This window comes from Schistocerca gregaria, unplaced genomic scaffold (genome assembly GCF_023897955.1).
Source record: "Schistocerca gregaria isolate iqSchGreg1 unplaced genomic scaffold, iqSchGreg1.2 ptg000198l, whole genome shotgun sequence".
Taxonomy (NCBI): Eukaryota; Metazoa; Arthropoda; class Insecta; order Orthoptera; family Acrididae; genus Schistocerca; species Schistocerca gregaria.
This window is the reverse complement of record NW_026061736.1, coordinates 6,886,404-6,958,492: the sequence shown is the minus strand read 5'-3', so window position 1 is coordinate 6,958,492 and position 72,089 is coordinate 6,886,404.

Below are 72,089 nucleotides of genomic sequence, written 5' to 3'. Positions count from 1 at the left end.
ATGTAATAGCCTGTAAGAAGTAGTACAATTCATGTTTTAGGTATCGATTATTGACTTCTTAGCTTTCTTTGGTGCCTTGGACATGAGCTAGAAACTTAAGATTTTGCATGAAAGGAGGACTAGCAGCCGCGTTGCACGGGAGAATGTGAAAAGTGTTCATATGTAGTAAAAACCTGAGAAATTCGCCCGTTTTCGTCATTTTTTAACGAATCTACTTAAAGCCAGATCGTCACATTGGATGCTCTTCTGTCTGAAACGGTTGTTCTTTTCCTCTGCAAACCTATGTCGCGTGCTGCGGTATACGGAGACACTAAAGGCACCATACTAGAACACAGATGAAGCTTCTAAGTTGATGTAATAGCCAGTAAGAAGTAGTACAACTCAAGTTTTAGTTATGGATAATTGACTTTTTACCCTTCTTTGGTGCCTTGGACATGAGCTAGGAACTTAATATTTTGCATGAAATGAGGACTAGCAGCCGAGTTGCACGGAAGAATGTGAAAAGTGTTCATATGTAGTACAAACCTGAGAAATCCGTCCGTTTTCGTCATTTGTTATCGAATCGACTTAAAGCCAGATCGTCACATTGCCCGCTCTTCTCTCTGAAACGGTTGTACTTATCGTCTGCAAAGCTTTGTCGCGTGCTGCGGTATGCGGAGACACTAAAAGCACCATAGTGGAGCACAGATGAAGGTTCTAAGTTGATGTAATAGCCAGTAAGAAGTTGTACAATTCAAGTTTTAGTTATTGATTATTGACTTTTTAGCTGGCTTTGATGCTTTGGACATGAGCTATGACCTTAACGTTTTGCATGAAAGGAGGACTAGCAGCCGAGTTGCACGGGAGAATGTGAAAAGTGTTCACATGTAGTAAAAACCTGAGAAATCCGTCCGTTTACGTCATTTGTTATCGAATCGACTTATAGCCAGATCGTCACATTTGCCGCTCTTCCCTCTGAAACGGTTGTACTTATCGTCTGCAAAGCTATGTCGCGTGCTGCGGTATGCGGAGACACTAAAAGCACCTTAGTAGAACACAGATGAAGCTTCTAGGTTGATGTAATAGCCAGTAAGAAATAGTACAATTCAAGTTTAAGTTATCGATTATTGACTTTTGAGCTGGCTTTGGTGCCTTGGACATGAGCTAGGACCTTAACATTTAGCATGAAAGGAGGACTAGCAGCCGAGTTGCACGGGAGAGTGTGAAAAGTGTTCATATGTAGTAAAAACCGGAGAAATCCATCCGTTTTCGTCATTTGTTATCGAATCGACTTAAAGCCAGATCGTCACATTGGTCGCTCTTCTGTCTGAAATTGTTACTTTTATCGTCTGCAAAGCTATGTCGCGTGCTGCGGTATGCGGAGACACTAGAAGCACCATAGTAGAACACAGATGAAGCTTCTAAGTTCATGTAATAGCCAGTAAGTAGTAGTACAATTCAAGTTTTAGGTATCGATTATTGACTTTTTACCCTTCTTTGTTGCCTTGGACATGAGCTAGGAACTTATGATTTTGCATGAAAGGAGGACTAGCAGCTGCGTTACACGGGAGAATGTGAAAATTCTTTATATGTAGTAAAAACCTGAGAAATCCGTCCGTTTTCGTCATTTGTTATCGGATCGACTTAAAGCCAGATCGTCACATTGGCCGCTCTTCTCTCTGAAACGGTTGTACTTATCGTCTGCAAAGCTATGTCGCGTGCTGTGGTATGCGGAGACACTAGAAGCACCATAGCAGAACACAGAATAAGCTTCTAAGTTGATGTAATAGCCAGTAAGAAGAAGTACAATTTAAGTTTTAGTTATGGATTATTGACTTTTTAGCTGGCTTTGATGACTTGGACATGAGCTATGACCTTAACGTTTTGCATGAAAGGAGGACTAGCAGCCGAGTTGCACGGGAGAATGTGAAAAGTGTTTATATGTAGTAAAAACCTGAGAAATCCGCCCGTTTTCGTCATTTGTTATCGAATCGGATTAGAGCCAGATCGTCACATTGGCCGCTCTTCCCTCTGAAACGGTTGTACTTATCGTCTGCAAAGCTATGTCGCGTGCTGCGGTATGCGGAGACACTAAAAGCACCATAGCAGAACACAGATGAAGCTTCTAAATTGATGTAATAGCCAGTAAGAAGTAGTACAACTCAAGTTTTAGTTATGGATTATTGACTTTTTACCCTTCTTTGGTGCCTTGGACATGGGCTAGGACCTTAACGTTTTGCATGAAAGGTGGACTAACAGCCGAGTTGCATGGGAGAATGTGAAAATTCTTTATATGTAGTAAAAACCTGAGAAATCCGTCCGTTTTCGTCATTTGTTATCGGATCGACTTAAAGCCAGATAGTCACATTGGCCGCTCTTTTTTCTGAAACTGTTGTCCTTATCGTCTGCAAAGCTATGTCGCGTGCTGCGGTATGCGGAGACACTAAAAGCACCATAGTAGAACACAGATGAAGCTTCTAAGTTGATGTAATAGCCAGTAAGAAATAGTACAATTCAAGTTTTAGTTATCGATTATTGACTTTTTAGCTGGCTTTGGTGCCTTGGACGTGAGCTAGGAACTTAAGAATTTGCATGAAAGGAGGACAAGCAGCCGAGTTGCACGGGAGAATGTGAAAAGTTTTCATATGTAGTAAAAACCGGAGAAATCCGTCCGTTTTCGTCATTTGTTATCGAATCGACTGAAAGCCAGATCGTCACATTGGCCGCTCTTCTCTCTGAAACGGTTGTGCTTATCGTCTGCAAAGCTATGTCGCCTGCTGCGGTTTGCGGAGACACTAAAAGCACCATAGTAGAACACAGATGAAGCTTCTAAGTTGATGTAATATCCAGTAGGAACTAGTACAATTCAAGTTTTAGGTATCGATTATTGACTTTTTAGCTGGCTTTGGTGCCTTGGACATGAACTAGGACTTTAAGATTCTGCATGAAAGGAGGACTAGCAGCCGAGTTGCACGGGAGAATGTGAAAAGTGTTCCTATGTGGTTAAAACCTGGGAAATTCGTCCGTTTTAGTCATTTGTTATCGAATCGACTTAAAACCAGATCGTCACATTGGCCGCTCTTCTCTCTGAAACGGTTGTACTTATCGTCTGCAAAGCTATGTCGCGTGCTGCATTATGCGGAGACACCAAAAGCACCGTAGTAGAACACAGATGAAGCCTCTAAGTTGATGTAACAGCCAGTAAGAAATAGTACGATTCAAGTTTTAGGTATCTGTTATTGAGTTTTTAACCTTCTTTGGTGCCTTGGATATGAGTTAGGAAATTAAGATTTTGCATGAAAGTAGGACTAGCAGCAGAGTTAAACGGGAGAATGTGAAAAGTGTTCATATGTAGTAAAAACCTGAGAAATCCGTCCGTTTTCGTAATTTGTTATCGAATCGGCTTAAAGCCAGATCGCCACATTGGCCGCTCTTCTCTCTGAAACGGTTACATTTATCGTCTGCAAAGCTATGTCGCGTGCTGCGTTATGCGGAGACACTAAAAACGCCATAGTATAACACAGATGAAGATTCTAAGTTGATGTAATAAGCAGTAAGATGTAGTACAATTCAAGTTTTAGGTATTGATTATTGAGTTTTTACCCTTCTTTGGTGCTTTCGACATGACCTAGGAACTTAAGATTTTGCATGAAAGGAGGACTAGCAGCCGAGTTGCACGGGAGAATGTGAAAAGTGTTCATATGTAGTAAAACCCTGAGAAATCCGTCCGTTTTCGTCATTTGTTATCGAATCGACTTAAAGCCAGATCGTCACATTGGCCGCTCGTCTCTCTGAAACGGTTGTTCTTATCGTCTGCAAAGCTATGTCGCGTGCTGCGGTATGCCGAGACACTAGAAGTACCACAGTAGAACTCAGATGAAGCTTCGAAGTTGATGTAATTGCCAGTAAGAAGTAGTACAATTCAAGTTTAGTTATGGATTATTGACTTTTTAGCTGGCTTTGGTGCCTTGGACATGAGCTAGAAACTCATGAATTTGCATGAAAGGGGGACTAGCAGCCGCGTTGCACGGGAGAATGTGGAAAGTGTTCATATGTAGTAAAAACCTGAGAAATCCGTCCGTTTTCGTCATTTGTTATCGAATCGACTTAAAGCCACATCGTCACATTGGCCGCTCTTCTCTCTGAAACGGTTGTACTTATCGTCTGCAAAGCTATGTCGCGTGCTGCGGTTTGCAGAGGCTCAAAAAGCACCATAGTAGAACACAGATGAAGCTTCTAGGTTGATGTAATAGCCAGTATGAAGTAGTACAATTCAAGTTTTAGTTATCGATTATTGACTTTTTAGCTGGCTTTGGTGCCTTGGACATGGGGTAGGACCTTAACGTTTTGCATGAAAGGAGGACTAGCAGCCGAGTTGCACGGGAGAATGTGAAAAGTGTTCATATGTAGTAAAAACCTGATAAATCCGTCCGTTTTCGTCATTTGTTATCGAATCGACTTAAGGCCAGATCGTCACATTGACCGCTCTTCTGTCTGAAACGGTTACATTTATCGTCTGCAAAGCTATGACGCGTGCTGCGTTATGCGGAGTCACTAAAATCAACATAGTAGAACACAGATGAAGCTTCTAAGTTGATGTAATAGCCAGTAAGAAGTAGTACAATTCAAGTTTTAGTTATCGATTATTGACTTTTTGCCCTTCATTGGTGCCTTGGACATGAGCTAGGAACTTAAGAATTTTCATGAAAGGAGGACTAGCAGCCGCGTTGCACGGGAGAATGTGAAAAGTGTTCATATGTAGTAAAAACTTGAGAAATCCATCCGTGTTCGTCATTTGTTATCGAATCGACTTAAAGCCAGATCGTCACAATGGCCGCTGTTCTGTCTGATACGGTTACATTTAACGTCTGCAAAGCTATGTCGCGTGCTGCGGTATGCGGAGACACTAAAAGCACCATAGCAGAACGCAGATGAATATTTTAAGTTGATGTAAGAGCCAGTAAGAAGTCGAACAATTCAAGTTTTAGGTATCGATTATTGACTTTTTACCCTCCTTTGGTGCGTTGGACATGAGCTAGGAACTTGAGATTTTGCATGAAAGGAGGATTAGCAGCCGCGTTGCACGGGAGAATGTGAAAAGTGTTCATATGTAGTAAAAACCTGAGAAATCCGTCCGTTTTCGTCATTTATTATCGAATCGACTTAAAGCCAGATCGTCACATTGGCCGCTCTTCTCTCTGAAACGGTTGTACTTATAGTCTGCAAAGCTATGTCGCGTGCTGCGGTATGCGGAGACACTAAAAGCACCATAGTAGAACACAGATGAAGCTTCTAAGTTGATGTAATAATCAGTAAGAAGTAGTAGAATTCAAGTTTTAGTTATCGATTATTGACTTTTTAGCTGGCTTTGGTGCCTTGGACATGAGCTAGGACCTTAACACTTTGCATGAAAGGAGGACTAGCAGCCGAGTTGCACGGGAGAATTTGAAAAGTGTTCATATGTAGTAAAAACCTGAGAAATCCGTCCGTTTTCGTCATTTGTTATCGAATCGACTTAAAGCCAGATCGTCACATTGGCCGCTCTTCTCTCTGAAACGGTTGTGCTTATCGTCTGCAAAGCTATGTCGCCTGCTGCCGTTTGCGGAGACACTAAAAGCACCATAGTAGAACACAGATGAAGCTTCTACGTTGATGTAATATCCAGTAGGAACTAGTACAATTCAAGTTTTAGGTATCGATTATTGACTTTTTAGCTGGCTTTGGTGCCTTGGACATGAACTAGGACTTTAAGATTCTGCATGAAAGGAGGACTAGCAGCCGAGTTGCACGGGAGAATGTGAAAAGTGTTCATATGTAGTAAAACCCTGAGAAATCCGTCCGTTTTCGTAATTTGTTATCGAATCGGCTTAAAGCCAGATCGCCACATTGGCCGCTCTTCTCTCTGAAACGGTTACATTTATCGTCTGCAAAGCTATGTCGCGTGCTGCGTTATGCGGAGACACTAAAAACACCATAGTATAACACAGATGAAGATTCTAAGTTGATGTAATAAGCAGTAAGATGTAGTACAATTCAAGTTTTAGGTATCGACTATTGAGTTTTTACCCTTCTTTGGTGCTTTCGACATGACCTAGGAACTTAAGATTTTGCATGAAAGGAGGACTAGCAGCCGAGTTGCACGGGAGAATGTGAAAAGTGTTCATATGTAGTAAAACCCTGAGAAATCCGTCCGTTTTCGTCATTTGTTATCGAATCGACTTAAAGCCAGATCGTCACATTGGCCGCTCGTCTCTCTGAAACGGTTGTTCTTATCGTCTGCAAAGCTATGTCGCGTGCTGCGGTATGCGGAGACACTAGAAGTACCACAGTAGAACTCAGATGAAGCATCGAAGTTGATGTAATTGCCAGTAAGAAGTAGTACAATTCAAGTTTAGTTATGGATTATTGACTTTTTAGCTGGCTTTGGTGCCTTGGACATGAGCTAGAAACTCATGAATATGCATGAAAGGGGGACTAGCAGCCGCGTTGCACGGGAGAATGTGGAAAATGTTCATATGTAGTAAAAACCTGAGAAATCCGTCCGTTTTCGTCATTTGTTATCGAATCGACTTAAAGCCACATCGTCACATTGGCCGCTCTTCTCTCTGAAACGGTTGTACTTATCGTCTGCAAAGCTATGTCGCGTGCTGCGGTTTGCAGAGGCTCAAAAAGCACCATAGTAGAACACAGATGAAGCTTCTAGGTTGATGTAATAGCCAGTATGAAGTAGTACAATTCAAGTTTTAGTTATCGATTATTGACTTTTTAGCTGGCTTTGGTGCCTTGGACATGGGCTAGGACCTTAACGTTTTGCATGAAAGGAGGACTAGATGCCGAGTTGCACGGGAGAATGTGAAAAGTGTTCATATGTAGTAAAAACCTGATAAATCCGTCCGTTTTCGTCATTTGTTATCGAATCGACTTAAGGCCAGATCGTCACATTGACCGCTCTTCTGTCTGAAACGGTTACATTTATCGTCTGCAAAGCTATGACGCGTGCTTCGTTATGCGGAGTCACTAAAATCAACATAGTAGAACACAGATGAAGCTTCTAAGTTGATGTAATAGCCAGTAAGAAGTAGTACAATTCAAGTTTTAGTTATCGATTATTGACTTTTTGCCCTTCATTGGTGCCTTGGACATGAGCTAGGAACTTAAGAATTTTCATGAAAGGAGGACTAGCAGCCGCGTTGCACGGGAGAATGTGAAAAGTGTTCATATGTAGTAAAAACTTGAGAAATCCATCCGTGTTCGTCATTTGTTATCGAATCGACTTAAAGCCAGATCGTCACAATGGCCGCTGTTCTGTCTGATACGGTTACATTTAACGTCTGCAAAGCTATGTCGCGTGCTGCGGTATGCGGAGACACTAAAAGCACCATAGCAGAACGCAGATGAATATTTTAAGTTGATGTAAGAGCCAGTAAGAAGTCGAACAATTCAAGTTTTAGGTATCGATTATTGACTTTTTACCCTCCTTTGGTGCGTTGGACATGAGCTAGGAACTTGAGATTTTGCATGAAAGGAGGATTAGCAGCCGCGTTGCACGGGAGAATGTGAAAAGTGTTCATATGTAGTAAAAACCTGAGAAATCCGTCCGTTTTCGTCATTTATTATCGAATCGACTTAAAGCCAGATCGTCACATTGGCCGCTCTTCTCTCTGAAACGGTTGTACTTATAGTCTGCAAAGCTATGTCGCGTGCTGCGGTATGCGGAGACACTAAAAGCACCATAGTAGAACACAGATGAAGCTTCTAAGTTGATGTAATAATCAGTAAAAAGTAGTAGAATTCAAGTTTTAGTTATCGATTATTGACTTTTTAGCTGGCTTTGGTGCCTTGGACATGAGCTAGGACCTTAACACTTTGCATGAAAGGAGGACTAGCAGCCGAGTTGCACGGGAGAATTTGAAAAGTGTTCATATGTAGTAAAAACCTGAGAAATCCGTCCGTTTTCGTCATTTGTTATCGAATCGACTTAAAGCCAGATCGTCACATTGGCCGCTCTTCTCTCTGAAACGGTTGTACTTATCGTCTGCAAAGCTATGTCGCCTGCTGCGGTTTGCGGAGACACTAAAAGCACCATAGTAGAACACAGATGAAGCTTCTACGTTGATGTAATATCCAGTAGGAACTAGTACAATTCAAGTTTTAGGTATCGATTATTGACTTTTTAGCTGGCTTTGGTGCCTTGGACATGAACTAGGACTTTAAGATTCTGCATGAAAGGAGGACTAGCAGCCGAGTTGCACGGGAGAATGTCAAAAGTGTTCCTATGTGGTTAAAACCTGGGAAATTCGTCCGTTTTCGTCATTTGTTAACGAATCGACTTAAAACCAGATCGTCACATTGGCCGCTCTTCTCTCTGAAACGGTTGTACATATCGTCTGCAAAGCTATGTCGCGTGCTGCGTTATGCGGAGACACCAAAAGCACCGTAGTAGAACACAGATGAAGCCTCTAAGTAGATGTAACAGCCAGTAAGAAATAGTACGATTCAAGTTTTAGGTATCTGTTATTGAGTTTTTAACCTTCTTTGGTGCCTTGGACATGAGTTAGGAAATTAAGATTTTGCATGAAAGTAGGACTAGCAGCGGAGTTAAACGGGAGAATGTGAAATGTGTTCATATGTAGTAAAAACCTGAGAAATCCGTCCGTTTTCGTAATTTGTTATCGAATCGGCTTAAAGCCAGATCGCCACATTGGCCGCTCTTCTCTCTGAAACGGTTACATTTATCGTCTGCAAAGCTATGTCGCGTGCTGCGTTATGCGGAGACACTAAAAACACCATAGTATAACACAGATGAAGATTCTAAGTTGATGTAATAAGCAGTAAGATGTAGTACAATTCAAGTTTTAGGTATCGATTATTGAGTTTTTACACTTCTTTGGTGCTTTCGACATGACCTAGGAACTTAAGATTTTGCATGAAAGGATAACTAGCAGCCGAGTTGCACGGGAGAATGTGAAAAGTGTTCATATGTAGTAAAAACCTGAGAAATCCGTACGTTTTCGGCATTTGTTGTCGAATCGACTTAAAGTCAGATTGTCACATTGGCCGCTGTTCTGTCTGAAACGATTACATTTATCGTCTGCAAAGCTATGTCGCGTGCTGCGGTATCCGGAGACACTAAAAGCACCATAGTATAACACAGATGAAGCTTCTAAATTGGTGTACTAGCCAATAAGAAGTAGTATAATTCAAGTTTTAGGTATCGATTATTGACTTTTTACCCTTCTATGGTGCCTTGGACATGAGCTAGGAACTTCAGATTTTGCATAAAAGGAGGACTAGCAGCCGCGTTGCACGGAAGAACGTGAGAAGTGTTCATACGTAGTAAAAACCTGAGAAATCCGTCCGTGTTTGTCATTTGTTATCGAATTTACTTAAAGTCAGATTGTCACATTGGCCGCTCTTCTGTCTGAAACGGTTACGTTTATCGTCTTCAAAGCTATGTCGCGTGCTGCGGTATGCGGAGACACTAAAAGCACCATAGAAGAACGCAGATGAAGCTTCTAAGTTGATGTAATAGCCAGTAAGAAGTGGTACAATTCAAGTTTTAGGTATCGATTATTGACTTTTTACCCTTCTTTGTTGCCTTGCACATGAGCTAGGAACTTATGATTTTGCATGAAAGGAGGACTAGCAGCTGCGTTACACGGGAGAATGTGAAAATTCTTTATATGTAGTAAAAACCTGAGAAATCCGTCCGTTTTCGTCATTTGTTATCGGATCGACTTAAAGCCAGATCGTCACATTGGCCGCTCTTCTCTCTGAAACGGTTGTACTTATCGTCTGCAAAGCTATGTCGCGTGCTGTGGTATGCGGAGACACTAGAAGCACCATAGCAGAACACAGAATAAGCTTCTAAATTGATGTAATAGCCAGTAAGAAGTAGTACAACTCAAGTTTTAGTTATGGATTATTGACTTTTTACCCTTCTTTGGTGCCTTGGACATGGGCTAGGACCTTAACGTTTTGCATGAAAGGTGGACTAACAGCCGAGTTGCATGGGAGAATGTGAAAAGTGTTCATATGTAGTAAAACCCTGAGAAATCCGTCCGTTTTCGTCATTTGTTATCGAATCGACTTAAAGCCAGATCGTCACATTGGCGGGTCGTCTCTCTGAAACGGTTGTTCTTATCGTCTGCAAAGCTATGTCGCGTGTTGCGGTATGCGGAGACAGTAGAAGTACCATAGTAGAACTCAGATGAAGCTTCTAAGTTGATGTAATTGCCAGTAAGAAGTAGTACAATTCAAGTTTTAGTTATGGATTATTGACTTTTTAGCTGGCTTTGGTGCCTTGGACATGAGCTAGAAACTCAAGAATTTGCATGAAAGGAGGACTAGCAGCCGCGTTGCACGGGAGAATGTGAAAAGTTTTCATATGTAGTAAAAACCGGAGAAATCCGTCTGTTTTCGTCATTTGTTATCGAATCGACTGAAAGCCAGATCGTCACATTGGCCGCTCTTCTCTCTGAAACGGTTGTGCTTATCGTCTGCAAAGCTATGTCGCCTGCTGCGGTTTGCGGAGACACTAAAAGCACCATAGTAGAACACAGATGAAGCTTCTAAGTTGATGTAATATAGAGTAGGAACTAGTACAATTCAAGTTTTAGGTATCGATTATTGACTTTTTACCCTTCTTTGGTGCCTTGGACATGAGCTAGGAACTTGAGATTTTGCATGAAAGGAGGATTAGCAGCCGCGTTGCACGGGAGAATGTGAAAAGTGTTCATATGTAGTAAAATTTGAGAAATCCGTCCATTTTCGTCATTTATTATCGAATCGACTTAAAGCCAGATCGTCACATCGGCCGCTCTTCTCTCTGAAACGGTACTACTTAGAGTCTGCAAAGCAATGTCGCGTGCTGCGGTATGCAGCAACACTAAAAGCACCATAGTAGAACACAGATGAAGCTTCTAAGTTGATGTAATAGCCAGTAAGAAGTAGTACAATTCAAGTTTTAGTTATCGATTATTGACTTTTTAACTGGCTATGGTGCCTTGGACGTGAGCTAGGAACTTAAGAATTTGCATGAAAGGAGCACCAGCAGTCGAGTTGCACGGGAGAATGTGAAAAGTTTTCATATGTAGTAAAAACCGGAGAAATCCGTCCGTTTTCGTCATTTGTTATCGAATCGACTTAAAGCCAGATCGTCACATTGGCCGCTCTTCTCTCTGAAACGGTTGTACTTATCGTCTGCAAAGCTATGTCGCCTGCTGCGGTTTGCGGAGACACTAAAAGCACCATAGTAGAACACAGATGAAGCTTCTACGTTGATGTAATATCCAGTAGGAACTAGTACAATTCAAGTTTTAGGTATCGATTATTGACTTTTTAGCTGGCTTTGGTGCCTTGGACATGAACTAGGACTTTAAGATTCTGCATGAAAGGAGGACTAGCAGCCGAGTTGCACGGGAGAATGTCAAAAGTGTTCCTATGTGGTTAAAACCTGTGAAATTCGTCCGTTTTCGTCATTTGTTATCGAATCGACTTAAAACCAGATCGTCACATTGGCCGCTCTTCTCTCTGAAACGGTTGTACTTATCGTCTGCAAAGCTATGTCGCGTGCTGCGTTATGCGGAGACACCAAAAGCACCGTAGTAGAACACAGATGAAGCCTCTAAGTTGATGTAACAGCCAGTAAGAAATAGTACGATTCAAGTTTTAGGTATCTGTTATTGAGTTTTTAACCTTCTTTGGTGCCTTGGACATGAGTTAGGAAATTAAGATTTTGCATGAAAGTAGGACTAGCAGCAGAGTTAAACGGGAGAATGTGAAAAGTGTTCATATGTAGTAAAAACCTGAGAAATCCGTCCGTTTTCGTAATTTGTTATCGAATCGGCTTAAAGCCCGATCGCCACATTGGCCGCTCTTCTCTCTGAAACGGTTACATTTATCGTCTGCAAAGCTATGTCGCGTGCTGCGTTATGCGGAGACACTAAAAACACCATAGTATAACACAGATGAAGATTCTAAGTTGATGTAATAAGCAGTAAGATGTAGTACAATTCAAGTTTTAGGTATCGATTATTGAGTTTTTACCCTTCTTTGGTGCTTTCGACATGACCTAGGAACTTAAGATTTTGCATGAAAGGAGGACTAGCAGCCGAGTTGCACGGGAGAATGTGAAAAGTGTTCATATGTAGTAAAAACCTGAGAAATCCGTCCGTTTTCGTCATTTGTTATCGAATCGACTTAAAGCCTGATCGTCACATTGGCCGCTCGTCTCTCTGAAACGGTTGTTCTTATCGTCTGCAAAGCTATGTCGCGTGCTGCGGTATGCGGAGACACTAGAAGTACCATAGTAGAACTCAGATGAAGCTTCGACGTTGATGTAATTGCCAGTAAGAAGTAGTACAATTCAAGTTTAGTTATGGATTATTGACGTTTTAGCTGGCTTTGGTGCCTTGGACATGAGCTAGAAACTCATGAATTTGCATGAAAGGGGGACTAGCAGCCGCGTTGCACGGGAGAATGTGGAAAGTGTTCATATGTAGTAAAAACCTGAGAAATCCGTCCGTTTTCGTCATTTGTTATCGAATCGACTTAAAGCCACATCGTCACATTGGCCGCTCTTCTCTCTGAAACGGTTGTACTTATCGTCTGCAAAGCTATGTCGCGTGCTGCGGTTTGCAGAGGCTCAAAAAGCACCATAGTAGAACACAGATGAAGCTTCTAGGTTGATGTAATAGTCAGTATGAAGTAGTACAATTCAAGTTTTAGTTATCGATTATTGACTTTTTAGCTGGCTTTGGTGCCTTGGACATGGGCTAGGACCTTAACGTTTTGCATGAAAGGAGGACTAGCAGCCGAGTTGCACGGGAGAATGTGAAAAGTGTTCATATGTAGTAAAAACCTGATAAATCCGTCCGTTTTCGTCATTTGTTATCGAATCGACTTAAGGCCAGATCGTCACATAGGCCGCTCTTCTGTCTGAAACGGTTACATTTATCGTCTGCAAAGCTATGACGCATGCTGCGGTATACGGAGTCACTAAAATCAACATAGTAGAACACAGATGAAGCTTCGAAGTTGATGTAATAGCCAGTAAGAAGTAGTACAATTCAAGTTTTAGTTATCGATTATTGACTTTTTGCCCTTCATTGGTGCCTTGGACATGAGCTAGGAACTTAAGAATTTTCATGAAAGGAGGACTAGCAGCCGCGTTGCACGGGAGAATGTGAAAAGTGTTCATATGTAGTAAAAACTTGAGAAATCCATCCGTGTTCGTCATTTGTTATCGAATCGACTTAAAGCCAGATCGTCACAATGGCCGCTGTTCTGTCTGATACGGTTACATTTAACGTCTGCAAAGCTATGTCGCGTGCTGCGGTATGCGGAGACACTAAAAGCACCATAGCAGAACGCAGATGAATATTTTAAGTTGTTGTAAGAGCCAGTAAGAAGTCGAACAATTCAAGTTTTAGGTATCGATTATTGACTTTTTACCCTCCTTTGGTGCGTTGGACATGAGCTAGGAACTTGAGATTTTGCATGAAAGGAGGATTAGCAGCCGCGTTGCACGGGAGAATGTGAAAAGTGTTCATATGTAGTAAAAACCTGAGAAATCCGTCCGTTTTCGTCATTTATTATCGAATCGACTTAAAGCCAGATCGTCACATTGGCCGCACTTCTCTCTGAAACGGTTGTACTTATAGTCTGCAAAGCTATGTCACGTGCTGCGGTATGCGGAGACACTAAAAGCACCATAGTAGAACACAGATGAAGCTTCTAAGTTGATGTAATAATCAGTAAGAAGTAGTAGAATTCAAGTTTTAGGTATCGATTATTGAGTTTTTACACTTCTTTGGTGCTTTCGACATGACCTAGGAACTTAGGATTTTGCATGAAAGGATAACTAGCAGCCGAGTTGCACGGGAGAATGTGAAAAGTGTTCATATGTAGTAAAAACCTGAGAAATCCGTACGTTTTCGGCATTTGTTGTCGAATCGACTTAAAGTCAGATTGTCACATTGGCCGCTGTTCTGTCTGAAACGATTACATTTATCGTCTGCAAAGCTATGTCGCGTGCTGCGGTATCCGGAGACACTAAAAGCACCATAGTATAACACAGATGAAGATTCTAAGTTGATGTAATAAGCAGTAAGATGTAGTACAATTCAAGTTTTAGGTATCGATTATTGAGTTTTTACACTTCTTTGGTGCTTTCGACATGACCTAGGAACTTAAGATTTTGCATGAAAGGATAACTAGCAGCCGAGTTGCACGGGAGAATGTGAAAAGTGTTCATATGTAGTAAAAACCTGAGAAATCCGCACGTTTTCGGCATTTGTTGTCGAATCGACTTAAAGTCAGATTGTCACATTGGCCGCTGTTCTGTCTGAAACGATTACATTTATCGTCTGCAAAGCTATGTCGCGTGCTGCGGTATCCGGAGACACTAAAAGCACCATAGTATAACACAGATGAAGCTTCTAAATTGGTGTACTAGCCAATAAGAAGTAGTATAATTCAAGTTTTAGGTATCGATTATTGACTTTTTACCCTTCTATGGTGCCTTGGACATGAGCTAGGAACTTCAGATTTTGCATAAAAGGAGGACTAGCAGCCGCGTTGCACGGAAGAACGTGAGAAGTGTTCATACGTAGTAAAAACCTGAGAACTCCGTCCGTGTTTGTCATTTGTTATCGAATTTACTTAAAGTCAGATTGTCACATTGGCCGCTCTTCTGTCTGAAACGGTTACGTTTATCGTCTTCAAAGCTATGTCGCGTGCTGCGGTATGCGGAGACACTAAAAGCACCATAGAAGAACGCAGATGAAGCTTCTAAGTTGATGTAATAGCCAGTAAGAAGTGGTACAATTCAAGTTTTAGGTATCGATTATTGACTTTTTACCCTTCTTTGTTGCCTTGCACATGAGCTAGGAACTTATGATTTTGCATGAAAGGAGAACTAGCAGCTGCGTTACACGGGAGAATGTGAAAATTCTTTATATGTAGTAAAAACCTGAGAAATCCGTCCGTTTTCGTCATTTGTTATCGGATCGACTTAAAGCCAGATCGTCACATTGGCCGCTCTTCTCTCTGAAACGGTTGTACTTATCGTCTGCAAAGCTATGTCGCGTGCTGTGGTATGCGGAGACACTAGAAGCACCATAGCAGAACACAGAATAAGCTTCTAAGTTGATGTAATAGCCAGTAAGAAGAAGTACAATTTAAGTTTTAGTTATGGATTATTGACTTTTTAGCTGGCTTTGATGACTTGGACATGAGCTATGACCTTAACGTTTTGCATGAAAGGAGGACTAGCAGCCGAGTTGCACGGGAGAATGTGAAAAGTGTTTATATGTAGTAAAAACCTGAGAAATCCGCCCGTTTTCGTCATTTGTTATCGAATCGGATTAGAGCCAGATCGTCACATTGGCCGCTCTTCCCTCTGAAACGGTTGTACTTATCGTCTGCAAAGCTATGTCGCGTGCTGCGGTATGCGGAGACACTAAAAGCACCATAGCAGAACACAGATGAAGCTTCTAAATTGATGTAATAGCCAGTAAGAAGTAGTACAACTCAAGTTTTAGTTATGGATTATTGACTTTTTACCCTTCTTTGGTGCCTTGGACATGGGCTAGGACCTTAACGTTTTGCATGAAAGGTGGACTAACAGCCGAGTTGCATGGGAGAATGTGAAAAGTGTTCATATGTAGTAAAACCCTGAGAAATCCGTCCGTTTTCGTCATTTGTTATCGAATCGACTTAAAGCCAGATCGTCACATTGGCGGGTCGTCTCTCTGAAACGGTTGTTCTTATCGTCTGCAAAGCTATGTCGCGTGTTGCGGTATGCGGAGACAGTAGAAGTACCATAGTAGAACTCAGATGAAGCTTCTAAGTTGATGTAATTGCCAGTAAGAAGTAGTACAATTCAAGTTTTAGTTATGGATTATTGACTTTTTAGCTGGCTTTGGTGCCTTGGACGTGAGCTAGAAACTCAAGAATTTGCATGAAAGGAGGACTAGCAGCCGCGTTGCACGGGAGAATGTGGAAAGTGTTTATATGTAGTAAAAACCTGAGAAATCCGTCCGTGTTCGTCATTTGTTATCGAATCGACTTAAAGCCAGATCGTCACATTGGCCGCTCTTCTCTCTGAAACGGTAGTACTTATAGTCTGCAAATCAATGTCGCGTGCTGCGGTATGCGGCGACACTAAAAGCACCATAGTAGAACACAGATGAAGCTTCTAAGTTGATGTAATAGCCAGTAAGAAGTAGTACAATTCAAGTTTTAGTTATCGATTATTGACTTTTTAGCTGGCTTTGGTGCCTTGGACGTGAGCTAGGAACTTAAGAATTTGCATGAAAGGAGGACAAGCAGCCGAGTTGCACGGGAGAATGTGAAAAGTTTTCATATGTAGTAAAAACCGGAGAAATCCGTCCGTTTTCGTCATTTGTTATCGAATCGACTGAAAGCCAGATTGTCACATTGGCCGCTCTTCTCTCTGAAACGGTTGTGCTTATCGTCTGCAAAGCTATGTCGCCTGCTGCGGTTTGCGGAGACACTAAAAGCACCATAGTAGAACACAGATGAAGCTTCTAAGTTGATGTAATATAGAGTAGGAACTAGTACAATTCAAGTTTTAGGTATCGATTATTGACTTTTTACCCTTCTTTGGTGCCTTGGACATGAGCTAGGAACTTGAGATTTTGCATGAAAGGAGGATTAGCAGCCGCGTTGCACGGGAGAATGTTAAAAGTGTTCATATGTAGTAAAATTTGAGAAATCCGTCCATTTTCGTCATTTATTATCGAATCGACTTAAAGCCAGATCGTCACATCGGCCGCTCTTCTCTCTGAAACGGTACTACTTAGAGTCTGCAAAGCAATGTCGCGTGCTGCGGTATGCAGCGACACTAAAAGCACCATAGTAGAACACAGATGAAGCTTCTAAGTTGATGTAATAGCCAGTAAGAAGTAGTACAATTCAAGTTTTAGTTATCGATTATTGACTTTTTAACTGGCTATGGTGCCTTGGACGTGAGCTAGGAACTTAAGAATTTGCATGAAAGGAGCACCAGCAGTCGAGTTGCACGGGAGAATGTGAAAAGTTTTCATATGTAGTAAAAACCGGAGAAATCCGTCCGTTTTCGTCATTTGTTATCGAATCGACTTAAAGCCAGATCGTCACATTGGCCGCTCTTCTCTCTGAAACGGTTGTACTTATCGTCTGCAAAGCTATGTCGCCTGCTGCGGTTTGCGGAGACACTAAAAGCACCATAGTAGAACACAGATGAAGCTTCTACGTTGATGTAATATCCAGTAGGAACTAGTACAATTCAAGTTTTAGGTATCGATTATTGACTTTTTAGCTGGCTTTGGTGCCTTGGACATGAACTAGGACTTTAAGATTCTGCATGAAAGGAGGACTAGCAGCCGAGTTGCACGGGAGAATGTCAAAAGTGTTCCTATGTGGTTAAAACCTGTGAAATTCGTCCGTTTTCGTCATTTGTTATCGAATCGACTTAAAACCAGATCGTCACATTGGCCGCTCTTCTCTCTGAAACGGTTGTACTTATCGTCTGCAAAGCTATGTCGCGTGCTGCGTTATGCGGAGACACCAAAAGCACCGTAGTAGAACACAGATGAAGCCTCTAAGTTGATGTAACAGCCAGTAAGAAATAGTACGATTCAAGTTTTAGGTATCTGTTATTGAGTTTTTAACCTTCTTTGGTGCCTTGGACATGAGTTAGGAAATTAAGATTTTGCATGAAAGTAGGACTAGCAGCAGAGTTAAACGGGAGAATGTGAAAAGTGTTCATATGTAGTAAAAACCTGAGAAATCCGTCCGTTTTCGTAATTTGTTATCGAATCGGCTTAAAGCCCGATCGCCACATTGGCCGCTCTTCTCTCTGAAACGGTTACATTTATCGTCTGCAAAGCTATGTCGCGTGCTGCGTTATGCGGAGACACTAAAAACACCATAGTATAACACAGATGAAGATTCTAAGTTGATGTAATAAGCAGTAAGATGTAGTACAATTCAAGTTTTAGGTATCGATTATTGAGTTTTTACCCTTCTTTGGTGCTTTCGACATGACCTAGGAACTTAAGATTTTGCATGAAAGGAGGACTAGCAGCCGAGTTGCACGGGAGAATGTGAAAAGTGTTCATATGTAGTAAAAACCTGAGAAATCCGTCCGTTTTCGTCATTTGTTATCGAATCGACTTAAAGCCAGATCGTCACATTGGCCGCTCGTCTCTCTGAAACGGTTGTTCTTATCGTCTGCAAAGCTATGTCGCGTGCTGCGGTATGCGGAGACACTAGAAGTACCATAGTAGAACTCAGATGAAGCTTCGAAGTTGATGTAATTGCCAGTAAGAAGTAGTACAATTCAAGTTTAGTTATGGATTATTGACGTTTTAGCTGGCTTTGGTGCCTTGGACATGAGATAGAAACTCATGAATTTGCATGAAAGGGGGACTAGCAGCCGCGTTGCACGGGAGAATGTGGAAAGTGTTCATATGTAGTAAAAACCTGAGAAATCCGTCCGTTTTCGTCATTTGTTATCGAATCGACTTAAAGCCACATCGTCACATTGGCCGCTCTTCTCTCTGAAACGGTTGTACTTATCGTCTGCAAAGCTATGTCGCGTGCTGCGGTTTGCAGAGGCTCAAAAAGCACCATAGTAGAACACAGATGAAGCTTCTAGGTTGATGTAATAGTCAGTATGAAGTAGTACAATTCAAGTTTTAGTTATCGATTATTGACTTTTTAGCTGGCTTTGGTGCCTTGGACATGGGCTAGGACCTTAACGTTTTGCATGAAAGGAGGACTAGCAGCCGAGTTGCACGGGAGAATGTGAAAAGTGTTCATATGTAGTAAAAACCTGATAAATCCGTCCGTTTTCGTCATTTGTTATCGAATCGACTTAAGGCCAGATCGTCACATAGGCCGCTCTTCTGTCTGAAACGGTTACATTTATCGTCTGCAAAGCTATGACGCATGCTGCGGTATACGGAGTCACTAAAATCAACATAGTAGAACACAGATGAAGCTTCTAAGTTGATGTAATAGCCAGTAAGAAGTAGTACAATTCAAGTTTTAGTTATCGATTATTGACTTTTTGCCCTTCATTGGTGCCTTGGACATGAGCTAGGAACTTAAGAATTTTCATGAAAGGAGGACAAGCAGCCGCGTTGCACGGGAGAATGTGAAAAGTGTTCATATGTAGTAAAAACTTGAGAAATCCATCCGTGTTCGTCATTTGTTATCGAATCGACTTAAAGCCAGATCGTCACAATGGCCGCTGTTCTGTCTGATACGGTTACATTTAACGTCTGCAAAGCTATGTCGCGTGCTGCGGTATGCGGAGACACTAAAAGCACCATAGCAGAACGCAGATGAATATTTTAAGTTGTTGTAAGAGCCAGTAAGAAGTCGAACAATTCAAGTTTTAGGTATCGATTATTGACTTTTTACCCTCCTTTGGTGCGTTGGACATGAGCTAGGAACTTGAGATTTTGCATGAAAGGAGGATTAGCAGCCGCGTTGCACGGGAGAATGTGAAAAGTGTTCATATGTAGTAAAAACCTGAGAAATCCGTCCGTTTTCGTCATTTATTATCGAATCGACTTAAAGCCAGATCGTCACATTGGCCGCACTTCTCTCTGAAACGGTTGTACTTATAGTCTGCAAAGCTATGTCACGTGCTGCGGTATGCGGAGACACTAAAAGCACCATAGTAGAACACAGATGAAGCTTCTAAGTTGATGTAATAATCAGTAAGAAGTAGTAGAATTCAAGTTTTAGTTATCGATTATTGACTTTTTAGCTGGCTTTGGTGCCTTGGACATGAGCTAGAAACTCATGAATTTCCATGAAAGGAGGACTAGCAGCCGCGTTGCACGGGAGAATGTGGAAAGTGTTCATATGTAGTAAAAACCTGAGAAATCCGTCCGTGTTCGTCATTTGTTATCGAATCGACTTAAAGCCAGATCGTCGCATTGGCCGCTCTTCTCTCTGAAACGGTTGTACTTATCGTCTGCAAAGCTATGTCGCGTGCTGCGGTATGCGGAGACTCTAAAAGCACCATAGTAGAACACAGATGAAGCTTCTACGTTGATGTAATATCCAGTAGGAACTAGTACAATTCAAGTTTTAGGTATCGATTATTGACTTTTTAGCTGGCTTTGGTGCCTTGGACATGAACTAGGACTTTAAGATTCTGCATGAAAGGAGGACTAGCAGCCGAGTTGCACGGGAGAATGTCAAAAGTGTTCCTATGTGGTTAAAACCTGGGAAATTCGTCCGTTTTCGTCATTTGTTATCGAATCGACTTAAAACCAGATCGTCACATTGGCCGCTCTTCTCTCTGAAACGGTTGTACTTATCGTCTGCAAAGCTATGCCGCGTGCTGCGGTATGCGGAGACTCTAAAAGCACCATAGTAGAACACAGATGAAGCTTCTACGTTGATGTAATATCCAGTAGGAACTAGTACGATTCAAGTTTTAGGTATCGATTATTGACTATTTAGCTGGCTTTGGTGCCTTGGACATGAACTAGGACTTTAAGATTCTGCATGAAAGGAGGACTAGCAGCCGAGTTGCACGGGAGAATGTCAAAAGTGTTCCTATGTGGTTAAAACCTGGGAAATTCGTCCGTTTTCGTCATTTGTTATCGAATCGACTTAAAACCAGATCGTCACATTGGCCGCTCTTCTCTCTGAAACGGTTGTACTTATCGTCTGCAAAGCTATGTCGCGTGCTGCGTTATGCGGAGACACCAAAAGCACCGTAGTAGAACACAGATGAAGCCTCTAAGTTGATGTAACAGCCAGTAAGAAATAGTACCATTCAAGTTTTAGGTATCTGTTATTGAGTTTTTAACCTTCTTTGGTGCCTTGGACATGAGTTAGGAAATTAAGATTTTGCATGAAAGTAGGACTAGCAGCAGAGTTAAACGGGAGAATGTGAAAAGTGTTCATATGTAGTAAAAACCTGAGAAATCCGTCCGTTTTCGTAATTTGTTATCGAATCGGCTTAAAGCCAGATCGCCACATTGGCCGCTCTTCTCTCTGAAACGGTTACATTTATCGCCTGCAAAGCTATGTCGCGTGCTGCGTTATGCGGAGACACTAAAAACACCATAGTATAACACAGATGAAGATTCTAAGTTGATGTAATAAGCAGTAAGATGTAGTACAATTCAAGTTTTAGGTATCGATTATTGAGTTTTTACCCTTCTTTGGTGCTTTCGACATGACCTAGGAACTTAAGATTTTGCATGAAAGGAGGACTAGCAGCCGAGTTGCACGGGAGAATGTGAAAAGTGTTCATATGTAGTAAAAACCTGAGAAATCCGTACGTTTTCGGCATTTGTTGTCGAATCGACTTAAAGCCAGATTGTCACATTGGCCGCTGTTCTGTCTGAAACGATTACATTTATCGTCTGCAAAGCTATGTCGCGTGCTGCGGTATCTGGAGACACTAAAAGCACCATAGTATAACACAGATGAAGCTTCTAAATTGGTGTACTAGCCAATAAGAAGTAGTATAATTCAAGTTTTAGGTATCGATTATTGACTTTTTACCCTTCTATGGTGCCTTGGACATGAGCTAGGAACTTCAGATTTTGCATAAAAGGAGGACTAGCAGCCGCGTTGCACGGAAGAACGTGAGAAGTGTTCATACATAGTAAAAACCTGAGAAATCCGTCCGTGTTTGTCATTTGTTATCGAATTTACTTAAAGTCAGATTGTCACATTGGCCGCTCTTCTGTCTGAAACGGTTACATTTATCGTCTTCAAAGCTATGTCGCGTGCTGCGGTATGCGGAGACACTAAAAGCACCATAGTAGAACGCAGATGAAGCTTCTAAGTTGATGTAATAGCCAGTAAGAAGTGGTACAATTCAAGTTTTAGGTATCGATTATTGACTTTTTACCCTCCTTTGGTGCCTTGGACATGAGCTAGGAACTTGAGATATTGCATGAAATTAGGATTAGCAGCCGCGTTGCACGGGAGAATGTGAAAAGTGTTCATATGTAGTAAAACCCTGAGAAATCCGTCCGTTTTCGTCATTTGTTATCGAATCGACTTAAAGCCAGATCGTCACATTGGCCGCTCGTCTCTCTGAAACGGTTGTTCTTATCGTCTGCAAAGCTATGTCGCGTGCTGCGGTATGCGGAGACACTAGAAGTACCATAGTAGAACTCAGATGAAGCTTCGAAGTTGATGTAATTGCCAGTAAGAAGTAGTACAATTCAAGTTTAGTTATGGATTATTGACTTTTTAGCTGGCTTTGGTGCCTTGGACATGAGCTAGAAACTCATGAATTTGCATGAAAGGGGGACTAGCAGCCGCGTTGCACGGGAGAATGTGGAAAGTGTTCATATGTAGTAAAAACCTGAGAAATCCGTCCGTTTTCGTCATTTGTTATCGAATCGACTGAAAGCCCGATCGTCACATTGGCCGCTCTTCTCTCTGAAACTGTTGTACTTATCGTCTGCAAAGCTATGTCGCCTGCTGCGGTTTGTGGAGACACTAAAAGCACCATAGTAGAACACAGATGAAGCTTCTAAGTTGATGTAATATCCAGTATTAACTAGTACAATTCAAGTTTTAGATATCGATTATTGACTTTTTAGCTGGCTTTGGTGCTTTGGACATGAGCTAGAACTTCAAGATTCTGCATGAAAGGAGGACTAGCAGGCGAGTTGCACGGGAGAATGTCAAAAGTGTTCATATGTGGTAAAAACCTGAGAAATTCGTCCGTTTTCGTCATTTGTTATCGAATCGACTTAAAACCAGATCGTCACATTGGCCGCTCCTCTCTCTGAAACGGTTGTACTTATCGTCTGCAAAGCTATGTCGCGTGCTGCGGTATGCGGAGACACCAAAAGCACCGTAGTAGAACACGGATGAAGCCTCTAAGTTGATGTAACAGCCAGTAAGAAATAGTACGATTCAAGTTTTAGGTATCGATTATTGTGTATTTAACCTTCTTTGGTGCCTTGGACATGAGCTAGGAAATTAAGATTTTGCATGAAAGTAGGACTAGCAGCCGAGTTAAACGGGAGAATGTGAAAAGTGTTCATATGTAGTAAAAACCTGAGAAATCCGCCCGTTTTCGTCATTTGTTATCGAATCGACTTAAAGCCAGATCGTCACATTGGCCGCTCGTCTCTCTGAAACGGTTGTTCTTATCGTCTGCAAAGCTATGTCGAGTGCTGCGGTATGCGGAGACACTAGAAGTACCATAGTAGAACTCAGATGAAGCTTCTAAGTTGATGTAATTGCCAGTAAGAAGTAGTACAATGCAAGTTTTAGTTATGGATTATTGACTTTTTAGCTGGCTTTGGTGCCTTGGACATGAGCTAGAAACTCATGAATTTCCATGAAAGGAGGACTAGCAGCCGCGTTGCACGGGAGAATGTGGAAAGTGTTCATATGTAGTAAAAACCTGAGAAATCCGTCCGTGTTCGTCATTTGTTATCGAATCGACTTAAAGCCAGATAGTCACATTGGCTGCTCTTCTTTCTGAAACGGTTGTCCTTATCGTCTGCAAAGCTATGTCGCGTGCTGCGGTATGCGGAGACACTAAAAGCACCATAGTAGAACACAGATGTAGCTTCTAAGTTGATGTAATAGCCAGTAAGAAGTAGTACAATTCAAGTTTTAGTTATCGATTATTGACTTTTTACACTTCTTTGGTGCTTTGGACATTAGCTATGAACTAAAAATATTGCATGAAAGGAGGACTAGCAGCCGCATTGCACGGGAGAATGTGAAAAGTCTTCATATGTAGTAAAAACCTGAGAAATCCGTCCGTTTTCGTCATTTGTTATCGAATCGACTTAAAGCCAGATCGTCACATTGGCCGCTCTTCTCTCTGAAACGGTTGTACTTATCGTCTGCAAAGCTATGTCGCGTGCTGCGGTTTGCAGAGACTCAAAAAGCACCATAGTAGAACACAGATGAAGCTTCTACGTTGATGTAATAGCCAGTATGAAGTAGTACAATTCAAGTTTTAGTTATCGATTATTGACTTTTTAGCTGGCTTTAGTGCCTTGGACATGGGCTAGGACCTTAACGTTTTGCATGAAAGGAGGACTAGCAGCCGAGTTGCACGGGAGAATGTGAAAAGTGTTCATATGTAGTAAAAACCTGAGAAATCCGTCCGTTTTCGTCATTTGTTATCGAATCGACTTAAGGCCAGATCGTCACATTGGCCACTCTTCTGTCTGAAACGGTTACGTTTATCGTCTGCAAAGTTATGACGCGTGCTGCGGTATGCGGAGCCACTAAAATCAACATAGTAGAACACAGATGAAGCTTCTAAATTGATGTAATAGCCAGTAAGAAGTAGTACAATTCAAGTTTTAGTTATCGATTATTGACTTTTTGCCCTTCATTGGTGCCTTGGACATGAGCTAGGAACTTAAGAATTTTCATGAAAGGAGGACTACCAGCCGCGTTGCACGGGTGAATGTGAAAAGTGTTCATATGTAGTAAAAACAAGAGAAATCCGTCCGTTTTCGTCATTTGTTGTCGAATCGACTTAAAGCCAGATCGTCACAATGGCCGCTGTTCTGTCTGATACGGTTACATTTAACGTCTGCAAAGCTATGTCGCGTGCTGCGGTATGCGGAGACACTAAAAGCACCATAGTAGAACGCAGATGAAGCTTTTAAATTGATGTAATAGCCAGTAAGAAGACGAACAATTCAAGTTTTAGGTATCGATTATTGACTTTTTACCCTCCTTTGGTGCCTTGGACATGAGCTAGGAACTTGAGATTTTGCATGAAAGGAGGATTAGCAGCCGCGTTGCCCGGGAGAATGTGAAAAGTGTTCATATGTAGTAAAACCTGAGAAATCCGTCCGTTTTCGTCATTTATTATCGAATCGACTTAAAGCCAGATCGTCACATTGGCCGCTCTTCTCTCAGAAACGGTTGTTTTTATCGTCTGCAAAGCTATGTCGCGTGCTGCGGTATGCGGAGACACTAAAAGCACCATAGTATAACACAGATGAAGCTTCTAAGTTGATGTAATAGCCAGTAAGAAGTAGTACAATTCAAGTTTTAGGTATCGATTATAGACTTTTTACTTTTCTTTGGTGCCTTGGACATGAGCTAGGATCTTAAGATTATGCATGAAAGGAGTAGTAGCAGCCGAGTTTCACGGGAGAATGTGAAAAGTGTTCATATGTAGTAAAAACAAGAGAAATCCGTCCGTTTTCGTCATTTGTTGTCGAATCGACTTCATGCCAGATCGTCACAATGGCCGCTGTTCTGTCTGATACGGTTACATTTAACGTCTGCAAAGCTATGTCGCGTGATGCGGTATGCGGAGACACTAAAAGCACCATAGTAGAACGCAGATGAAGCTTTTAAATTGATGTAATAGCCAGTAAGAAGACGAACAATTCAAGTTTTAGGTATCGATTATTGACTTTTTACCCTCCTTTGGTGCCTTGGACATGAGCTAGGAACTTGAGATTTTGCATGAAAGGAGGATTAGCAGCCGCGTTGCACGGGAGAATGTGAAAAGTGTTCATATGTAGTAAAACCTGAGAAATCCGTCCGTTTTCGTCATTTATTATCGAATCGACTTAAAGCCAGATCGTCACATTGGCCGCTCTTCTCTCTGAAACGGTTGTACTTATAGTCTGCAAAGCAATGTCGCGTTCTGCGGTATGCGGAGACACTAAAAGCATCATAGTAGAACACAGATGAAGCTTCTAAGTTGATGTAATAGCCAGTAACAAGTAGTAGAATTCAAGTTTTAGTTATCGATTATTGACTTTTTAGCTGGCTTTGGTGCCTTGGACATGAGCTAGGACCTTAACACTTTGCATGAAAGGAGGACTAGCAGCTGAGTTGCACGGGAGAATTTGAAAAGTGTTCATATGTAGTAAAAACCTGAGAAATCCGTCCGTTTTCGTCATTTGTTATCGAATCGACTTAAAGCCAGATCGTCACATTGGCCGCTCTTCTCTCTGAAACGGTTACATTTATCGTCTGCAAAGTTATGACGCTTGCTGCGGTATGCGGAGACACTAAAAGCACCATAGTAGAACACAGATGAAGCTTCTAAGTTGATGTTATAGCCAGTAAGAAGTAGTACAATTCAAGTTTTAGTTATGGATTATTGACTTTATACCCTTCTTTGGTGCCTTGCACATGAGCTAGGAACTTAAGATTTTGCATGAAAGGAGGACTAGAAGCCGCGTTGCACAGGAGAATGAGAAAAGTGTGCGTATGTAGTAAAAACCTCACAAATCCGTCCGTTTTCGTCATTTGTTATCGAATCGACTTAAAGCCAGATCGTCACATTGGTCGCTCTTCTCTCTAAAACGGTTGTACTTATTGTCTGCAAAGCTATGTCGCGTGCTGCGGTATGCGGAGACACTAAAAGCACCATAGTAGAACACAGATGAAGCTTCTAATTTGATGTAATAGCCAGTAAGAAGTAATATAATTCAAGTTTTAGGTATCGATTATTGACCTTTAAGCTGGCTTTGGTGCCTTGGACATGAGCTAGGAACTTGAGATTTTGCATGAAAGGAGGACTAGCAGCTACGATGCACGGGAGAATGTGAAAAGTGTTCATATGTAGTACAAACCTGAGAAATCTGTTCGTTTTCGTCATTTGTTATCGAATCGACTTAAAGCCAGATCGTCACATTGGCCGCTCTTCTCTTTGAAACGGTTGTACTTATCGTCTGCAAAGCTATGTCGCGTGCTGCGGTTTGCAGAGACTCAAAAAGCACCATAGTAGAACACAGATAAAGCTTCTAGGTTGATGTAATAGCCAGTATGAAGTAGTACAATTCAAGTTTTAGTTATCGATTATTGACTTTTTAGCTGGCTTTGGTGCCTTGGACATGGGCTAGGACCTTAACGTTTTGCATGAAAGGAGGACTAGCAGCCGAGTTGCACGGGAGAATGTGAAAAGTGTTCATATGTAGTAAAAACCTGAGAAATCCGTCCGTTTTCGTCATTTGTTATCGAATCGACTTAAAGCCAGATCGTCACATTGGCCGCTCTTCTCTCTGAAACGGTTACATTTATCGTCTGCAAAGTTATGACGCTTGCTGCGGTATGCGGAGACACTAAAAGCACCATAGTAGAACACAGATGAAGCTTCTAAGTTGATGTTATAGCCAGTAAGAAGTAGTACAATTCAAGTTTTAGTTATGGATTATTGACTTTATACCCTTCTTTGGTGCCTTGCACATGAGCTAGAAACTTAAGATTTTGCATGGAAGGAGGACTAGAAGCCGCGTTGCACAGGAGAATGAGAAAAGTGTGCGTATGTAGTAAAAACCTCAGAAATCCGTCCGTTTTCGTCATTTGCTATCGAATCGACTTAAAGCCAGATCGTCACATTGGCCGCTCTTCTCTCTAAAACGGTTGTACTTATCGTCTGCAAAGCTATGTCGCGTGCTGCGGTATGCGGAGACACTAAAAGCACCATAGTAGAACACAGATGAAGCTTCTAATTTGATGTAATAGCCAGTAAGAAGTAATATACTTCAAGTTTTAGGTATCGATTATTGACCTTTAAGCTGGCTTTGGTGCCTTGGACATGAGCTAGGAACTTGAGATTTTGCATGAAAGGAGGACTAGCAGCCGAGTTGCACGGGAGAATGTGACAAGTGTTCATATGTAGTATAAACCTGAGAAATCCGTCCGTTTTCGTCATTTGTTATCGAATCGACTTAAAGCCAGATCGTCACATTGGCCGCTCTTCTCTTTGAAACGGTTGTACTTATCGTCTGCAAAGCTATGTCGCGTGCTGCGGTTTGTGGAGACACTAAAAGCACCATAGTAGAACACAGATGAAGCTTCTAAGTTGATGTAATATCCAGTATTAACTAGTGCAATTCAAGTTTCAGGTATCGATTATTGACTTTTTAGCTGGCTTTGGTGCCTTGGACATGAACTAGAACTTTAAGATTCTGCATGAAAGGAGGACTAGCAGCCGAGTTGCACGGGAGAATGTCAAAAGTGTTCATATGTGGTAAAAACCTGAGAAATTCGTCCGTTTTCGTCATTTGTTATCGAATCGACTTAAAACCAGATCGTCACATTGGCCGCTCTTCTCTCTGAAACGGTTGTACTTATCGTCTGCAAAGCTATGTCGCGTGCTGCGGTATGCGGAGACACCAAAAGCACCGTAGCAGAACACGGATGAAGCCTCTAAGTTGATGTAACAGCCAGTAAGAAATAGTACGATTCAAGTTTTAGGTATCGATTATTGAGTATTTAACCTTATTTGGTGCCTTGGACATGAGTTAGGAAATTAAGATTTTGCATGAAAGTAGGACTAGCAGCCGAGTTAAACGGGAGAATGTGAAAAGTGTTCATATGTAGTAAAAACCTTAGAAATCCGTCCGTTTTCGTCATTTGTTATCGAATCGACTTAAAGCCAGATCGTCACATTGGACGCTCGTCTCTCTGAAACGGTTGTTCTTATCGTCTGCAAAGCTATGTCGCGTGCTGCGGTATGCGGAGACACTAGAAGTACCATAGTAGAACTCAGATGAAGCTTCTAATTGATGTAATTGCCAGTAAGAAGTAGTACAATGCAAGTTTTAGTTATGGATTATTGACTTTTTAGCTGGCTTTGGTGCCTTGGACATGAGCTAGAAACTCATGAATTTCCATGAAAGGAGGACTAGCAGCCGCGTTGCACGGGAGAATGTGGAAAGTGTTCATATGTAGTAAAAACCTGAGAAATCCGTCCGTGTTCGTCATTTGTTATCGAATCGACTTAAAGCCAGATAGTCACATTGGCTGCTCTTCTTTCTGAAACGGTTGTCCTTATCGTCTGCAAAGCTATGTCGCGTGCTGCGGTATGCGGAGACACTAAAAGCACCATAGTAGAACACAGATGAAGCTTCTAAGTTGATGTAATAGCCAGTAAGAAGTAGTACAATTCAAGTTTTAGTTATCGATTATTGACTTTTTGCCCTTCATTGGTGCCTTGGTCATGAGCTAGGAACTTAAGAATTTTCATGAAAGGAGGACTACCAGCCGCGTTGCACGGGTGAATGTGAAAAGTGTTCATATGTAGTAAAAACAAGAGAAATCCGTCCGTTTTCGTCATTTGTTGTCGAATCGACTTAAAGCCAGATCGTCACAATGGCCGCTGTTCTGTCTGATACGGTTACATTTAACGTCTGCAAAGCTATGTCGCGTGCTGCGGTATGCGGAGACACTAATAGCACCATAGTAGAACGCAGATGAAGCTTTTAAATTGATGTAATAGCCAGTAAGAAGACGAACAATTCAAGTTTTAGGTATCGATTATTGACTTTTTACCCTCCTTTGTTGCCTTGGACATGAGCTAGGAACTTGAGGTTTTGCATGAAAGGAGGATTAGCAGCCGCGTTGCACGGGAGAATGTGAAAAGTGTTCATATGTAGTAAAACCTGAGAAATCCGTCCGTTTTCGTTATTTATTATCGAATCGACTTAAAGCCAGATCGTCACATTGGCCGCTCTTCTCTCAGAAACGGTTGTTTTTATCGTCTGCAAAGCTATGTCGCGTGCTGCGGTATGCGGAGACACTAAAAGCACCATAGTAGAACACAGATGAAGCTTCTAAGTTGAAGTAATAGCCAGTAAGAAGTAGTACAATTCAAGTTTTAGGTATCGATTATTGACTTTTTACTTTTCTTTGGAGCCTTGGACATGAGCTATGATTTTAAGATTATGCATGAAAGGAGTAGTAGCAGCCGAGTTTCACGGGAGAATGTGAAAAGTGTTCATTTGTAGTAAAAACAAGAGATATCCGTCCGTTTTCGTCATTTGTTGTCGAATCGACTTCAAGCCAGATCGTCACAATGGCCGCTGTTCTGTCTGATACGGTTACATTTAACGTCTGCAAAGCTATGTCGCGAGCTGCGGTATGCGGAGACACTAAATGCACCATAGTAGAACGCAGATGAAGCTTTTAAATTGATGTAATAGCCAGTAAGAAGACGAACAATTCAAGTTTTAGGTATCGATTATTGACTTTTTACCCTCTTTTGGTGCCTTGGACATGAGCTAGGAACTTGAGATTTTGCATGAAAGGAGGACTAGCAGCCGAGTTGCACGGGAGAATGTGACAAGTGTTCATATGTAGTAAACACCTGAGAAATCCGTCCGTTTTCGTCATTTATTATCGAATCGACTTAAAGCCAGATCGTCACATTGGCCGCTCTTCTCTCTGAAACGGTTGTACTTATAGTCTGCAAAGCAATGTCGCGTTCTGCGGTATGCGGAGACACTAAAAGCACCATAGTAGAACACAGATGAAGCTTCTAAGTTGATGTAATAGCCAGTATCAAGTAGTAGAATTCAAGTTTTAGTTATCGATTATTGACTTTTTAGCTGGCTTTGGTGCCTTGGACATGAGCTAGGACCTTAACACTTTGCATGAAAGGAGGACTAGCAGCCGAGTTGCACGGGAGAATTTGAAAAATGTTCATATGTAGTAAAAACCTGAGAAATCCGTCCGTTTTCGTCATTTGTTATCGAATCGACTTAAAGCCAGATCGTCACATTGGCCGCTCTTCTCTCTGAAACGGTTACATTTATCGTCTGCAAAGTTATGACGCTTGCTGCGGTATGCGGAGACACTAAAAGCACCATAGTAGAACACAGATGAAGCTTCTAAGTTGATGTTATAGCCAGTAAGAAGTAGTACAATTCAAGTTTTAGTTATGGATTATTGACTTTATACCCTTCTTTGGTGCCTTGCACATGAGCTAGGAACTTAAGATTTTGCATGAAAGGAGGACTAGAAGCCGCGTTGCACAGGAGAATGAGAAAAGTGTGCGTATGTAGTAAAAACCTCAGAAATCCGTCCGCTTTCGTCATTTGCTATCGAATCGACTTAAAGCCAGATCGTCACATTGGCCGCTCTTCTCTCTAAAACGGTTGTACTTATCGTCTGCAAAGCTATGTCGCGTGCTGCGGTATGCGGAGACACTAGAAGCACCATAGTAGAACACAGATGAAGCTTCTAATTTGATGTAATAGCCAGTAAGAAGTAATATAATTCAAGTTTTAGGTATCGATTATTGACCTTTAAGCTGGCTTTGGTGCCTTGGACATGAGCTAGGAACTTGAGATTTTGCATGAAAGGAGGACTAGCAGCTCCGATGCACGGGAGAATGTGAAAAGTGTTCATATGTAGTACAAACCTGAGAAATTGTTCGTTTTCGTCATTTGTTATCGAATCGACTTAAAGCCAGATCGTCACATTGGCCGCTCTTCTCTTTGAAACGGTTGTACTTATCGTCTGCAAAGCTATGTCGCGTGCTGCGGTATGCGGAGACACTAAAAGCAACATAGTAGAACACAGATGAAGCTTCTAAGTTGATGTAATAGCCAGTAAGAAGTAGTACAATTCAAGTTTTAGTTATCGATTATTGACTTTTTAGCTGGCTTCGGTGCCTTGGACATGAGCTAGGAGCTTAACACTTTGCATGAAAGGAGGACTAGCTGCCGAGTTGCACGGTAGAATGTGAAAAGTGTTCATATGTAGTAAAAACTTGAGAACTCCGTCCGTGTTCGTCATTTGTTTTCGAATCTACTTAAAGCCAGATCGTCACATTGGCCGCTCTTTTCACAGAAACGGTTGTTTTTATCGTCTTTGTTATCAAGCCAGTTCGTCACATTGGCCGCTCTTCTGTCTGAAACGGTTACATTTATCGTCTGCAAAGCTATGTCGCGTGCTGCGGTATGTGGAGATACTAAAAGCACCATAGTAGAACACAGATGAAGCTTCTAAGTTGATGTAATAGCCAGTAAGAAGTAGTACAATTCAAGTTTTAGTTATCGATTATTGACTTTTTACCCTTCTTTGGTGGCTTGGACATGAACTAGGAACTTAAGAATATGCATGAGGGAGGACTAGCAGCCGCGTTGCACGGTAGAATGTGAAAAGTGTTCATATGTAGTAAAAACTTGAGAAATCCGTCCGTGTTCGTCATTTGTTATCGAATCGAATTAAAGCCAGATCGTCACATTGGCCGCTCTTCTCTCAGAAACGGTTACATTTATCGTCTGCAAAGCTATGTCGCGTGCTGCGGTATGTGGAGATACTAAAAGCACCATAGTAGAACACAGATGAAGCTTCTAAGTTGATGTAATAGCCAGTAAGAAGTAGTACAATTCAAGTTTTAGGTATCGGTTATTGACTTTTTACCCTTCATTGGTGCCTTGGACATGAGCTACGAACATAAGATTATGCATGGAAGGAGGACTAGCAGCCGCGTTGCATGGGAGAATGTGAAAAGTGTTCATATGTAGTAAAACCTGAGAAATCCGTCAGTTTTCGTCATTTGTTATCGAATCGACTTAAAGCCAGATCGTCACATTGGCCGCTATTCTGTCTGAAACGGTTACGTTTATTGTCTGCAAAGCTAAGTCGCGTGCTGCGGTATGCGGAGACACTAAAAGCACCATAGTAGAACACAGATGAAGCTTCTAAGTTGATGTAATAGCGAGTAAGAAGTAGTACAATTCAAGTTTTAGGTATCGATTATTGACTTTTTACCCTTCTTTGGTGCCTTGAACATGAGCTAAGAACTTAAGATTTTTCATGAAAGGAGGACTAGCAGTCGCGTTGCACGGGAGAATGTGAAAAGTTTTCATATGTGGTAAAAACCTGAGAAATCCGTCCCTGTTCGTCATTTCTTATCAAATCGACTTAAAGCCAGATCGCCACATTGGCCGCTCTTCTCTCTGAAAAGGTTGTACTTATCGTCTGCAAAGCTATGTCGTGTGCGGCGGTATGCGCAGACACTAAATCACCATAGTAGAACACAGATGAAACTTCTAAGTTGATGTTATAGCCAGTAAGAAGTAGTACAACTTAGGTTTTAGGTATCGATTACTGACTTTTTTGCTGGCTTTGGTGCCTTGGACATGGGCTAGGACTTTAAGATTCTGCATGAAACGAAGACTAGAAGCCGAGTTGAACTGGAGAATGTGAAAAGTGTTCATATGTAGTAAAAACCTGAGAAATCCGTCCGTTATCGTCATTTGTTATCGAATCGAATTAAAGCCAGATCGTGACATTGGCCGCTCTTCTCTCTGAAACGGTTGTACTTATCGTCTGCAAAGCTATATCGTGTGCGGCGTTATGCAGAGACACTAAATCACCATAGTAGAACACAGATGAAGCTGCTAATTTGATGTAACAGCCAGTAAGAAGTACTACAATTCAAATTTTAGGTATCGATTATTGACTTTTTACCCTTCTTTGGTGCCTTGGACATGACGTAGAAACTTAAGATTTTGCATGAAAGGAGCACTAGCAGCCGCGTTGCACGGGAGAATGTGAAGAGTCATCATATATAGCAAAAACCTGAGAAATATGTCCGTTTTCGCCATTTGTTATCGAATCGACTTAAAGCCACATCGTCACATTGGCCGCTCTTCTGTCTGAAACGGATACATTTATCGTCTGCAAAGCTATGTCACGTGCTGCGGTATGCGGAGACACTAAAAGTACCATAGAAGAACAAAGATGAAACTTCTAAGTTGATGTAATAGCCAGTAAGAAGTAGTACAATTCAAGTTTTAGGTGTCGATTATTGACTTTTTACCCATCTTTGGTGCCTTGGACATGAGCTAGGAACTTAAGCTATTGCATGAAAGGAGGATTAGCAGCCGAGTTGCACGGGAGAATGTGAGAAGTGTTCATATGTAGTATAAACCTGAGAAATCCGTCCGTTTTCGTCATTTGTTATCGAATCGACTTAAAGCCAGATCGTCACATTGGCCGCTCATCTGTCTGAAACGGTTACGTTTATCGTCTGCAAAGCTATGTCGCGTGCTGCGGTATGCGGCGACACTAAAAGCACCATAGTAGAACACAGATGAAGCTTCTAAGTTGATGTAATAGCCAGTAAGATGTAGTAGAATTCAAGATTTAGGTATCGATTATTGAATTTTTACCCTTCTTTGGTGGCTTGGACATGAGCTAAGAACTTAAGATTTTTCATGAAAGGAGGACTAGCAGCCGCGTTGCACGGGAGAATGTGAAAAGTTTTCATATGTAGTAAAAACCTGAGAAATCCGTCCGTGTTCGTCATTTGTTATCGAATCGACTTAAAGCCAGATCGTACATTGGCAGCTCTTCTGTCTCAAACGGTTATGTTTATTGACTGCAAAGCTACGTCGCGTGCTGCGATAAGCGGAGACACTAAAAGCACCATAGTGGAACACAGATGAAGCTTCTAAGTTGATTTAATAGCCAGTAAGACGTAGTACATTTCATGATTTAGGTATCGATTATTGATTTTTTACCCTTCTTTGGTGCCTTGGACATGAGCTAGGAACTTAAGATTTTGAATGGAAGGAGGACTAGCAGCCGTGTTGCACGGGAGAATGTGAAAAGTTTTCATATGTAGTAAAAACCTGAGAAATCCGTCCGTGTTCGTCATTTGTTATCGAATCGACTTAAAGCCAGATCGTCACATAGGCCGCTCTTCTCTCTGAAACGGTTGTACTTATCGCCTGCAAAGCTATGTCGCGTGCTGCGGTATGCGGAGACACAAAAAGCACCATAGTAGAACACAGATGAAGCTCCTAAGTTGATGTAATAGCTAGTAAGAAGTAGTACAATTCAAGTTTTAGGTATCGATTATTGACTTTTTACCCTTCTTTGGTGCCTTGGACATGAGTTAGGGACTTATGATTTTGCATGAAATTAGGACTAGCAGCCGCGTTGCATGGGAGAATGTGAAAAGTGTTCATATGTAGGAAAAAACTGATACATCCGTCCGTTTTCGTCATTTCTTATCGAATCGACTTAACGCCAGATCGTCACATTGGCCGCCCTCCTCTCCGAAACAGTTGTACTTATCGCTTGCAAAGCAATGTCACGTGCTGCGGTATGCGGAGACAATAAAAGCACCATACTAGAACACAGAAGAAACTTCTAAGTTGATGTAATAGCCAGTAAGAAATAGTACAATTCAAGTTTTAGGTATCGATTATTGACTTTTTACCCTTCTTTGGTGCCTTGGACATGAGGTAGGAACTTAAGATTTTTCATGAAAGTAGGACTAGCAGCCGCGTTGCACGGGAGAATGTGAAAAGTGTTCATATGTAGTAAAAACCTGAGATATCCGTCCCTGTTCGTCATTTGTTATTGAATCGACTTAAAGCCACATCGTCACATTGGCCGCTCTTCTCTCTGAAACGTTTGTACTTATCGTCTGCAAAGCTATGTCGCGTGCAGCGGTATGCGGAGACACTAAAAGCACCATAGTAAAACACTGATGAAGCTTCTAAGTTGATGTAATTGCCAGTAAGAAGTAGTACAATTCAAGTTTTAGGTATCGATTATTGACTTTTTATCTGGCTTTGGTGCCTTGGACATGAGCTAGGACCTGAAGATTCTGCATGAAAGGAAGTCTAGCAGCCGCGTTGCATGGGAGAATGTGAAAAGTGTTCATATGTAGTAAAAACCTGAGAAATCCGTCCGTTTTCGTCATTTGTTATCGAATCGACTTAAAGCCAGATCGTCACATTGGCCGCTCTTCTGTCTGAAACGGATACATTTATCGTCTGCAAAGCTATGTCACGTGCTGCGGTATGCGGAGACACTAAAAGCACCATAGTAGAACACAGATGAAGCTTCTAAGTTGATGTAATAGCCAGTAAGAAGTAGTAGAATTCAAGTTATAGGTATCGATTACTGACTTTTCAGCCTTCGTTGGTGCCTTGGACTTGAGCTTGGAACTTACGATATTCCATGAAATGAGGATTAGCAGCCGAATTGCACGGGAGAATGTGAAAAGTGTTCATATGTAGTAAAAACCTGAGAAATCCGTCCGTTTTCGTCATTTGTTGTCGAATCGACTTAAAGCCAGATCCTCACCTTTGCCGCATTCCTCTCTGAAACGCTTACATTTATCATCTGCAAAGCTATGTCGCGTGGTGCGGTATGCGGAGATACTTAAAAGAACCATAATAGAACTCAGAAGAAGCTTTTAAGTTGATGTAATAGACAGTGACAAGCAGTAAAATTCAAGTTTTAGTTATCGATTATTGACTTTTTACCCTTCTTTGGTGCCTTGGACATGAGCTAGGACCATACGATTTTGCATGAAAAAAGAACTAGCAGCCGCGTTGCAAGGGAGAATGTGAAAAGTGTTCACATGTAGTAAAAACCTGAGAAATCCGTCCGTTTCCGTCAATTGTTATCAAATCGACTTAAATCCTGATCGTCACACAGGCCACTCTTCTCTCTGAAACGGTTACATTTATTGTCTGCAAAGCTATGTCGCATGCTGCGGTATGTGGAGATACTAAAAGCGCCATAGTAGAACACAGAAGAAGCTTCTATGTTGATGTAATAGACAGTAAGAAGCAGTCAATTCAAGTTTTAGTTATCGATTATTAACTTTTTACCTTTCTTTGGTGCCTTGGACATGAGCTAGGACATTACGATTATGCATGAAAAAAGAACTAGCAGCCGCGTTGCAAGGGAGAATATGAAAAGTGTTCACATGTAGTAAAAACCTGAGAAATCTCTACGTTTTCGTCATTTGTTATCGAATCGACTGAAAGCAAGATCGACACAGGGGCCGCTCGTCTCTCTTAAACGGATACATTTATCGTCTGCAAAGCAATGTCGCGTGCTGCGGTATGCGGAGATACTAAAAGAACCATAATAGAACTCAGAAGAAGCTTCTAAGTTAATGTAATAGACAGTGACAAGCAGTAAAATTCAAGTTTTAGTTATCGATTATTGACTTTTTACCCTTCTTTGGTGCCTTGGACATGAACTAGGACCTTACGATTTTGCATGAAAGAAGAACTAGCAGCCGCGTTGCAAGGGAGAGTGTGAAAAGTGTTCACATGTAGTAAAAACCTGAGAAATCCGTCCGTTTCCGTCATTTGTTATCAAATTGACTTAAAGCCTGATCGTCACATAGGCCACTCTTCTCTCTGAAACGGTTACATTTATCGTCTACAAAGCAATGTCGCGTGCTGCGGTATGCGAAGACACAAAAAGCACCATAGTAGAACAAAGAAGAAGTTTCTAAGTTCATGTAATAGCCAGTAAGATACAGTACAATTCAAGCTTTAGTTATCGTGTATAGACTTTTTACCCTTCTTTGGTGCCTTGGACATGAGCTGGGACCTTAAGAATTTGCATGAAAGGATGACTGGCAGCCGCGTTGTATGGGAGAATGTGAAAAGTGTTCATATGTAGTAAATACCTGAGAAATCAGAAAGTTTTCGTCATTTATTATCGAATCGACTTCAAGCCAGACTTCCAATATAGTCGCTCTTCTCTCTGAAACGGTTACATTTATCGTCAGGAAAGCTATGTCGCGTGCTGCGGTATGTGGAGATACTAAAAGCGCCATAGTAGAACACAGAAGAAGCTTCTAAGTTAATGTAATAGACAGTGACAAGCAGTAAAATTCAAGTTTTAGTTATCGATTATTGACTTTTTACCCTTCTTTGGTGCCTTGGACATGAACTAGGACCTTACGATTTTGCATGAAAAAAGAACTAGCAGCCGCGTTGCACGGGAGAATGTTAAAGGTGTTCATATTTGGTAAAAACAAGAAAAATCCGTCCGTTTCCGTCATTTGTTATCAAATCGACTTAAAGCTAGATCGTCACGGGGGCCGCTCTTCTCTCTGAAACGGTTATATTTATCGTCTGCAAAGCTATGTCGCGTGCTGCGGTATGCGTAGACACTAAAAGCACCATAGCAGGAAACAGATGAAGCTTCTAAGTTGATGTAATAGCCAGTAAGTAGTAGTACAATTTAAGTTTTAGTTATCGGTTACTGACTTTTTACCCTTCTTTGGTGCCTTGGTCATGAGCTAGGACCTTACGATTTTGCATGAAAGAAGAACTAGTAGCCGCGTTACAAGGGAGTATGTGAAAAGTGTTCACATGTAGTAAAAACCTGAGAAATCAGAAAGTTTTCGTCATTTGTTATCGAATCGACTTCAAGTCAGACTTCCACAATAGTCGCTCTTCTCTCTGAAACGGTTACATTTATCGTCTGCAAAGCTATGTCGCCTGCTGCTGTATGCGGACACACTAAAAGCACTATAGTAGAACACAGAAGAAGCTTCTAAGTCGATGTAATAGGCAGCAAGAATTAGTACAATTCAAGTTTTAGTTATCGATTATTGCCTTTTTGCCCTTCTTTGGTGCCTTGGGCATGAGCTAGGACCTTAAGAATTTTCATGAAAGGATGACTGGCAGCCGCGTTGCACGGGAGAATGTGAAAAGTGTTCATATGTAGTAAAAACCTGAGAAATCCGTCCGTTTCCGTCCTTTGTCATCAAATAGACTTAAAGCCAGATCGTCACTTAGGCCACTCTTCTCTCTGAAACGGTTACATTTATCGTCTACATAGCCATGTCACATGCTGCGGTATGTGGAGATACTAAAAGCGTCATAGTAGAACACAGAAGAAGCTTCGAATTTGATGTAATAGACAGTAAGAAGCAGTAAAATTCAAGTTTTAGTTATCGGTTATTGACTTTTTACCCTTCTTTGGTGCCTTGGACATGGGCTAGGACCTTACGATTTTGCATGAAAGAAGAGCTAGCAGCCTCGTTGCGAGGGAGAGTGTGAAAAGTGTTCACATGTAGTAAAAACCTGAGAAATCCGTCCGTTTTCGTCATTTATTTTCAAATCGACTTAAAGACAGGTCGTCACGGGGGCCGCTCTTCTCTCTAAAACGGTTACATTTATCGTCTGCCAAGCTATGTCGCGTGCTGCGGTATGTGGAGATACTAATAGCTTCATAGTGGAACACAGATGAAGCTTCTACAGGTAAGTTAATGTAATAGGCAGTAAGAAGTAGTACAATTCAAGTTTTAGCTATCGATTATTGACTTTGATCCTTCTTTGTTGCCTTGGACATGAGCGAGGACATTAAGATTTTGCATGAAAGAAGAACTAGTAGCCGCGTTGCAAGGGTGAATGTGAAAAGTGTTCACATTTAGTAAAAATCTGAGAAATCCGTCCGTTTCCGTCATTTGTTATCAAATCGACTTAAAGCCTGATCGTCACATAGGCCACTCTTCTCTCTGAATCGGTTACATTTATCGTCTGCAAAGCAATGTCGCGTGCTGCGGTATGCGAAGACACAAAAAGCACCATAGTAGAACAAAGAAGAAGCTTCTAAGTTCATGTAATAGCCAGTAAGATACAGTACAATTCAAGCTTTAGTTATCGAGTATAGACTTTTTACCCTGCTTTGGTGCCTTGGACATGAGGTACGACCTTAGGATTATGCAAGAAAGGAGGACTAGCAGCCGCGTTATATGGGAGAATGTGAAAAGTGTTCACATGTAGTAAAAACCTGAGAAATCAGAAAGTTTTCGTCATTTGTTATCGATCGGCTTAAAGCCAGACTTCCACAATAATCGCTCTTCTCTCTGAAACGGTTACATTTATCGTCTGCAAAGCTATGTCGCGTGCTGCGGTATGCGGTCACACTAAAAGCACTATAGTAGAACACAGAAGAAGCTTCTAAGTTGATGTAATAGGCAGCAAGAATTAGTACAATTCAAGTTTTAGTTATCGATTATTGACTTTTTGCCCTTCTTTGGTGCCTTGGGCATGAGCTAGGACCTTAAGAATTTTCATGAAAGGATGACTGGCAGCCGCGTTGCACGGGAGAATGTGAAAAGTGTTCATATGTAGTAAAAACCTAGGAAATCCGTCCGTTTCCGACATTTGTCACAAATCGACTTAAAGCCAGATCGTCACTTAGGCGACTCTTCTCTCTGAATCGGTTACATTTATCGTCTACAAAGCTATTTCGCATGCTGCGGTATGTGGAGATACTAAAAGCGCCATAGTAGAACACAGAAGAAGCTTCGAATTTGATGTAATAGACAGTACGAAGCAGTAAAATTCAAGTTTTAGTTATCGGTTATTGACTTTTTACCCTTCTTTGGTGCCTTGGACATGAGCTAGGACCTTACGATTTTGCATGAAAGAAGAGCTAGCAGCCTCGTTGCAAGGGAGAGTGTGAAAAGTGTTCACATGCAGTAAAAACCTGAGAAATCCGTCCGTTTTCGTCATTTATTTTCAAATCGACCTAAAGCCAGGTCGTCACGGGGGCCGCTCTTCTCTCTTAAACGGTTACATTTGTCGTCTGCAAAGCTATGTCGCGTGCTGCGGTATGCGAAGACACAAAAAGCACCATAGTTGAACAAAGAGGAAGCTTCTAAGTTCATGTAATAGCCAGTAAGAAACAGTACAATTCAATCTTTAGTTAACGAGTATAGACTTTTTACCCTTCTTTGGTGCCTTGGACATGAGGTAGGACCTTAGGATTTTGCATGAAAGGAGGACTAGCAGCCGCGTTGTATGGGAGAATGTGAAACGTGTTCATATGTAGTAAAAACCTGAGAAATACGTCCGTTTTCGTCAATCGTTATCGAATCGACTTAAAGCCAGATCGTCACATTGGCCGCGTTTCTCTCTGAAACAGTTACATTTATCGTCTGCAAAGCTATGTAACGTGCTGCGGTATGCGGAGACACTAAAAGCACCTTAGTAGTACACAGAAGAAGCTTCTAAGTTGAAGTAATAGCCAGTAAGAAGTAGTACAATTCAAGTTTTAGTTATTGATTATTCACTTTTTAGCCGGCTTTGGTCGCTTGGACATGAAGTGGAACCTCAAGATTTTGCATAAAAGTTGGACTAGCAGCCGCGTTGCATGGGTGAATGTGAAAAGTGTTCATATGTAGTAAAAACCTGAGAAATCCGTCCGTTTTCGTCATTTGTTATCGAATCGACTTAAAGCCAGTTCGTCACATTGGCCGCTTTTCTCTCTGAAACGGTTACATTTATCGTCTGCAAAGCTATGTCGCGTACTGCGGTATGCGCAGACACTAAAAGCACCATATTAGAACACAGAAGAAGCTTGTAAGTTGAAGTAATAGCCAGTAAGAAGTAGTACAATTCAAGTTTTAGTTGTCGATTAATCACTTTTTAGCCAGCTTTGGTGGCTTGGACATGACCTAGGACCATAAGATTTTGCATGATAGGAAGACTAGCAGCCGCGTTGCTCGGGAGAATGTGAAAAGTGTTCATATGTAGTAAAAACCTGAAAAATCCGTCCGTTTTCGTCATTTGTTATCGAATCGATTTAAAGCCAGATCGTCACATTGGCAGCCCTTCTCTCTGAAACGGTTACATTTATCGTCTGCAAAGCTATGTCGCGTGCTGCGGTATGCGGAGACACTAAAAGCACCATAGCAGAACACAGAAGAAGCTTCTAAGTTGAAGTAATAGCCAGTAAGAAGTAACACAATTCATGTTTTAGTTGTCGATTATTCACATTTTAGCCGGCTTTGGTGGCTTGGACATGACATAGCACCTTAAGATTTTGCATGAAAGGAGGACTAGCAGCCACGTTGCACGGGAGAATGTGAAAAGTGTTCATATGTAGTAAAAACCTGAGAAATCCGTCCGTTTTCGTCATTTGTTATCGTATCGACTTAAAGCCAGATCGTCACATTGGCCGCTCTTCTCTCTGAAACGGTTACACTTAGCGTCTGCAAAGCTATGTCGCGTGCTGCAGTATGCCGAAACACTAAAAGCTCCATAGTAGAACACAGAAGAAGCTTCTAAGTTGAAGTAATGGCCAGTAAGAAGTAGTAAAATTCAAGTTTTAGTTGTCGATTACTCAATTTTTAGCAGGCTTTGGTGGCTTTGACATGACCTAGGACCTTAAGATTTTGCATGTAAGGAGTACTTGCAGTCGCGTTGCACGGGAGAATGTGAAATGTGTTCATATGTAGTAAAAACCTGAGAAATCCGTCCGTTTCGTCATTTGTTATCGAATCGACTTAAAGCCAGATCGTCACATTGGCCGCTTTTCTCTCTGAGACGGTTACATTTATCGTCTGCAAAGCTATGTCGCGTGCTGCGGTATGCGGAACACTAAAAGCACCTTATTAGAACACAGAAGAAGCTTGTAAGTTGAAGTAATAGCCAGTAAGAAGTAGTACAATTCAAGTTTTAGTTGTCGATTAATCACTTTTTAGCCGGCTTTGGTGGCTTGGACATGATCTAAGACCTTAAGATTTTGCATGAAAGGAAGCCTAGCAGCCGCGTTCACGGGAGAATGTGAAAAGTGTTCATATGTAGTAAAAACCTGAGAAATCCGTCCGGTTTCGTCTATGTTATCGAATCGACTTAAAGCCAGATCGTCACATTGGCTGCTTTTCTCTCTGACACAGTTACCTTTATCTTTTGCAATGCTATGTCGCGTGCTGCGGTATGCGGAGACACTAAAAGCACCATAGTAGAACACAGAAGAAGCTTCTAAGTTGAAGTAATAGCCAGTAAGAAGTAGTACAATTCAAGTTTCAGTTGTCGATTGTTCACTTTTTAGCCGGCTTTGGTGGCTATGACATGACCTAGGACCATACGAATTTGCATGAAAGGAGGACTAGCAGCCGCCTTGCACGGGAGAATGTGAAAAGTGTTCATATGTAGTAAAAACCTGAGAAATCCGTCCGTTTTCGTCATTTGTTATCGTATCGACTTAAAGCCAGATCGTCACATTGGCCGCTCTTCTCTCTGAAACGGTTACACTTATCGTCTGCAAAGCTATGTCGTGCGCTGCGGTATGCGGAAACGCTAAAAGCACCATAGTAGAACACAGAAGAAGCTTCTATGTTGAAGTAATAGCCAGTAAGAAGTAGTACAATTGAAGTTTTAGCTGTCGATTATTCACTTTTTACCCGGCTTTGGTGGCTTGGGCATGACCTAGGGCCTTAAGATTTTGCATGAAAGGAGGGCTAGCAGCAGCGTTGCATGGGAGAATGTTAAAAGTGTTCATATGTAGTAAAAACCTGAGAAATCCGCTCGTTTTCGTCATTTGTTATCGAATCGACTTAAAGCCAGATCGTCACATTGGCCGCTTTTCTCTCTGAGAAGGTTACATTTATCGTCTGCAAAGCTATGTCGCGTGCTGCAGTATGCGGAGACACTAAAAGCACCATAGTAGAACACAGAAGAAGCTTCTAAGTTGAAGTAATAGCCAGTAAGAGGTAATAGAATTCAAATTTTAGTTGTCGATTATTCACATTTTAGCCGGCTTTGGTGGCTTGGACATGACCTAGGACCTTAAGATTTTGCATGAAAGGAGTACTTGCAGCCGCGTTGCACGGGAGAATGTGAAACGTGTTCATATGTAGTAAAAACCTGAGAAATACGTCCGTTTTCGTCAATCGTTATCGAATCGACTTAAAGCCAGATCGTCACATTGGCCGCGTTTCTCTCTGAAACAGTTACATTTATCGTCTGCAAAGCTATGTAACGTGCTGCGGTATGCGGAGACACTAAAAGCACCTTAGTAGTACACAGAAGAAGCTTCTAAGTTGAAGTAATAGCCAGTAAGAAGTAGTACAATTCAAGTTTTAGTTATTGATTATTCACTTTTTAGCCGGCTTTGGTCGCTTGGACATGAAGTGGAATCTTAAGATTTTGCATAAAAGTTGGACTAGCAGCCGCGTTGCATGGGAGAATGTGAAAAGTGTTCATATGTAGTAAAAACCTGAGAAATCCGTCCGTTTTCGTCATTTGTTATCGAATCGACTTAAAGCCAGTTCGTCACATTGGCCGCTTTTCTCTCTGAAACGGTTACATTTATCGTCTGCAAAGCTATGTCGCGTACTGCGGTATGCGCAGACACTAAAAGCACCATATTAGAACACAGAAGAAGCTTGTAAGTTGAAGTAATAGCCAGTAAGAAGTAGTACAATTCAAGTTTTAGTTGTCGATTAATCACTTTTTAGCCAGCTTTGGTGGCTTGGACATGACCTAGGACCATAAGATTTTGCATGAAAGGAAGACTAGCAGCCGCGTTGCTCGGGAGAATGTGAAAAGTGTTCATATGTAGTAAAAACCTGAGAAATCCGTCCGTTTTCGTCATTTGTTATCGAATCGATTTAAAGCCAGATCGTCACATTGGCAGCTCTTCTCTCTGAAACGGTTACATTTATCGTCTGCAAAGCTATGTCGCGTGCTGCGGTATGCGGAGACACTAAAAGCACCATAGTAGAACACAGAAGAAGCTTCTAAGTTGAAGTAATAGCCAGTAAGAAGTAACACAATTCATGTTTTAGTTGTCGATTATTCACATTTTAGCCGGCTTTGGTGGCTTGGACATGACATAGCACCTTAAGATTTTGCATGAAAGGAGGACTAGCAGCCACGTTGCACGGGAGAATGTGAAAAGTGTTCATATGTAGTAAAAACCTGAGAAATCCGTCCGTTTTCGTCGTTTGTTATCGTATCGACTTAAAGCCAGATCGTCACATTGGCCGCTCTTCTCTCTGAAACGGTTACACTTAGCGTCTGCAAAGCTATGTCGCGTGCTGCAGTATGCCGAAACACTAAAAGCACCATAGTAGAACACAGAAGAAGCTTCTAAGTTGAAGTAATAGCCAGTAAGAAGTAGTAAAATTCAAGTTTTAGTTGTCGATTACTCACTTTTTAGCCGGCTTTCGTGGCTTTGACATGACCTAGGACCTTAAGATTTTGAATGTGAAATGTGTTCATATGTAGTAAAAACCTGAGAAATCCGTTCGTTTCGTCATTTGTTATCGAATCGACTTAAAGCCAGATCGTCACATTGGCCGCTTTTCTCTCTGAGACGGTTACATTTATCGTCTGCAAAGCTATGTCGCGTGCTGCGGTATGCGGAGACACTAAAAGCACCATATTAGAACACAGAAGAAGCTTGTAAGTTGAAGTAATAGCCAGTAAGAAGTAGTACAATTCAAGTTTTAGTTGTCGATTAATCACTTTTTAGCCGGCTTTGGTGGCTTGGACATGACCTAAGACCTTAAGATTTTGCATGAAAGGAAGCCTAGCAGCCGCGTTCACGGGAGAATGTGAAAAGTGTTCATATGTAGTAAAAACCTGAGAAATCGGTCGGTTTTCGTCATTTTTTATCGAATCGATTTAAAGCCAGATCGTCACATTGGCCGCTCTTCTCTCTGAGACGGTTACATTTATCGTCTGCAAAGCTATGTCGCGTGCTGCGGTATGCGGAGACACTAAAAGCACCATAGTACAACACAGAAGGAGCTTCTAAGTTGAAGTAATAGCCAGTAAGAAGTAGTACAATTCAAGTTTTAGTTGTCGATTATTCACTTTTTAGCCGGCTTTGGTGGCTTGCACATGACCTAGCACCTTAAGATTTTGCATGAAAGGAGGACTAGCAGCCACGTTGCACGGGAGAATGTGGAAAGTGTTCATTTGTAGTAAAAACCTGAGAAATCCATCCGTTTTCGTCATTTGTTATCGAATCGACTTAAAGACAGATCGTCACATTGGCCGCTTTTCTCTCTGAGACGGTTACATTTATCGTCTGCAAGGCTATGTCGCGTGCTGCGGTATGCGGAGACACTAAATGCACCATAGTAGAACACAGAAGAAGCTTCTAAGTTGAAGCAATAGCCAGAAAGAAGTAGTACAATTCAAGTTTTAGCTGTCGATTATTCACTTTTTAGCCGGCTTTGGTGGCTTGGACATCACCTGCGACCTTAAGATTTTGCATGAAAGGAGGACTTGCAGCCGCGTTGCACGGGAGAATGTGAAAAGTGTTCATATGTAGCAAAACCTTAGAAATCCGTCCGTTTTCGTCATTTGTTATCGAATCGATTTAAAGTAAGATCGTCATATTGGCCGCTATTCTTTCTGAAACGTTTACATTTATCGTCTGCAAAGCTATGTCGCGTGCTGCGGTATGCGGAGAGGCTAAATGCACCATAGTAGAACACCTGAGAAGCTTCTAAGTTGATGTAATAGGCAGTAAGATGCAGTACAATTCAAATTTTAGTTATCGTTTATTGACTTTTTACCCTTCTTTGGTGCCTTGGACATGAGCTAGGACCTTACGATTTTGCATGAAAGAAGAACTAGTAGCCGCGTTGCAAGGGAGAATTTGGATGACATCGGAAGTTCACTGATGCTTTTTGCAGATGATGCTGTGGTGTATCGAGAGGTTGCAACAATGGAAAATTGTACTGAAATGCAGGAGGATCTGCAGCGAATTGACGCATGGTGCACGGAATGGCAATTGAATCTCAATGTAGCGAAGTGTAATGTGATGCGAATACATAGAAAGATAGGTCCCTTATCATTTAGCTACAAAATAGCAGGTCAGCAACTGGAAGCAGTTAATAAATTATCTGGGAGTACGCATTAGGAGTGATTTAAAATGGAATGATCATATAAAGTTGATCGTCGGTAAAGCAGATGCCAGACTGAGATTCATTGGAAGAATCCTAAGGAAATGCAATCCGACAACAAAGGAAGTAGGTTACAGTACGCTTGTTCGCCCAATGCTTGAATACTGCTCAGCAGTGTGGGATCCGCACCAGGTAGGGTTGATAGAAGAGATAGAGAAGATCCAACGGAGAGCAGCGCGCTTCGTTACAGGATCATTTAGTAATTGCGAAAGCGTTACGGAGATGATAGATAAACTCCAGTGGAAGACTCTGCAGGAGAGACGCTCAGTAGCTCGGTACGGGCTTTTGTTGAAGTTTCGAGAACATACCTTCACCGAAGAGTCAAGCAGTATATTGCTCCCTCCTACGTATATCTCGCGAAGAGACCATGAGGATAAAATCAGAGAGATTAGAGCCCACACAGAAGCATACCGACAGTCCTTCTTTCCACGTACAATACGAGACTGGAATAGAAGGGCGAACCGATAGAGGTACTCAGGGTACCCTCCGCCACACACCGTCAGGTGGCTTGCGGAGTACGGATGTAGATGTAGATGTAGATGTAGAATTTGAAAAGTGTTCACATGTAGTAAAAACCTGAGAAATCTCTACGTTTTCGTCAATTGTTATCGAATCGACTTAAAGCCAAATCGATACAGGGGCCGCTCTTCTCTCTTAAACGGATACATTTATCGTCTGCAATGCAATGTCGCGTGCTGCGGTATGCGGAGATTATAAAAGCGCCGTAGTAGAACACAGAAGAAGCTTCTAAGATGATGTAATAGACAGTAAGAAGCAGTAAAGTTCAAGTTTTAGTTATCGATTATTGACTTTTTACCCTTCTTTGGTGCCTTGGACATGAGCTGGGACCTTAAGAATTTGCATGAAAGGATGACTGGCAGCCGCGTTGCACGCGAGAATGTCAAAAGTGTTCATATGTAGTAAAAACCTGAGGAATCCGTCCGTTTCCGTCATTTGTTATCAAATCGACTTAAAGCCAGATCGTCACATATGCCACTCTTCTCTCTGAAACGGTTACATTTATCCTCTGCAAAGCTACGTCGCATGCTGCGGTATGTGGAGATACTAAAAGCGCCATAGTAGAACACAGAAGAAGCTTCTAAGTTGATGTAATAGACAGTAAGAAGCAGTAAAATTCAAGTTTTAGATATCGATTATTGACTTTTTACTCTTCTTTGGTGCCTTGGAAATGAGCTAGGACATTACGATTTTCCATGAAAGAAGTACTAGCAGCTGCGTTGCAAGGGAGAGTGTGAAAAGTGTTCACATGTAGTAAAAACCTGAGAAATCCGTCCGTTTTCGTCATTTATTATCAAATCGACTTAAAGCCAGATCGTCACGGGGGCCGCTCTCCTCTCTTAAACTGTTACATTTATCGTCTGCAAAGCAATGTCGCGTGCTGCGGTATGCGATGACACAAAAAGCACCATAGTAGAACACAGATGAGGCTTCTAAGTACATGTAATAGCCAGTAAGAAACAGTACAATTCAAGCTTTATTTATCGAGTATAGACTTTTTATCCTTCTTTGGTGCCTTTGACATGAGGTGGGACCTTAGGATTTTGCATGAAAGGAGGACTAGCAGCCGCGTTGCATGGGAGAATGTGAAAAGTGTTCATATGTAGTAAAAACCTGAGAAATCAGAAAGTTTTCGTCATTTGTTATCGAATCGACTTCAAGACAGACTTCCACAATAGCCTCTCTTCTCTCTGAAACGGTTACATTTATCGTCTGAAAAGCTACGTCGCGTGCTGCGATATGCGGACACACTATAGTAGAACACAGAAGAAGCTTCTAAGTTGATGTAATAGGCAGCAAGAAGTAGTACAATTCAAGTTTTAGTTATCGATTATTGACATTTTGCCCTTCTTTGGTGCCTTGGACATGAGCTAGGACCTTAAGAATTTTCATGAAAGGATGACTGGCAGCCGCGTTGCACTGGAGAATGTGAAAAGAGTTCATATGTAGTAAAAGCCTGAGATATCCGTCCGTTTCCGTCATTTGTCATCAAATCGACTTAAAGCCAGATCGTCACTTAGGCCACTCTTCTCTCTGAAACGGTTACATTTATCGTCTGCAAAGCTATGTCGCATGCTGCAGTATGTGGAGATACTAAAAGCGCCATAGTAGAACACAGAAGAAGCTTCGAAGTTGAAGTAATAGACAGTAAGAAGCAGTAAAATTCAAGTTTTAGTAATCGGTTATTGACTTTTTACTTATCTTTGGTGCCTTGGACATGAGCTAGGGCCTTAAGAATTTGCATGAAAGGATGACTGGCAGCCGCGTTGCACGGGAGAATGTGAAAAGTGTTCATATGTAGTAAAAACATGAGAAATCCGTCCGTTTCCGTCATTTGTTATCAAATTGACTTAAAGCCAGATCGTCACATAGGCCACTCTTCTCTCTGAAATGGTTACATTTATCGTCTGCAAAGCTACGTTGCATGCTGCGGTATGTGGAGATACTAAAAGCGCCATAGTAGAATACAGAATAAGCTTCTAAGTTGCTGTAATAGACAGTAAGAAGCAGTACAATTCAAGTTTTAGTTATCGATTATAGACTTTTTACCTTTCTTTGGTGCCTTGGACATGAGCTATGACCTTACGATTTTGCATGAAAGAAGAACAAGCAGCCGCGATGCAAGGGAGAATGTGAAAAGCGTTCACATGTCCTAAAACCCTGAGAAATCAGTCCGTTTTCGTCATTTATTATCAAATCGACATAAAGCCAGATCGTCACGGGGGCCGCTCTTCTCTCTTAAAAGGTTACATTTATCGTCAGCTAAGCTATGTCGCATGCTGCGGTATGTGGTGATACTAAAAGCACCATAGTAGAACACAGATGAAGCGTCTAAGATGATGTAATAGACAGTAAGAAGCAGTAAAGTTCAAGTTTTAGTTATCGATTATTGACTTTTTACCCTTCTTTGGTGCCTTGGACATGAGCTGGGACCTTAAGAATTTTCATGAAAGGATGACTGGCAGCCGCGTTGCACGGGAGAATGTGAAAAGTGTTCATATGTAGTAAAAACCTGAGGAATCCGTCCGTTTCCGTCATTTGTTATCAAATCGACTTAAAGCCAGATCGTCACAAATGCCACTCTTCTCTCTGAAACGGTTACATTTATCGTCTGCAAAGCTACGTCGCACGCTGCGGTATGCGTAGAAACTAAAAGCCCCATAGTAGATAACAGATGAAGCTTCTAAGTTGATGTAATAGACAGTAAGATGTAGTACAATTCAAGTTTTAGCTATCGATTATTGACCTTGACCCTTCTTTGATGCCTTGGACAGGAGCTAGGACATTAGGATTTTGCATGAAAGGAGGACTAGCAGCCGCGTTGCACGGGAGAGCGTGGAAAGTGTTCATAAGTAGTAAAAACCTGAGAAATCCGTCCGTTTTCGTCATTTGTTACCCTTCTTTGGTGCCTTGGTCATGAGCTAGGACCTTAAGATTTGGCATGAAAGAAGGAATAGCAGCCGCGTTTCATGGGAGAATGTCAAAAGTGTTCATATGTAGTAAAAACCTGAAAATCCCTTCCGTTTTCGTCTTTTGTTGTCGAATCGACTTAAAGCCAGATCCTCATCTTTGCCGCATTCCTCTCTGAAACGGTTACATTTATCGTCTGCAAAGCTACGTTGCATGCTGCGGTATGTGGAGATACTAAAAGCGCCATAGTAGAACACAGAATAAGCTTCTAAGTTGCTGTAATAGACAGTAAGAAGCAGTACAATTCTAGTTTTAGTTATCGATTATTGACTTTTTACCTTTCTTTGGTGCCTTGGACATGAGCTATGACCTTACAATTTGGCATGAAAGAAGAACAAGCAGCCGCGATGCAAGGGAGAAAGTGAAAAGCGTTCACATGTCCTAAACCCCTGAGAAATCAGTCCGTTTTCGTCATTTATTATCAAATCGACATAAAGCCAGATCGTCACGAGGGCCGCTCTTCTCTCTTAAAAGGTTACATTTATCGTCAGCACAGCTATGTCGCATGCTGCGGTATGTGGTGATACTAAAAGCACCATAGTAGAACACAGATGAAGCGTCTAAGTTAATGTAATAGCCAGTAAGATGTAGTACAATTCAAGTTTTAGTTATCGATTATTGACTTTTTACCCTTCTTTGGTGCCTTGGACATGAGCTAGGGCCTTAAGAGTTTGCATGAAAGGAGGACTAGCAGCCACGTTGCACGGGAGAGGGTGGAAAGTGTTCATAAGTAGTAAAAACCTGAGAAATCCGTCCGTTTTCGTCATTTGTTATCGAATCGATTTAAAGTAAGATCGTCATATTGGTCGCTATTCTTTCTGAAACGGTTACATTTATCATCTGCAAAGCTATCTCGCGTGCTGCGGTATGCGGAGAGGCTAAATGCACCATAGTAGAACACCTGAAAAGCTTCTAAGTTGATGTAATAGGCAGTAAGATGCAGTACAATTCAAATTTTAGTTATCGTTTATTGACTTTTTACCCTTCTTTGGTGCCTTGGACATGAGCTAGGACCTTACGATTTTGCATGAAAGAAGAACTAGTAGCCGCGTTGCAAGGGAGAATTTGAAAAGTGTTCACATGTAGTAAAAACCTGAGAAATCTCTACGTTTTCGTCAATTGTTATCGAATCGACTTAAAGCCAAATCGATACAGGGGCCGCTCTTCTCTCTTAAACGGATACATTTATCGTCTGCAATGCAATGTCGCGTGCTGCGGTATGCGGAGATTATAAAAGCGCCGTAGTAGAACACAGAAGAAGCTTCTAAGATGATGTAATAGACAGTAAGAAGCAGTAAAGTTCAAGTTTTAGTTATCGATTATTGACTTTTTACCCTTCTTTGGTGCCTTGGACATGAGCTGGGACCTTAAGAATTTGCATGAAAGGATGACTGGCAGCCGCGTTGCACGGGAGAATGTGAAAAGTGTTCATATGTAGTAAAAACCTGAGGAATCCGTCCGTTTCCGTCATTTGTTATCAAATCGACTTAAAGCCAGATCGTCACATATGCCACTCTTCTCTCTGAAACGGTTACATTTATCCTCTGCAAAGCTACGTCGCATGCTGCGGTATGTGGAGATACTAAAAGCGCCATAGTAGAACACAGAAGAAGCTTCTAAGTTGATGTAATAGACAGTAAGAAGCAGTAAAATTCAAGTTTTAGATATCGATTATTGACTTTTTACTCTCCTTTGGTGCCTTGGAAATGAGCTAGGACATTACGATTTTCCATGAAAGAAGAACTAGCAGCCGCGTTGCAAGGGAGAGTGTGAAAAGTGTTCATATGTAGTAAAAACCTGAGAAATCCGTCCGTTTTCGTCATTTATTATCAAATCGACTTCAAGACAGACTTCCACAATAGCCTCTCTTCTCTCTGAAACGGTTACATTTATCGTCTGAAAAGCTACGTCGCGTGCTGCGGTATGCGGACACACTATAGTAGAACACAGAAGAAGCTTCTAAGTTGATGTAATAGGCAGCAAGAAGTAGTACAATTCAAGTTTTAGTTATCGATTATTGACATTTTGCCCTTCTTTGGTGCCTTGGACATGAGCTAGGACCTTAAGAATTTTCATGAAAGGATGACTGGCAGCCGCGTTGCACGGGAGAATGTGAAAAGAGTTCATATGTAGTAAGAGCCTGAGATATCCGTCCGTTTCCGTCATTTGTCATCAAATCGACTTAAAGCCAGATCGTCACTTAGGCCACTCTTCTCTCTGAAACGGTTACATTTATCGTCTGCAAAGCTATGTCGCATGCTGCAGTATGCGTAGATACTAAAAGCACCATAGTAGAAAACAGATGAAGCTTTTAAGTTGAAGTAATAGCCAGTAAGTAGTAGTACAATTCAAGTTTTAGTTATAGATTACTGACTTTTTACCCTTCTTTGGTGCCTTTGTCATGAGCTAGGACCTTAAGATTTTGCATGACAGATGGAATAGCAGCCGCGTTTCATGGGAGAATGTCAAAAGTGTTCCTATGTAGTAAAAACCTGAAAATCACTTCCGTTTTCGTCATTTGTTGTCGAATCGACTTAAAGCCAGATCCTCATCTTTGCCGCATTCCTCTCTGAAACGGTTACATTTATCGTCTGCAAAGCTATGTCGCGTGCTGCGGTATGCGGAGATACTAAAAGCGCCATAGTAGAACACACAAGAAGATTCTAAGTTGATGTAATAGACAGTAAGAAGCAGTAAAATTCAAGTTTTAGTTATCGATTATTGACTTTTTACCCTTCTTTGGTGCCTTGGACATGAGCTAGGGCCTTAAGAATTTGCATGAAAGGATGACTGGCAGCCGCGTTGCACGGGAGAATGTGAAAAGTGTTCATATGTAGTAAAAACCTGAGAAATCCGTTCGTTTCCGTCATTTGTTATCAAATTGACATAAAGCCAGATCGTCACATAGGCCACTCTTCTCTCTGAAACGGTTACATTTATCGCCTGCAAAGCTACGTTGCATGCTGCGGTATGTGGAGATACTAAAAGCGCCATAGTAGAACACAGAAAAAGCTTCTAAGTTGCTGTAATAGACAGTAAGAAGCAGTACAATTCAAGTTTTAGTTATCGATTATTGACTTTTTACCTTTCTTTGGTGCCTTGGACATGAGCTATGACCTTACGATTTTGCGTGAAAGAAGAACAAGCAGCCGCGATGCAAGGGAGAATGTGAAAAGCGTTCACATGTCCTAAAACCCTGAGAAATCAGTCCGTTTTCGTCATTTATTATCAAATCGACATAAAGCAAGATTGTCACGGGGGCCGCTCTTCTCTCTTAAAAGGTTACATTTATCGTCAGCTAAGCTATGTCGCATGCTGCGGTATGTGGTGATACTAAAAGCACCATAGTAGAAGACAGATGAAGCGTCTAAGATGATGTAATAGACAGTAAGAAGCAGTAAAGTTCAAGTTTTAGTTATCGATTATTGACTTTTTACCCTTCTTTGGTGCCTTGGACATGAGCTGGGACCTTAAGAATTTGCATGAAAGGATGACTGGCAGCCGCGTTGCACGGGAGAATGTGAAAAGTGTTCATATGTAGTAAAAACCTGAGGAATCCGTCCGTTTCCGTCATTTGTTATCAAATCGACTTAAAGCCAGATCGTCACAAATGCCACTCTTCTCTCTCAAACGGTTACATTTATCGTCTGCAAAGCTACGTCGCACGCTGCGGTATGCGTAGATACTAAAAGCCCCATAGTAGAAAATAGATGAAGCTTCTAAGTTGATGTAATAGACAGTAAGATGTAGTACAATTCAAGTTTTAGCTATCGATTATTGACCTTGACCCTTCTTTGGTGCCTTGGACAGGAGCTAGGACATTAGGATTTTGCATGAAAGGAGGACTAGCAGCCGCGTTGCACGGGAGAGCGTGGAAAGTGTTCATAAGTAGTAAAAACCTGAGAAATCCGTCCGTTTTCGTCATTTGTTATCGAATCGATTTAAAGTAAGATCGTCATATTGGCCGCTATTCTTTCTGAAACGGTTACATTTATCGTCTGCAAAGCTATGTAGCATGCTGCGGTATACGGAGAGGCTAAATCCACCATAGTAGAACACCGAAGAAGCTTCTAAGTTGTTGTAATAGGCAGTAAGAAGCAGTACAATTCAAGTTTTAGTTATCGTTTATTGACTTTTTACCCTTCTTTGGTGCCTTGGACATGAGCTAGGACCTTTCGATTTTGCATGAAAGAAGAACTAGTAGCCGGTTGCAAGGGAGAATGTGAAAAGAGTTCACACGAAGTAAAAACCTGAGAAATCTCTACGTTTTCGTCATTTGTTATCGAATCGACTTAAAGAAAGATCGACACAGGGGCCGCTCTTCTCTCTTAAACGGATACATTTATCGTCTGCAAAGCAATGTCGCGTGCTGCGGTATGCGGAGTTACTAAAAGCGCCTTAATAGAACACAGAAGAAGCTTCTAAGTTGAGGTAATAGGCAGTAAGAAACAGTAAAATTCAAGTTTTAGTTATCGATTATTGACTTTTAACCCTTCTTTGGTGCCTTGACATGAGCTAGGACCTTACGAGTTTGCATGAAAAAAGAACTAGCAGCGGCATTGCAAGGGAGAATGCGAAAAGTGTTCACATGTAGTAAAAACCTGAATAATCCGTAGGTTTTCGTCATTTGTTATCAAATCGACTTAAAGCCAGATCGTCATGGGGGCCGCTCTTCTCTATTAAACGGTTACATTTATCGTCAGCAATGCTATGTCGCGTGCTGCGGTATGCGCAGACACAAAAAGCACCATAGTAGAACACAGAAGAAGCTTCTAAGTTCATGTAATAGCTAGTAAGAAACAGTACAATTCAAGTTTTAGTTATCGACTATAGACTTTTTACCCTTCTTTGGTGCCTTGGACATGACGTCGGACCTTAGGATTTTGCATTAAAGGAGGACTAGCAGCCGCGTTGCATTGGAGAATGTGAAAAGTGTTCATATGTAGTAAAAACCTGAGACATCAGAAAGTTTTCGTCATTTGTTATTGAATCGACTTCAAGCCAGACTTCCACAATAGCCACTCTTCTCTCTGAAACGGTTACATTTATCGTCTGAAAAGCTATGTCGTGTGCTGCGGTATGCGGACACACTAAAAGCACTATAGTGGAACACAGAAGAAGCTTCTAAGTTGATGTAATAGGCAGCAAGAAGTAGTACAATTCAAGTTTTAGTTATGGATTATTGACTATTTACCCTTCTTTGGTGCCTTGGACATGAGCTGGGAAATTAAGAATTTGCATGAAAGCAAGACTGGCTGCCGCGTTGCACGGGAGAATGCGAAAAGTGTTCATATGTAGTAAAAACCTGAGAAATCCGTCCGTTTCCGTCATTTGTTATCAAATCGACTTAAAGCCAGATAGTCTCATAGGCCTCTCATGTTTCTGAAACGGTTACATTTATCGTCTGCAAAGCTATGTCGCGTGCTGCGGTATGTGGAGATACTAAAAGCACCATAGTAGAACACAGATGAAGCTTCTAAGTTAATCTAATAGCCAGTAAGAAGTAGTACAATTCAGGTTTTAACTATCGATTACTGACTTTTACCCTTCTTGGCTGCCTTGGACATGAGCTAGGACCTTAAGATTTTGCATGAAATATGGTCTAGCAGCCGCGTTGCACGAGAGAGTGTGAAAAGTGTTCATAAGTAGTAAAAACCCGAGAAATCCGTCCGTTTTCTTCATTTGTTTTCCAATCGACTTAAAGTAAGATCGTCATATTAGCCTCTCTTCTTTCTGGAACAGTTACATTTATCGTCTACAAAGTTATGTCGCGTGAAGCGGTATTGCGGAGATACTAAAAGCACAATAGTAGAAAACAGACGAAGCTTCTAAGTTAATGTAATACCCAGTAAGTAGTAGTACAATTCAAGTTTTAGTTATCGATTATTGACTTTTTACCCTTCTTGGCTGCCTTGGACATGAGCTAGGACCTTAAGATTTTGCATGAAGTGAGGTATAGCAGCCGCGTTGCACGGAAGAGTGTGAAAAGTGTTCATAAGTTGTAAAAACCTCAGAAAACCGTCCGTTTTCGTCATTTGTTATCGAATCGACTGAAAGTAAGAACGTCACATTGGCCGCTCTTCTCTCCAAAACGGTCACATTCATCGTCTGCAAAGCTATGTCGCGTGTTGTGGTATGCGGAGACACTAGAAGCACCATAGTAGAACACAGAAGAAGCTATTAAGTTGATGTAATTGGCAGGAAGAAGTATTACAAGTTCTAGATATCGATTATTGACTTTTTAGCCGGCTTTGGTGCCTTTAACATGACCTAGGACCTTAAGATTTTGCATGAAAGTAGGACTAGCAGCAGCGTTGCACGGGAGAGTTTGAAAAGTGTTCATATGAAGTGAAAACCTGAGAAATCAATCCGTTTTCGTCATTTGTTATCGAATCGGCTTATAGCTAGATCGTCATATTGCCCGGTCTTCTCTCCTAAACGGTTACATTTATGGTTTGCAAAGCTATGTCGCGTTTTGCGGTATGCGGAGACACTAAAAACACCATAGTAGAACACAGATGAAGCTTCTAATTTAATGTAATAGCCAGTAAGAAGTAGTACAATTCAAGTTTTATTTATCGATTAATGATTTTTACCCTTTCTTTGGTGCCTTCGACATGAGCTAGGACCTTAAGACTTTGCATGAAATATGTTCTAGCAGCCGCGTTGCACGGGAGGATGTGAAACGTGTTCGTATGTAGTAAAAACATGAGAAATCAGTCCGTTTTCATCATTTGTTACCGAATCGGCTTAAAGCTAGATCGTCACATTGGCCAGTCTTCTCTCTGAAACAGTTACATTTATCGTCTGCAAACCTATGTCGCGTGCTGCGGTTTGCTGAGACACTAAATGCCCCATAGTAGAACACAGAAGAAGCTTCTAAGTTCATGTAATAGCCAGTACTAAACAGTACAATTCAAGTTTTAGTTATCGTGTATAGACTTTTTACCCTTCTTTAGTGCCTTGGGTTTGAGCTAGGACCTTAAGATTTTGCATGAAAGGAGGACTAGCAGCGGCGTAGCATGGGAGAATGTGAAAAGTGTTCATATGTACTAAAAACCTGAGAAACCGGTCCGTTTTCGACATTTGTTATCGAATCGACTTCATGCCAGATTCCGACATTAGCCGCTCTTCGCTCTGACACGGTTACATTTATCGTCGTCAACGTCATGTCGCGTCCTGCAGTACGCGGAGACACTAAAAGCACCATAGCAGAACAAGGATGAAGCTTCTCATTTGATGTAACAGCCCGTAAGAAGTAGCACAATTCAAGTTTTGGTTATCGATTATAGACTTTTTAGCCGGCTTAAGTGCTTTGCACATGAGGTAGGACCTTAAGATTGTGCATGAAAGAAGAACTAGCAGCCGCGTTACAAGGGAGAATGTGAAAAGTGTTCATATGTAGTGAAACATGAGAAATCAGTCCGTTTTCGTCATTTGTTACCGAATGGGCTTAAAGCTAGATCGTCACATTGGCCGGTTTTCTCTCTGAAACGGGTACATGTATCGTCTGCAAAGATATGTCGCGTGCTGCGTTATGCGGAGACAATAAAAGCACCATAGTATACCACAGATGAAGCTTCTAAGTTGATGTAATAGCCAGTAAGAAGTATTACAATACAAGTTTTAGATATCGATTATTGACTTTTTACCCTTTCTTTGGAGCCTTGGACATGAGCTAGGACCTTAAGATTTTGCACGAAATAAGGTCTAGCATCCACGTTGAATGGGAGAATATGAAAAGTGTTCATATGTAGTTAAAAACTTGAGACATCCGTCCGTTTTCGTCATTTGTTATCGAATCGACTTAAAGCCAGATCGTCTCATTGGCCGCTCTTCTCTCTGAAACGGATACATTTATCGTCTGAAAAGCTAAGTCGCGCGCTCCAGTATGCGGGGTCACTAAAAACACCATAGTAGAACACAGATGAAGCATCTAAGTTTTGTAATAGCTAATAAGATGTAGTACAAGTCAAGTTTTAGTTATCAATTATTGACTTTTTAGGCGGCTTTGATGCCTTAGACATGAACTAGGACCTTAAGACTTTACATGAAAGGAGGACTAGCTGCCGCGTTGTACGGGAGAATGAGACATGTATTCATATGTAGTAAAAATCTAAAAAATCCGTCCGTTTTCGTTATTTGTTATGAAATCGACTCAAAGCCATATCGTCACACAGGCCGCTTTTCTCTCTGATACGGTTACATATATCGGTTGCAACGCTATGTCGCGTGCTGCGGTATGCGGAGACAATAAAAGCAGCATAGCAGAACACAGATGAAGCTTCTAAGTTGATGTAAGAGCTAATAAGAAGTAGTATAATTCAAGTTTTAGTTATCGATTATTGACTTTTTACCCTTCTTTGGCGCATTGGATGTGAGCTAGAACCTTAAGACTTTACATGAAAGGAGGACTAGCAGCCGCGTTGCATGGAGGATGTGAAAAGTGTTCATATGTAGTAAAAACCCGAGAAATCCGTCCGCATTCCTCAATTGTTATCGAATCGACTTATAACCCGATCATGACATTGGCCGCTCTTCTCTCTGATACGGTTACATTTATTGTCTGCAAAGCTATGTCGCGTGCTGCGGTATGCTGAGATACTAAAGCACCTTAGAAGAACACAGATGATGCTTCTAAGTTGATGTAATAGCCAATAATAAGTAGTACAATTCAAGTTTTAGTTATCGATTATTGACTTTTTACCCTTCTTTTGTGCCTTGGACATGAGCTAGGACCTTAAGAATTTGCATGAAAGGATGACGAGCAACCGCGTTGTATGGGAGAATGTGAAAAGTGTTAATATGTAGAAAAAACCTAAGAAATCCGTCCGGTTTCGTCATTTGTTATCGAATGGACTTAAAGATTTATCGTCAGATTTGCCGCATTTCTCTCTGAAATGGTTACATTAATCGTCTGCAACACTATGTCGCGGGCTGCGGTATGCGGGGTCACTAAAAACACCATAGTTGAACAAAAATGAAGCTTCTTAGTTGATGTAATATCCAGTAAGAAGTAGTATAATTCAAGTTTTAGTTGTCGATTATTGACTTTTTAGGCGGCTTTGGTGCCTTCGACATGAGCTACGACCTTAAGATTTTACATGAAAGGAGGACTAGCCCCCCGTTGCACAAGAGAATGTGAAAAGTGTTCATATGTAGTAAAAACATGAGAAATCCGTCTGTTTTCGTCATTTGTTTTTGAATAGACTTAAAGATAGAACGTCAGATTTGCCGCTTTTCTCTCTGAAACGGTTACATTAATCGTCTGCAAAGCTATGTCGCATGCTGCGGTATACGAATTCACTGAAAGCACCATAGTAGAACACAGATGAAGCTTCTAAGTTCATGTAATAGCTAGTAAGAATCAGTACAATTCGAGTTTTAGTTATCAAATATTGACTTTTTACGCGGTTTTGGTGCCTTGTCCAAAAGCTAAGACCTTAATATTTTGCATGAAAGGTTGACTAGCAGCCGCGTTGCACGGGAGAATGTGAAAGTGTTCATATGTAGTAAAAACCTGAGAAATCCGTCCGTTTTCGTCATTTGTTATCGAATTGACTTAAAGCCAGATCCTCACATTGGCCGCTATTCTCTCTGAAACGGTTACATTTATCGTCTGCAAAGCTGTGTCGCGTGCTGCGGTATGCGGAGATACAAGAAGGACCATAGTACAACAAAGATGAAGATTTTAGGATGATGTAACAGCCAATAAGAAGTAGTACAATTCAAGTTTTAATTATCGATTACTGACTTTTTACTATCCTTTGGTGCCTTGGACATGAGCTAGGACCTTAAAATTTTGCATGAAAGAAGAACTAGCATCCGCGTTGCACGGGAGAATGTGAAACGTGTTAGTATGTAGTAAAAACCTGAGAAATTTGTACGTTTTCGTCATTTCTTATAAAATCGAATTCAAGGTTTAGTTATCGATTATTGACTTTTTACCCTTCTTTGGTGCCTTTGACATGAGGTAGGACCTCAAGATTTTGCATGAAAGGAGGACTAGCAACCGCGTAGCACAGGAGAATGTGAAAAGTGTTCATATGTAGTAAACATCTGAGAAATCCGTCCGTTTTCGTCATTTGCTATCGAATCGAATTAAAGCCAGATCGTCACATTGGCCGCTCTTCTCTCTGAAACGGTTACATTTATCGTTTGCAAAGCTGTGTCGCGTAATGCGGTATGCGGAGAAACTAAAAGCACCATAGTAGAACACAGATGAAGCTTCTAAGTTGATGAAACAGCCGTTACGAAATAGTACAATTTAAGTTTTAGTTATCGATTATTGAATTTTTACTCTTCTTTGGTGCCTTTGACATGAGATAGGACCTGGACTAGGAGGACGAACAGCCGCGTTGCACGGGAGAATGTGAAAAGTGTTCATATATAGCAAAAACCTGAGAAATCCGTCCGTTTTCGTCATTTGTTAGCGATTCGACTTAAAGCCAGATCGTCATATTAGCCGCTCTTCTCTCTGAAACGGTTGTACTTATCGTCTGCAAAGCTATGTCGCGTGCTGCAGTATGTGGAGACACTAAAAGCACCATAGTAGAACACAGATGAAGCCTCTAAGATGATGTAATAGCCAGTAATAAGTAGTACAATTCAAGTTTTAGTTATCGATTATGGACTTTTTACTCTTCTTTCTTGCCTTGGACATGAGCTAGAACCTTAAGATTTTGCATGAAAGGAGGACTAGCAGCTGCGTTGCACGGGAGAATGTGATACGTGTTCATATGTAGTAAAAACGTGATAAACCGGTCCGTTTTCGTCATTTGTATCGAATCGACTTAAAGCCAGATCGTCACATTAGCCGCTCTTCTCTCTGCAACGGTTTCGTTATCGTATGCAAAGGTATGTCGCGTGCTGCGGTATGCGGAGACACTAAAAGCACCATAGTAGAACACTGATGAAGCTTCTAAATTGATGTAATAGCCAGTATTAAGTAGTTCAATTCAATATTTAGTTATCGATTATTGACTTTTTATACTTCTTTCGTGCCTTGGTTATGAGCTAGGACCTTAAGATTTTGAATGAAAGGGAAACTAGCAGTCGCGTTGCATGGTAGAATGTGAAAATTCTTCATATGTAATAAATACCTGAGAAATCCGTCCGTTTTCTTCATTTGTTATCGGACAGACTTAAAGCCAGATCGTCACATTATACGCTCTTCTCTCTGAAACGGTTACATTTGTCCTATGCAAAGTTATGTCGCGTGCTGAGGTAAGCGGAGACACTAAAACCGCCATAGTAGAACACAGATGAAACTTCTAAGTTGATGTAATCGCCAGTAAGGAGTACTACAATTCAAGTTTTAGTTATCCATTATTGACTTTTTACCCTTCTTTGGAGCCGTTGACATGAGCTAGGACCTTAAGATTTTGTATGAAAGAAGAACTAGCAGTCGCGTTGCACGGGAGAATGTGGAACATGTTCATATGTAGTAAAAACCAGAGAAATCGGTCCGTTTTCGTCATTTGTTATCAAATCGACTTATAGCCAGATCGTCACATTGGCCGCTCTTTTCACTGAAACGGTTACATTTATCCTCTGCAAAGCAATGTTGCGTGCTGCGGTATGCGGAGACACTAAAAGCACCATAGTAGAACACAGGTGAAACTTCCAAGTTGATGTAATAGCCAGTAAGAAGTAGTACAATTCAAGTTTTAGTTATGGATTATTGACTTTTTACCCTTCTTTGGTGCCTTGGATATGGGCTAGGACCTTAAGATTTTGCATGAAAGGAGGACTAGCAGCCGCGTTGCACGGGAGAATGTGAAAAGTGTTCATATGTAGTAAAAACCTGAGAAATCCGTCCGTTTCGTCATTTGATATCGAATCGAATTAAATCAAGATCGTCACATTGGCCGCTCTTCTCTCTGAAACAGTTACATTTATCGTCTGCAAAGCTATGTCGCGTGCTGCGGAATGCGGACACACTAAAAGCACCATAGTAGAACACAGATGAAACTTTAAAGTTGATGTAATAGCCAGTAAGAAGTATTTAAATTCAAGTTTTAGTAATCGATTATTGACTTTTTATCCTTGTTAGATGCCATGGACATGAGCAAGGACCTTAAGATTTTGCATGAAAGAAGAACTAGCAGACGCGTTCCACGGGTGGATATGAAAACTGTTCATGTGTAGTAAAAACCTGAGAAATCCTTCTGCTTTCGTCATTTGTTATGAAATCGACTTAAATCCAGATCGTCACATTGGCCGCTCTTCTGTCTGAAACGGTTGCATTTATCGTCTGCAAGACTATGTCGCGTGCTGCGGTATGCGGAGATACTAAAAGAACCATAGTAGAACACAGATGAAGCTTCTAAATTGCTGTAATAGCCAATAAGAAGTAGTACAATTCAAGTTTTAATTACCGATTATTGAATTTTTAACCTTCTTTGGTCCTTTGACATGAGCTTAAACCTTACGATTTGGCGTGAAATGAGGTGAAGCAGTAGCGTTGCACGGGATAATGTGAAAACTGTTCATATGTAGTAAAAACCTGAGAAATCAGTCCGTTTTCGACATTTGTTATCAAATCGACATAAAGCCAGATCGTCACATTAGCCCCTCTTCTCTCTGAAACGGTTACATTTATCGTCTGCAATCCTATGTCACATGCTGCGGTATGCAGAGACACTAAAAGCACCGTAGTAGACACAGATGAAGCTTCTAAGTTGATGTAATAGCAAGTAAGAAATAGTACAATTCAAGTTTTAGTTTATGATTATTGACTTTTTAGCCGGCTTTGGTTTCTTGTACATGAGATAGGACCTTAAGATTTTGCATGAAGGAATATCTAGCAGCCGCGTTGCACGGGAGAGTGTGAAAAGTGTTCATAAGTAGTAAAAACCTGAGAAATCCTATCGTTTTCGTCATTTGTTATCGAATCGACTTAAAGCCAGATCGTCACATAGGCCTCTCTTCTCTCTGAAACGCTTACATTTATCGTCTGCAAATCAATGTCGCGTGCTGCGGTATGCGGAGACAGTAAAAGCACCATAGTAGAACACAGATGAAACTTCTAGGTTGATGTAATAGCCAGTAATAAGTAGTTCAATTCAATGATTAGTTATCGATTATTAACTTTTTATACTTCTTTCGTGCCTTGGACATGAGCTAGGACCTTAAGATTTTGCATGAAAGAAGAACTAGCAGGCGCGTTATGTGGGAGAATGTGAAACGTGTTCATATGTACTAAAAACCTGAGAAATCCGTCCGTTTTGGTCATTTGTTATCAAATCGACTTAAAGCAAGATCGTCACATTTGCCGCTCTTCTCTCTGAAACGGTTACATTTATCGTTGTCAAAGCTATGTCGTGTGCTGCGGTATGCGCCGACACTAAAAGCACCATAATAGAACACAGATGAAACTTCTAAATTGATGTAATAGCCAGTAATAAGTAGTTCAATTCAATGATTAGTTATCGATTATTGACTTTTTATACTTCTTTCGTGCCTTGGACATGAGGTAGGACCTTAAGATTTTCCATGAAAGACGAACTAGCATCCGCGTTGCACGGGAGCATATGAAACGGGTTCGTATGTAGTAAAAACATGAGAAATCCTTCCGTTTTCGTCATTTGGTATCAAATCGACTGATAGCCAGATCGTTACATTGGCCGCTCATCTGTCTGAATCGGTTGCATTTATCGTCTGCAAAGCTATGTCGCTTGCTGCGGTACGCGGAGACACTAAAAGCACCATAGTAGAACACAGGTGAAACTTCCACGATGATGTAATAGCCAGTAAGAAGTGGTACAATTCAAGTTTTAGTTATGGATTATTGGCTTTTTACCCTTCTTTTGTGCCTTGGACATGGGCTAGGAACTTAAGATTTTGCATGAAACGAGGACTACCAGCCGCGTTGCACGGGAGAATTTGAAAAGTGTTCCTATGTAGTTTAAACCCGAGAAATCCGTCCGTTTTCGTCATTTGTTATCGAATCGACTTAAAGCCAGATCGTCACATTAGCCGTGATTCTCTCTGAAACAGTTACATTTATTGTCTGCAAAGTTATGTCGCGTGCTGCGGTATGCGGACACACTAAAAGCACCATAGTAGAACACAGATGAAGCTTCTAAGTTGATGTAATAGCCAATAATAGGTATTACAATTCAAGTATTAGTTGTCGATTATTGAATTTTTAGCCTTCATTGATGACTTGGACATGGGCTAGGACGTTACGATTTTGCATGAAATGTGGACTAGCAGCCGCGTTGCATGGCAGAATGTGAAAAGTGTTCACAAGTAGTAAAAACCTGAGAAATCCGTCCGTTTTCGTCATTTGTTATCAAATCGACATAAAGCCAGATCGTCACAGTGGCCGCACTTCTCTCTAAACCGTTTACATTTATCGTCTGCAAACCTATGTCTCATGCTGCGGTATGCAGAGACACTAAAAGCACCATAGTAGAACACAGAGGCAGGTTCTAAGTTGATGTAATAGCAAGTAAGAAGTAGTAATATTCAAGTTTTAGTTATCGATTATTGACTTTTTATCCTTCTTTGGTGCCCTGGACATGAGCTCTGACCTTAAGAGAGAATGTAAAACGGGAGAATGTGAAAATTGTTCATATGTAGTAAAAACCTGAAAAAACTGTCCGTTTTCGTCATTTGTTGTCGAATCGACTTAAAGCTAGATTGTCACATTGGCCGCTCTTCTCTCTGAAACGGTTACATTTATCGTCTGCAAAGCTGTGTCGCGTGCTGCGGTATGCGGAGATACAAGAAGGACCATAGTACAACAAAGATGAAGATTTTAGGATGATGTAACAGCCAATAAGAAGTAGTACAATTCAAGTTTTAATTATCGATTACTGACTTTTTACTATCCTCTGGTGCCTTGGACATGAGCTAGGACCTTAAAATTTTGCATGAAAGAAGAACTAGCATCCGCGTTGCACGGGAGAATGTGAAACGTGTTAGTATGTAGTAAAAACCTGAGACATTTGTACGTTTTCGTCATTTCTTATAAAAACGAATTCAAGGTATAGTTATCGATTATTGACTTTTTACCCTTCTTTGGTGCCTTTGACATGAGGTAGGACCTCAAGATTTTGCATGAAAGGAGGACTAGCAACCGCGTAGCACGGGAGAATGTGAAAAGTGTTCATATGTAGTAAACATCTGAGAAATCCGTCCGTTTTCGTCATTTGCTATCGAATCGAATTAAAGCCAGATCGTCACATTAGCCGCTCTTCTCTCTGAAACGGTTGTACTTATCGTCTGCAAAGCTATGTCGCGTGCTGCGGTATGTGGAGACACTAAAAGCACCATAGTAGAACACAGATGAAGCTTCTAAGATGATGTAATAGCCAGTAATAAGTAGTACAATTCAAGTTTTTGTTATCGATTATGGACTTTTTACTCTTCTTTCTTGCCTTGGACATGAGCTAGAACCTTAAGATTTTGCATGAAAGGAGGACTAGCAGCTGCGTTGCACGGGAGAATGTGATAAGTGTTCATATGTAGTAAAAACCTGATAAACCGGTCCGTTTTCGTCATCTGTATCGAATCGACTTAAAGCCAGATCGTCACATTAGCCGCTCTTCTCTCTGCAACGGTTACATTATCGTCTGCAAAGGTATGTCGCGTGCTGCGGTATGCGGAGACACTAAAAGCACCATAGTAGAACACTGATGAAGCTTCTAAATTGATGTAATAGCCAGTAATAAGTAGTTCAATTCAATATTTAGTTATCGATTATTGACTTTTTATACTTCTTTCGTGCCTTGGACATGAGCTAGGAACTTAAGATTTTGTATGAAAGGAGAACTAGCAGTCGCGTTGCATGGTAGGATGTGAAAAATGTTCATATGTAAAAAACACCTGAGAAATCCGTCCGTTTTCTTCATTTGTTATCGAATAGACTTAAAGCCAGATCGTCACATTATACGCTCTTCTCTCTGAAACGGTTACATTTGTCGTATACATTATGTCGCGTGCTGAGGTAAGCGGAGACACTAAAACCTCCATAGTAGAACACAGATGAAACTTCTAAGTTGATGTAATCGCCAGCAAGGAGTAGTACAATTCAAGTTTTAGTTATCGATTATTGACTTTTTACCCTACTTTGGTGCCGTTGACATGAGCTAGGACCTTAAGATTTTGTATGAAAGAAGAACTAGCAGCCGCGTTGCACGAGAGAATGTGGAACGTGTTCATATGTAGTAAAAACCTGAGAAATCGGTCCGTTTTCGTCATTTGTTATCAAATCGACTTATAGCCAGGTCGTCACATTGGCCGCTCTTCTGTCTGAAACGGTTACATTTATCGTGTGCAAAGCAATGTCGCGTGCTGAGGTAAGCGGAGACACTAAAACCTCCATAGTAGAACACAGATGAAACTTCTAAGTTGATGTAATCGCCAGTAAGGAGTAGTACAATTCAAGTTTTAGTTATCGATTATTGACTTTTTACCCTACTTTGGTGCCGTTGACATGAGCTAGGACCTTAAAATTTTGCATGAAAGAAGAACTAGCAGGCGCGTTGTGTGGGAGAATGTGAAACGTGTTCATATGTACTAAAAACCTGAGAAATCCGTCCGTTTTCGTCATTTGTTATCAAATCGACTTAAAGCAAGATCGTCACATTTGCCGCTCTTCTCTCTGAAACGGTTACATTTATCGTTGTCAAAGCTATGTCGTGTGCTGCGGTATTCGGAGACACTAAAAGCACCATAATAGAACACTGATGAAACTTCTAAATTGATGTAATAGCCAGTAATAAGTAGTTCAATTCAGTGATTAGTTATCGATTATTGACTTTATATACTTCTTCCGTGCCTTGGATATGAGCTAGGACCTTAAGATTTTGCATGAAAGAAGAACTAGCATCCGCGTTGCACGGGAGCATATGAAACGTGTTCGTATGTAGTAAAAACATGAGAAATCCTTCCGTTTTCGTCATTTGGTATCAAATCGACTAATAGCCAGATCGTCACATTGGCCGCTCATCTGTCTGAATCGGTTGCATTTATCGTCTGCAAAGCTATGTCGCATGCTGCGGTACGCGGAGACACTAAAAGCACCATAGTAGAACACAGGTGAAACTTCCACGATGATGTAATAGCCAGTAATAAGAAGTTCAATTCAAGTTTTAGCTATCGGTTATTGACTTTATATCCTTCTTTCGTGCTTGGACATGAGAAAGGACCTTAAGATTTTGCATGTAAGAAGAACTAGCAGCCGCGTTGCACGGGGGAATGTGAAATGTGTTCATATGTAGTAAAAACCTGAGAAATCCGTTTGTTTTCTTCATTTGTTATCAAATCGACTTAAAGCAAGATCGTCACATTGGCCGCTCTTCTCTCTGAAACGGTTACATTTATCGTTTGCAAAGCTATGTCGCGTGCTGCGGTATGCGGAGACACTAAAACACCGTAGTAGAACACAGATGAAGCTTCCAAGTTGATGCAATAGCAAGTAAGAAGTAGTAGAATTCAAGTTTTAGTTATCGGATATTTACCTTTTATCGTTCTTTGGTGATTTGGACATGAGATAGGACCTTAAGATTTTGCATGAAGGGAGGTCTAGTAGCCTCGTTGCACGGGAGAGTGTGAAAAGTGTTCATAATTAGTAATAACCTGAGAAATCCGTCCGTTTTCGTCGCTTGTTATCGAATCGACTTAAGTAAGATCGTCACATTGGCCGCTCTTCTCGCTGAAACGGTTATATTTATCGTCTGCAATGCTATTTCGCCTGCTGCGGTATGGGGAGACACCATAGTAGAACACAGATGAAGCTTCTAAGTTGATGTAATAGCCAATAAGACGTAGTACAATTCAAGTTTTAGTTATCGATTAATGAATTTTTACCCTTCGTTGATGCCTTGGACTTGTGCTAGGCCGTTAAAATTTTGCATGAAAGGAGTACTAGTAGCCACGTTGCATGGGAGAATGTGAAAAGTGTTCATATTAGTAAAAACCTGAGAAATCCGTCCGGTTTCGTCATTTGTTAGCAAATCGACTTAAAGCCAGATCGTCACATTGGCCGCTCTTCTCTTTGAAACGGTTACATTTATCGTCTACAAACCTATGTCGCATGCTGAATCTTTCGCAGACACTAAAAGCACCATAGTAGAACACAGATGAAGCTTCTAAGTTGATGTAATGGCCAGTATGAAGTAGTACAATGCAAGTTTTGTTATCGACTATTGACTTTTTACCGTTCTTTGGTGCCTTGGACATGATCTAGGACCTTAAGATTTTGACGAATGGAGGACTAGCAGCCGCGTTGCACGGGAGAATTTGGAAAGTGTTCATATGTAGTAAATACCTGAGAAATCCGTCCGTTTTCGTCATTTGTTATCGAATCGACTTAAAGTCAGATCGTCACATTGGCCGCTCTTCTCTCTGAAACGGTTGTACTTATCGTCTGCAAAGCTATGTCGCGTGCTGCGGTATGCGGAGACACTAAAAGTACCATAGTAGAATGCAGATGAATCTTCCAAGTTGATGTAATAGCCAGTTAGAAGTAGTACAATTCAAGTTTTAGTTATCGATTATTGACTTTTTACCCTTCTTTGGTGCCTTGGACATGAGCTAGGAACTTAAGATTTTGCACGAAAGGAGGACTAGCAGCCACGTTGCAAGGGAGAATGTTTAAAGTGTTTATATGTAGTAAAAACCTGAGAAATCCGTCCCTTTTTGTCATTTGTTATCGAATCGACTTAAAGACAGACCGTCACATTAGCTGCTCTTCTCTCGAAAACGGTTGTACTTATCGTCTGCAAAGCTATGTCGCGTGCTGCGGAATGCGGAGACACTAAAAGCACCATAGTACAACATAGATGAAGCTTCTAAGTTAATGTAATACCCAGTAAGAAGTAGTACAATTCATGTTTTAGTTATCGATTATTGACTTTTTACCCTTCTTTGGTGCCTTGGACATGAGCTAGGAACTTAAGATTTTGCACGAAAGGAGGACTATCAGCCGCGTTGCACGGGAGAATGTGAGAAGTGTTCATATGTAGTAAAAACCTGAGAAATCCGTCCGTTTTCGTCAATTGATATCAAATCAACTTAAAGCCAGATCGTCACATTGGCCGCACTTCTGTCTGAAACGGTTACATTTATCGTCTGCAAAGATATGTCGCGTGCAGAGGTATGCGGAGACACTGAAAGCACCATAGTAGAACACAGATGAAGCTTCTAAGATGATGTAATAGCCAGTAATAAGTAGTACAATTCAAGTTTTAGGTATCGATTATTGACTTTTTACCCTTCTTTGGTGCCTTGGACATGACCTAGGTACTTAAGATTTTGCATGAAATGAGAACTAGCACCCGCTTTGCACGGGAGACTGTGAAAAGTGTTCATATGTACTAAAAACCTGAGCAATCCGTTAGTTTTCGTCATTTGTTATTGAATCGACTTAAAGCCAGATCGTCACATTGACCGCACTTCTGTCGGAATCGGTACACTCATCGTCTGCAAAGCTATGGCGGGTGCTGCGGTATGCGGAGACACTAAAAGCACCATAGTAGAACTCAGATGAAGCTTCTAAGTTTATGTAATAGCCAGTAAGAAGTAGTACAATTCAAGTTTTAGGTATCGTATATTGACTTTTAAGCTGGCTTTGGTGACTTGGACATGAGTTAGGACCTTAAGATTCTGCATGAAAGGAGGACTAGCATCCAAAGTTGCACGGGAGAATGTGAAAAGTGTTCATATGTAGTAAAAACCTGAGAAATCCGTCCGTTTTCGTCATATGTTATCAAATTGACTAAAAGCGAGATCCGCACATTGGCCGCTCTTCCCTCTGAAACGGTTGTACTTATCGTCTGCAAAGCTATGTCGCGTGCTGCGATATGCGGAGGCACTAAAAGCACCATAGTAGAACACAGATGAGGCTTCTATGTTGATTTAATAAATAATAAGAAGTAGTACAATTCAAGTTTTAGGTATCGATTATTGACTTTTTACCATTCTTTGGTGACTTGGACATGAGCTAGTAACTTAAGATTTTGCATGAAAGGAGGACTAGCAGCCACGTTGCAAGGGAGAATGTTTAAAGTGTTTATATGTAGTAAAAACCTGAGAAATCCGTCCCTTTTTGTCATTTGTTATCGAATCGACTTAAAGACAGACCGTCACATTAGCTGCTCTTCTCTCTGAAACGGTTGTACTTATCGTCTGCAAAGCTATGTCGCGTGCTGCGGAATGCGGAGACACTAAAAGCACCATAGTACAACATAGATGAAGCTTCTAAGTTAATGTAATACCCAGTAAGAAGTAGTACAATTCATGTTTTAGTTATCGATTATTGACTTTTTACCCTTCTTTGGTGCCTTGGACATGAGCTAGGAACTTAAGATTTTGCACGAAAGGAGGACTATCAGCCGCGTTGCACGGGAGAATGTGAGAAGTGTTCATATGCAGTAAAAACCTGAGAAATCCGTCCGTTTTCGTCATTTATTATCGAATCGAATTAAAGCCAGATCGTCACATAGGCCGCTCTTCTCTCTGAAACGGTTGTACTTACGCCTGCAAAGCTATGTCGCGTGCTGCGGTATGCAGAGGCACTAAAAGCACCATAGTAGAACTCAGATGAAGCTTCTAACTTAATGTAATAGCCAGTAAGAAGTAGTACAATTCAAATTTTAGTTATCGATTATTGACTTATTACCCTTCTTTGGTAGCTTGGACATGTGCTAGGAACTTAAGATTTTCATTGAAAGGAGGACTAGCAGCCGCGTTGCACGGGAGAATGTGAAAAGTGTTCATATGTAGTAAAAACCTGAGAAATCCGTCCGTTTTCGTCATTTGCTATAGAATCGTCTTAATGCCAGATCGTCACATTAGCCGCTCATCTCTCTGAAACGGTTGTACTTATCGTCTGCAAAGCTATGTCGCGTGCTGCGGTATGCGGAGACACTAAAAGCACCATAGTAGAACACGGATGAAGCTTCTAAGTTGATGTAATAGCCAGTAAGAAGTAGTACAATTCAAGTTTTAGCTATCGATTATTGACTTTCAGCCGGCTTTGGTGCCTTGGACTTTAGCTAGGACCTTAAGATTTTGCATGAAAGGAAAACTAGTAGCCGCGTTGCACGGGAGAATGTGAAAAGTGTTCATATGTAGTAAAAACCTGAGAAATCCGTCTGTTTTCGTCATTTGTTATCGAATCGACTTAAAGCCAGATTGTCACATTGGCCGCACTTCTGTCGGAAACGGTTACATTCATCTTGTGCAAAGTTATGTCGCGTACTGTGGTATCTGGAGACACTAAGAGCACCATAGTAGAACACAGATGATCCTTCTAAGGTGATGTAATAGCCAGTAAGTAGTAGTACAATTCAAGATTTAGGTATAGATTATTGACTTTTTGCCCTTCTTTGGTGCCTTGGACATGAGCTAGGACCTTAAGATTCTGCATGAAAGGAGGACTAGCAGCCGCGTTTCATGGGAGAATGTGAAATGTGTTCATATGTAGTAAAAACCTGAGAAATCCGTCCCTTTTTGTCATTTGTTATCGAATCGACTTAAAGCCAGATCGTCACATTGGCCGCTCTTCTCTCTGAAACGGTTGTACTTATCGTCTGCAAAGCTATGACGAGTGCTGCGGAATGCGGAGACACTAAAAGCACCATAGTACAACATAGATGAAGCTTCTAAGTTAATGTAATAGCCAGTAAGAAGTAGTACAATTCAAGTTTTAGTTATCGATTATTGACTTATTACCCTTCTTTAGTGGCTTGGACATAAGCTAGGACCTTAAGATTCTGCATGAAAGGAGGACTAGAATCCGAGTTCAACGGGAGAATGTGAAAAGTGTTCATATGTAGGGAAAACCTGAAAAAACCGTCCCTTTTTGTCATTTGTTATCGAATCGACTTAAAGCGAGATCCGCACATTGGCCGCTCTTCCCTGTGAAACGGTTACATTTATCGTGTGCAAAGCTATGTCGCGTGCTGCGATATGCGGAGACACTAAAAGCACCATAGTAGAACACAGATGAAGCTTCTAAGATGATGTAATAGCCCGTAAGAAGTAGTACAATTCAAGTTTTCGGTATCGATTATTGACTTTTTACCCTTCTTTGATGCCTTGGCCATGAGATAGGAACTTAAAATTTTGCATGAAAGGAGGACTAGCAGCCACGTTGCAAGGGAGAATGTGAAAAGTGTTCATATTTAGTAAAAACCTAAGAAATCCGTCCCTTTTTTTCATTTGTTATATGGTCGACTTAAAGCCAGATCGTCACATTGGCCGCACTTCTGTCGGAAACGGTTACATTCATCTTGTGCAAAGTTATGTCGCGTACTGTGGTATCTGGAGACACTAAGAGCACCATAGTAGAACACAGATGATCCTTCTAAGGTGATGTAATAGCCAGTAAGTAGTAGTACAATTCAAGATTTAGGTATCGATT